Below are 65,637 nucleotides of genomic sequence, written 5' to 3'. Positions count from 1 at the left end.
AATCCGGTTTCAGATAAGCATCCGTATGGGTAGCTTTCCTGTAGACAGAGTGGCTCATTGAACCATCAGGTCTCTTTTTAATTAGGACATCCAAAAAGGTAATTGTGTCTGTGTTTGTAGATCTGAATTGCCTCGTGAACAAATCTCTGATAAAAACCCGTGGGTTTGCAAAGAACCTTGGTATCGGAGAAAATTATATCGTGATCACCCATAGCGTTGTAACAGTGATCAGCCACGGCAGAAGAATTTGTTTTGCCGTGTTTCAAATCTGATTTGTGCTCGCGAATTCGGTCAGAGACATGTCGCTTTGTCTCCCTGATATAGCAATCACCGCAGGTACAACTCAATTTGTAAACCCCGGGGCACTGTAAGTCAGGAATCACATCCTTCACAGATGGGATCAGATCACGAATTTTGGTGTACTGTATTGAACCGGACCTGGATCTTGTGTTTGTTTAGAATTTTGGAAATCTTTTTAGTAACGCCTTCTATATATGGTAGTGTGATGGTTTTGACCGGAGTATCAAGTGGTTGTTTCTGTATGGAGGGAGAGACAGCTTGGCGGATGGTACGGTCAGAGTAACCATTCCTTTTGAGGGCCAGGTGTACATGTTTTAATTCACTGGTCAGGTGGTGTTGGTCCGAAATGCAATGAGCCCTATGGTATAAAGTTTGATGAGAGAATTATTTTGGGCTGGGTGGTGGTGGGAATCAGGTTTCAAGTAGGAATCTGTGTGGGTGGGTTTCCTGTAGACAGAATGCCCCAATGAGCCATCAGGTCTCCTCTCAAACAGAACATCTAAGAATGGTAGCTTGTCATCTTTCTCCACTTCCATGGTGAATTTGATGGCGGGATGTTTGGAATTGATGTGGTGTAGGAAAAGGTTCAGAGCTGGGAGGCCATCTGGCCAAATGACGAAAGTGTCATCCACATATCTCTTCCACAGGGAAGGTCTGAGGGTGGAAGTCTGGATGGCATCTGATTCAAATTTCTCCATTAAAATATTGACTATCACTGGTGATAAGGGGGATCCCATGGGGGTACCCTCATTTTGTTTGTAGAAGGAGCCATTCCAAGTAAAGTAGGTATTGTTGAGGCAGTGCCTAACCAGTGCAGATGTGTCGGGGTCTAGTCCATGTTGGACCATATTTTCAATTATTTCAATGGTATCAGGTACTGGGACCTTGGTGAACAAAGAGACCACATCGAAGCTGACAAGGATATTGTCAGGGGACAGTACAACGTCTTTGACCATGGAGACCAATTAGGCTGAGTCAAGTACTGCTGAGGTGGTCTTGCCAGTGAAAGGCAGCAAGGTATCTGACAGAAAACGGGCTAGTCTATAGGTAGGGGAGTTGGTCGTGGATGCGATGGGTCGTAATGGGGTGCCTTCTTTATGAATCTTGGGAAGAACATAGAATCTAGGGGGTCTTGCAGCAGAACGTTTTAGGGAGGGACGTTTTGTTGGGTCGATTAGGGAGGTCGAACTTGCGATGATCTTGTTAGTTTTTATCGCTAGGCTATTAGTAGGGTCATTTTTTTTATTTTTGAGTAACTTCCATCGTTGAGCAGATTCTGGATTTTGTTGTTGTATGAATCTTTATCCATAATAACAGTAGCGTTGCCTTTATCGGCTGAGAGGATGACTATATCACTTCTGTTTTTTTAAATTCGCGAGTTCAGAGCGTTCATTTTTGCTGATGTTACTAATGGGTTTCTTAGCATTCTTAAGAATAGTGGCTATTTCAGCTCTCGCAACGTCTGCTTGGATGTGTCCTACGCCTTTGAGGGCTACATCGACCTGAGAGATGATATCATCTACTGGTATGTGTTTTGGGGTGACAGCAAAATTTAGTCCCCTAGCCAGTACTGTTTTCAGAATGTCCGAAATCGGGGTGCTACTCTGATTAATGACGATTTTGTTAACATCTAGTTTTGTTATATGTGGAACTGGGTTCTTCTTTGATAGGTGGTTGAATTTAGAAATCAGGTTAGCTTTACATTTGACTAACAGTGACTCAGCAGAAGAAGCAGTCATGTTGTCTACGTGATTCCAATCAGAAGGTGACATTTTTTGTGTTAACATTAAATGAGCTTGTAGGAGAGGCCTGTCTAAAGTATCGAGTTCAAATCGGAGTAGCCTTATCCTCTCTGAGATTAAAGATAGGCTGGCCTTAAGCAGAATCTGTTTAGAATTCGGAGAAGATACAGCAGCAGAAGTGAGTGTGAAAGCAATGGGTATTACCTTGTGATCGCGGCATCTTTTGAGGAAGGTCAGCGTCTCGATGAGTTGCGACTTCTTGTCCCGTTGTCTGTTAAAAGCTCTAACAGATAGGTGAAAACTCTCCCCATAGAGGTTATCAATTCTAGATTTAAAGCTTTCGTGACTGCTAGGATCCATACTCTTTGGTTCTATTGGGTAAAGTCACGTAGGTGAAAATAAAATAACAAAAAAATTAACAAAAAATCACGACGTTTCGGCCACAACACAAGTGGCCTTCATCAAGTGAAGGGACGAGACTGTCAGGAGGACAACGCTGGAGTGGAAGAAGCCACGCTCAGATCACGACCTTTAAGCTGTGTGAGAAGAAAAACACCAAGCGCCTTGACAAAGGAATTAGCATATAATTTAGCATTGAAATGGCTCATTGAAATAGCTAAGTTAAAGTATACACATCCGCAGAGTTACCCCTTGACAAAGGAATTAGCATAGAATTTAGCATTGAAATAGCTGGGTGATTAGCTAGTAACTGGTCACAGAAATAGCTATGTTAAAGTTAGAGCATATACATTCACCGAGGCACCTAGTACTCATCAAACAGGAGAATTTAGCGAAACACAACCACGCTCAGACAGCGGACCTTTAAACTGTGTGCGAGCAAACAAGGTGTTCTTCAGAATGCTAAGAAACCCATTAGTAACATCAGCAAAAATGAACGCTCTGAACTCGCGAATTTAAAAAAACAGAAGTGATATAGTCATCCTCTCAGCCGATAAAGGCAACGCTACTGTTATTATGGATAAAGATTCATACAACAACAAAATCCAGAATCTGCTCAATGATGGAAGTTACTCAAAAATAAAAAAATGACCCTACTAATAGCCTAGCGATAAAAACCAACAAGATCATCACAAGTTCGACCTCCCTAATCGACCCAACTAAACGTCCCTCCCTAAAACCTTCTGCTGCAAGACCCCCTAGATTCTGTGGTCTTCCCATGATTCATAAAGAAGGCACCCCACTTCGACCCATCGTATCCACGATCAACTCCCCTACCTATAGACTAGCCCGTTTTCTGTCAGATACCTTGCTGCCTTTCACTGGCAAGACCACCTCAGCAGTACTTAACTCAGCCCAATTGGTCTCTATGGTCAAAGACGTTGTACTGTCCCCTGACGATATCCTTGTCAGCTTCGATGTGGTCTCTTTGTTCACCAAGGTCCCAGTACCTGACACCATTGAAATAATTGAAAATTTTGTCCAACATGGACTAGACCCGACACACCTGCACTGGTTAGGCACTGCCTCAACAATACCTACTTTACTTGGAATGGCTCCTTCTACAAACAAAATGAGGGTACCCCCATGGGATCCCCCTTATCACCAGTGATAGTCAATATTTTCATGGAGAAATTTGAATCAGACGCCATCCAGACTTCCACCCTCAGACCTTCTCTGTGGAAGAGATATGTGGATGACACTTTGGAGAAAGATGGCAAGCTACCATTCTTAGATGTTCTGTTTGTGAGGAGACCTGATGGCTCATTGGGGCATTCTGTCTACAGGAAACCCACCCACACAGATTCCTACTTGAAACCTGATTCCCACCACCACCCAGCCCAAAAGAATTCTCTCATCAAAACTTTATACCATAGGGCTCATTGCATTTCGGACCAACACCACCTGACCAGTGAATTAAAACACGTACACCTGGCCCTCAAAAGGAATGGTTAGTCTGACCGTACCATCCGCCAAGCTGTCTCTCCCTCCATACAGAAACAACCACTTGATACTCCGGTCAAAACCATCACACTTCCATATATAGAAGGCGTTACTAAAAAGATTTCCAAAATTCTAAACAAACACAAGATCCAGGTCTGGTTCAATACAGTACACAAAATTCGTGATCTGATCCCATCCGTGAAGGATGTCATTCCTGATTTACAGTACCCCGGGGTTTACAAATTGAGTTGTACCTGCGGTGATTGCTATATCGGTGAGACAAAGCGACATGCCTCTGACCGAATTCGCGAGCACAAATCAGATTTGAAACACGGTAAAACGAATTCTTCTGCCGTGGCTGATCACTGTTACAACGCTGTGGGGGATCACAATATAATTTTCTCCGATACCAAGGTTCTTTGCAAACCCACGGGCTTTTATCAGAGATTTGTTCATGAAGCAATTCAGATCTACAAACACAGACACAATTTCAACCGAGAGGATGGTTTCAAATTAAGCAACCATTGGAAAGATTTTCTAAATCGAACTAAACATTAAACTAATTTCAATGGTACAGTATACTTTTTCAAATAGTGGTACACCAAACTTTCGCAGCTCTTATAAATTCCCTTCTCACACCATCAATAGGTAAACTCCCCCCCCCCCCCCGCGCCAAACGGCAAGTCCACCGGCACGTACACCACCTCTTTCCGAAAATCCGCCACTCAAATGCTAATTTTTATGCTAATTTCTTTGTCAGAACACCTTGTTTGCTCGCACACAGTTTAAAGGTCCGCTGTCTGAGCGTGGTTGTGTTTCGCTAAATTCTCCTGTTTGATGAGTACTAGGTGCCTCGGTGAATGTATATGCTCTAACTTTAACATAGCTATTTCTGTGACCAGTTACAAGCTAATCACTCAGCTATTTCCATGCTAAATTCCATGCAAATTCCTTTGTCAAGGGGTACCTCTGCGGATGTGTATACTTTAACTTAGCTATTTCAATGAGCCATTTCAATGCTAAATTATATGCTAATTCCTTTGTCAAGGCGCTTGGTGTTTTTCTTCTCACACAGCTTAAAGGTCGTGATCTAAGCGTGGCTTCTTCCACTCCAGCGCTGTCCTCCAGACAGTCTCGTCCCTTCACCTGATGAAGGCCGCTTGTGTTGTGGCCGAAACGTCGTGATTTTTTGTTATTTTATTTTCAACTACGTGACTTTACCCAATAGAACCAAGAGTATGGATCCTAGCAGTCATGAAAGCTTTAAATCTAGAATGCATTTAATAACCCAACTTGTTTCTGTGATACTGTGCAAGCCCAGAGTTAATAAATACTCGTCAGGGCGCTTTGTCCGAGCTGTGTGTGTGTGGCGCTGACCCCTGGTGACCAGCACAGAGGGCACGGCACGGAGCCACAGCAATTCCACCACAGCTGTTGACGACCACGCCTTGTTCAACACCACACACACGTGACTTCCTCCTCATGCACCTAGCCTGGCACAGCAGTACAACACACACACGTCACCTGCTGGGTCTGTCACGTGACTTCATGCAACTAGCCTGGCACAGCAGTACAACACACGGCACCTGCTGGGTCTGTCTCTGTCACCTCCTGGTGCACCTAGCCTGGCACAGCAGTACAACACACACGCCACCTGCTGGGTCTGTCACGTGACTTCCTCGTGCACCTAGCCTGGCACAGCAGTACAACCCACGTCACCTGCTGGGTCTGTCTCTGTGACCTCATGCACCTAGCCTGGCACAGCAGTACAACACATGGCACCTGCTGGGTCTGTCTCTGTGACCTCATGCACCTAGCCTGGCACAGCAGTACAACCCATGGCACCTGCTGGGTCTGTCTCTGTGACCTCATGCACCTCGCCTGGCACAGCAGTACAACCCATGACACCTGCTGGGTCTGTCTCTGTGACCTCCTCATGCACCTAGCCTGGCACAGCAGTCAACACACGTCACCTGCTGGGTCTGTCTCTGTGACCTCGTGCACCTAGCCTGGCACAGCACTACAACCCACGGCACCTGCTGGGTCTGTCTCAGTGACCTCATACACCTAGCCTGGCACAGCAGTACAACCCATGGCACCTGCTGGGTCTGTATCTGTGACCTCATGCACCTAGCCTGGCACAGCAGTACAACCCCGGCACCTGCTGGGTCTGTCTCAGTGACCTCATGCATCTAGGCTGGCTGATTTTAACGACACAACATTTATATATTTACGCCATCTAAACCAACAAAACCTCTATTACGGACTCAGTCACTCACTCGGCACTCACTCACTCAGCCAGTCACTCACTCAGCCAGTCACTCACTCAGCCAGTCACCCACTCAGCCAGTGACTCACTCAGCCAGTCATTCACTCAGCCAGTCACTCACTCAGCCAGTCACTCAGCCAGTGACTCACTCACTCAGCCAGTCACTCACTCACTCAGCCAGTGACTCACTCAGCCAGTCACTCACTCACTCAGCCAGTCACTCAGCCAGTCACTCTGCCAGTCACTCACTCAGCCACTCACTCACTCAGCAAATCACTCACTCACTCAACCACTCACTCACTCACTCAGCCAGTCACTCACTCAGCCAGTCACTCACTCACTCAGCCAGTGACTCACTCACTCAGCCAGTGACTCACTCAGGAGCTCAGCTGCTCACTCAGTCGCTTGCTCACGAAATTACTCAATCACTGAGCCAGTTTGACAGTAAACTTTATGTTTATATATCCAACAACACAGCACGAAATAACATCATCGTCTGGCTAATCAGGACCTCCGTCAGCCTACCCCACACCACACAATGGTACCCACATGCTTACCCCTCCACCGTGGTGGTGGTGGTGCTGGAATTGGTGGTGGTGGTGCTAGCATTGGTGGTGTTGGATCGTGGTGGTGTTGGTGGTGTCGTTCAGTGGGTGTTAGCGGTGGTGGTGTTGGTGGTGGTGTCGTTCAGTGGGTGTTAGCGGTGGTGGTGTTGGTGGTGGTGTCGTTCAGTGGGTGTTAGCGGTGGTGGTGTTGGTGGTGGTGTCGTTCAGTGGGTGTTAGCGGTAGTGGTGGTGGTGTCGTTCAGTGGGTGTTAGCGGTGGTGGTGTTGGTGGTGGTGTCGTTCAGTGGGTGTTAGCGGTGTTGGTGGTGGTGTCGTTCAGTGGGTGTTAGCGGTGGTGGTGGTGGTGTCGTTCAGTGGGTGTTAGCGGTGGTGGTGGTGTTTATGGTGGTGTTGGTGGTGGTGTCGTTCAGTGGGTGTTAGCGGTGGTGGTGGTGTTGGTGGTGTCGTTCAGTGGGTGTTAGCGGTGGTGGTGTCGTTCAGTGGGTGTTAGCGGTGGTGGTGGTGTTGGTGGTGGTGTTGGTGGTGGTGTCGTTCAATGGGTGTTAGCGGTGGTGGTGGTGTTGGTGGTGTCGTTCAGTGGGTGTTAGCGGTGGTGGTGGTGGTGTCGTTCAGTGGGTGTTAGCAGTGGTGGTGGTGTTGGTGGTGGTGTCGTTCAGTGGGTGTTAGCGGTGGTGGTGTTGGTGGTGGTGTCGTTCAGTGGGGGTTAGCGGTGGTGGTGGTGTTGGTGGTGGTGTCGTTCAGTGTGTGTTAGCGGTGGTGGTGGTGTTGGTGGTGGTGTCGTTCAGTGGGTGTTAGCGGTGGTGGTGGTGTTGGTGGTCGTGTCCTTCAGTGGGTGTTAGCGGTGGTGGTGGTGTCGTTCAGTGGGTGTTAGCGGTGGTGGTGTCGTTCAGTGGGTGTTAGCGGTGGTGGTGGTGGTGTTGGTGGTCGTGTCCTTCAGTGGGTGTTAGCGGTGGTGGTGGTGGTGGTGTCGTTCAGTGGGTGTTAGCGGTGGTGGTGGTGTTGGTGGTGGTGTCGTTCAGTGGGTGTTAGCGGTGGTGGTGGTGGTGTCGTTCAGTGGGTGTTAGCGGTGTTAGCGGTGGTGGTGTTGGTGGTGGTGTCGTTCAGTGTGTGTTAGCGGTGGTAGTGGTGGTGGTGGTGTCGTTCAGTGGGTGTTAGCGGTGGTGTTGGTGGTGGTGTCGTTCAGTGGGTGTTAGCGGTGGTGGTGTTGGTGGCGGTGTCGCTCAGTGGGTGTTAGCGGTGGTGGTGTTGGTGTCGTTCAGTGGATGTTAGCGGTGGTAGTGGTGGTGGCGGCGTCGTTCAGTGGGTGTTAGTGGTGTTGGTGGTGGTGTCGTTCAGTGGGTGTTAGCGGTGGTGGTGTTGGTGGTGGTGTTGTTCAGTGGGTGTTAGCGGTGGCGTCAGCGATGTGCTCCAGCTCGTCGAGGTACCGCTGTCTCAGCGACCCCAGGTACGAGGCCAGGCTGGCTCCGTCCAGCCGCGAGTGTCGCGCCGCCTGGCCCAGCCGCGTCGCGAGGCGGTGGACGGCCGCTCGGCGCAGCACGGGCGCGGAGTCGGCCTGACGCTCCATCTGGGGGGGGTCGTGGAGGGGTCACGGGGGGGGGGGTCACGGGCGGGTCGCGGGGGGGTCGCGGCGGGGGTGTCGGCGGGGGTCAGCGTTGTTACCCAGCTCTTGCCGCCGATCCGAGCCAGCAGCCCCGTGGCGTCGCGCAGCAGGGAGGGCGGCAGCGATGACAGCGTGGCCATCTCCAGACCTGGACGCGGGGCACGCGGAGGGGGAGGGGGAGGGGGGGTGGGAGGGGGAGGGTGGTGGCCGTGAGACGCCGACCGCGTCGCGGAAGGCGACGGCTTCTTCTTCACGATGTTTGAGGCGCCGGCGGCCTCGGCAGGGCCGTCCCCACTTTGTGCCGCGATGAGTTTTTCCGGGCCGAGGGGTTTCCCCCCTCCCACTACCGGGACCTCGCGGAAATGCTCGGCAAATCTGAAAACCTGTTCCCTGGGGGTCGGAGATCGGGTCACCGTTCTTTCCCCCAATGATGGTAATTGGTTGTGGCGCCGCAGGTTACTTTCTTGATGGGAGTTAAAGAGCGATTTGTGATCGCGGGCCACTGATGCAGACTCCATCTCCTCGGCAACCCGCGACCGCCACCCATCCTTGCGGCGCCTCGCGGCTCTCCGAACCTCCGAGCGAGGGCTGCGGTAAGCCTCCTCATTCTCCGCCGTGGGATTCTGTAGCCGATGATAGTGGGCCTGTCGCCATCCTGAACACCTCCTCTGTCAGCCAGGGTCTCTGGGGAGGTCTGGACCGCGTACCCAAAGCAGCCATTTCAGCTGCATGAGTCACAGTCCTAAACCTCGCCCATTTACCCTCGACATCAGGAGGAGTGGGGGACGATGCCAATCCCAGCCAGCAGAGCATGCCACTAAGGGTTTGAATGGGGTCCTGGATGTACACCCACCACCGGAGTGGAAGAATTGCAGGTGCATCTTACAGATTACAAGTCGATGGTCAGAGGGCAGATCAGCTCCACGGTAGGTCCTGGTGTCAGGGACATGGGCTCGCATCCGCTGGTCCGTCACTATGTAGTCCAGCAGATGTTCTTGCTTGGACCCGGCATGCATCCATGATGTTGTGTGGATGCACCGATGCCAGAACAACGTGTTGGTATTTACAAGCCCATGGGCTGCACAAAAATGTAGCAGCCTCCTGCCGTTGTTATTGAGCTGGTCTGGCCCATTCCTTCCAATCACTCCAGACTAGGTGCATCATGACCAACTCGGGCATTCACCCAACAAGATGACTATCCCGAGGGGCCACTTTAGCTCGCACCTGTGACAGGAGGTCATAGAAGGCATCCGACTCATCGGCCTTGCCTGGATCCCTCCACGGATGTTCGTCTTCGGTGGGGGCATAAGTAACCACGACCACCACTCCTCACATCCGGTTGTTGGGAAGGCGAGCCCAAAGTAGCCTGGGGCTTACAGCTTCCCACACCTCACCACCACGCTCCCACGCCCCCTTCATTCTTTTGTTTAGAAGAAGAGCCACTCCCTGTTGTTTGGCAGTCTCCTGCCGTGAGAAGAGGACTGTCCACCCCTCATGGTGGTAGGAGCCAGAGCCGGTCCACCGGACCTCCTGAATACCACAGAGATCCAGGCGGTACCGGTCCAGCTCCCGACAGCGGAGTGGCAGCCTCTCCTCCGCAGTGAGCGTTCGAACATTCCACGTGGCCACCCGTAGTGGTTTTTCGTTGTTTCTGGAGGAGCCCCGAGGGTAGATATTCAGTCTCCTGGCTCTGCCAAATGGGGTTTGGTCAGGAGACGTCATAGACGCCTGTCCCCCCGGGGCCTCCGGCACAAGCTTATTAGTTACATATTTCGGTTTAACTCGTGGTTTCGTGGTAATTAATTGAAGGTGGAAGGGTTACCAGCCCCTCGCACCTGTCCAGAGCCCCCGTTTAGCCCCTGTGGTAGACACATTTGCCATGAGGGGAGGAGCCAATCAAAATTGGATCTCCCCCCAAAGCACTGTCCACGACAGAGTTGCCTGTCCGGCACCGCGAGGAGGTAAGGGGTTGTTTTGCCGGACCACACACACACACATGTACACACACACACACACGTACACACACACACACGTACACAACAACAACAACAACCGCCATTCGCCACTAAGTGGCGGTGACGTCACCACGACGCTTGTGCCAGGCTATGTGCACCGTGAGGCCACGTGAAGTGTCGAACGCCCGCTGGCAGGAGGTCACTGGGTAGACCCAGGTGCCACGGGTCAACTGACTGAGATGACTGGCTGATGCACCACCTGTGCCCCCTACTGTGCCAACCTGCTGTGCTTTAGCCACCCGGCGCTCCGCTCGTTGTTCTGAGCATCGCTCCTCCGCCCTCCGTTGTTGTTGGAGGGCGACTGCCTCCAACTGCCCAGTAGCATCCTTCACGAGCCTCCTCCACAGAGGCCGATCTTGACACCGCTGGTACCAGTCATCGGCAAGTCCACTCAGCTCCACGTCCTCCTGTACCACATCACTCCATCTCTTCTCTAGCCCGTGCCGCGCCTGCTTAGCCCCCTCAATCCGGCCAAACAAAAGCTGTTTCGGCATGCGGGCTACATGACCCAGCCATCGCAGCCTTGCCTGCCGGAGGAGCTCACCGATGGGACCCTGCCCAGATCTTTCAAGGATTTGTGAGCTCCTCACACAATCCAGTCTGGTTAAACCCAGGATGGATCGTAGGCAGGCCAGCCTAAATGTTTCTAACCGGCGAAGATGTTCCACTAGGGGGGTCCACGTTTCGCAAGCGTAGAGAAGGGAGGGAATGACCGTGGCCGAGAAGACCTGAAGCTTAGTGCGGAGCGACAGACCAGGTAGCTTCCACACAGCGTTACGCAACCGATGAAAAGATATTGCCGCTCGACTGATTCGGAGTGAGACCTCTGCTGTTAAACTGGAGCCAGTCATAAGCACACTGCCCAGGTATGGGAAACTCTCCACTCTCTCCACAACTGCCCCATCACCGATTGGGAGTTGTGGGGGTGTAGTGTCCGATGGTACAAAATACCCAGGCAGGTGCTTAGTTTTGGTGGGGCTGATGGTAAGGCCCCACCTCTTAGTGGCACGCTCCAGTCTCAGCAGCAGCGTCTCCAACTCCTCCTCTGACTGAGCAGCTATTACCAAATCATCAGCATACATAACGTGGTTGAGCAATAGGGAGCCATCCCTTGACCGCACACGGGCATCGATTAGCCTCCCATTATATCTGTACCATATGGAGATTCCCCCGGTACAGCTATTGAAGGCTTCACGAACTACGTGGTCAAAATAGATGTTAAATAATGTGGGAGCCAGAGGACATCCCTGTCGCACCCCAAGGTGTACAGGGAATGGCTCTGACTCCCGGCCACGTAGTTTTACCCGGGCCCGCTCACCATCATGAAGGTCCTTAATGATCGTGAGCAGAGGGTCAGGTACTCCAAAAGCACGAAGAACACACACACGTACACATACACACACGTACACACACACACGCGTAGTACCGTAGTGCGTGTCCGGCGTGTGCCCCTGCACCAGCTTGTACGTGCACGTCACACGTGGCACCGTCCGCGAGTCATCGGCACCAGCGGCTTTACCGTCACAACGGCCGGCCCAGGGCAGCTGCTGCTGCTGCTGCTGATTGCGCGACTCCACCAGGAAGTGGCTGTTGGAGACGTTGGGGTAGAGGGTAGAGAGGTGGCTCAGCTCCAGGTGGTGGGTGGCGAAGATGGTGAACGTCTGGGGGGGGGGGGAGACACACAGGGGTGGTGAGGGTGGTGAGGGTGGTGAGTGTGAGTGGTGAGTGTGAGTGGTGAGTGTGAGTGGTAACCACCTTGCGCTGCAGGAGACACTCACAGACCGAGTGACAGATCCCCAGGGCCTCGTGGACCCCGGTGCCCCTCCCGAGCTCGTCGATGATCACCAGAGAGCGGTCGGTGGCTGTGCGAACTATGTAGTTCACCTGGGGTCATGGGGGTCACCGGGGGTCACCCACCCACTCACCCACACACACACCCACCCACTCACCAACTCACTCACTCACCAACTCACTCACTCACCAACCCACTCACTCACCCACCCACTCACCCACCCACTCACACACCCACACACCCACCCACTCACCAACTCACTCACTCACCCACCCACTCACACACCCACTCACCAACCCACTCACCCACCTACCCAACTACTCACCCACCCACTCACCCACCCAACCACTCACCCACCCACTCACTCACCCACCCACTCACCCACCCATTCACCCACCCAACCACTCACCCACCCACTCACTCACCCACCCACCCACTCACCCACCCACTCACCCACCCAAACCACTCACCCACTCACTCACTCACCCACCCACTCACCCACCCACTCACCCACCCAACCACTCACCCACCCACTCACTCACCCACCCACCCACTCACCCACCCTCTCACTCAACCACCCACTCACCCACTCACTCACCCACCCAACCACTCACCCACCCACCCACTCACCCACCCACTCACACACCCACTCACCAACACACTCACCCACCTACCCAACCACTCACCCACCCACTCACCCACCCAACCACTCACCCACCCACTCACCCACCCACTCACTCACACACCCACTCACCCACTCAATCACACACCCACCCACCCACTCACCCACCCACTCACACACCAGCCCACCCACCCACTCACCCACCCTCTCACTCACCCACCCACTCACCCACCCACTCACACACCCACTAACCCACCCACTCACCCACCCACTCACCAACCCACTCACCCACCTACCCAACCACTCACCCACCCACTCACCCACCCAACCACTCACCCACCCACTCACTCACCCACCCACTCACACACCCACCCACCCACTCACCCACCCTCTCACTCAACCACCCACTCACTCTCTCACACACCCAACCAACCACTCACCCACCCACTCACACACCCACCCACTCACCCACCCAACCACTCACCCACCCACTCACTCACCCACCCACTCACACACCCACCCACCCACTCACCCACCCTCTCACTCAACCACCCACTCACTCTCTCACACACCCAACCAACCACTCACCCACCCACTCACACACCCACCCACTCACACACCCAACCAACCACTCACCCACCCACTCACCCACCCACCCACCCACTCACCCACCCACCCTCTCACTCCCCACCCACCTCTCTCATCTCGATGGTGAAGGTGGAGGAGAGTGGCTGTATGTCGTCGTCCACACCGATGCGAGTGAAGATCTGATCAGCGATCCTCACGCAGGCAAAGTCGGCTGGCACGAAGCAACCTGAAGCAGTGGTAGCACCCAAACACTCACTCACTTACTTACTCACCTACTCACTCACTCAAACACTCACTCACTCACTTACTCACCTACTCACTCACTCAAACACTCACTCACTTACTTACTCACCTACTCACTCACTCACTCAAACACTCACTCACATACTTACTCACCTACTCACTCAATCACTCAAACACTCACTCACTCACTTACTCACCTACTCACTCACTCAAACACTCACTCACTTACTTACTCACCTACTCACTCACCAACTCACTCACTCACTCACCCACCCACTCACTCACCAACTCACCCACTCACTCACCAACCAACTCACTCACCAACTCACCCACCCACTCACCAACTCACTCACTCACTCACCCACTCACTCACTCACCAACTCACCCCCCCACCCACTCACCGATCTGTGCCATCACCTGGCAGAGTGCCACCTGTCTCAGCAGCGTGGACTTGCCGCTGTTGTTGGGCCCCGTGACAATGAGGAAGTTGGAGGCGTCCGACAGGAAGACGTCGTTAGGCACCAGCGGCCAGCCCAGCACCCGCTCCAGGATGGGGTGGCGAGCCCCTTTGAGGGCCAGCGTGTCAGAGAATTCCGGACGGACTGCAGCTCACCACAGACAGTGGGGGGGAGGTCACGGGAGGTCACGGGGGTGAAGGTCATGGGGGTGGAGGTCAAGGGGGGGAGGTCACGGGGGGGAGGTCATGGGGGGGAGGAGTCAAGGGGGGGAGGTCTCGGGGTAGAGGTCACAGGGCGGAGGTCACGGGGGCGGAGGTCATGGTGGCGGAGGTCACATGGGGAGGTCACAGGGGTGAAGGTCACGGGGGCGGAGGTCACGGGGGCGGAGGTCACGGGGGGAGGTCACGGGGGGTGAAGGCCACTCACTCACTCATCCACTCACCCACTCACTCACTCCCTCACTCACTCACCCACCCACTCACTCACCCACCCACTCACTCACTCCCTCACTCACCCACTCACCCACTCACTCACTCACCCACCCACCCACTCACTCACTCCCTCACTCACCCACTTACCCACTCACTCACCCACCCACCCACCCACTCACTCACTCACCCACCCACCCACTCACTCACTCACCCACCCACTCACTCACTCACTCACCCACCCACCTACTCACCCACTCACCCACTCACTCACCCACCGACTCACTCACCCACCCATCCACTCACCCACTCACTCACCCACTCACTCACCCACCCACCCACCGCGTACCGGACTTGGTGAGCGTGGTGCGGTGAGCAAATGCCAGCAGCATGTCCACCATGGACACTGCGTCAGCAAGCTTGTAGAGACACACAATGTCCTCCCGGATCTCCGCAAACAGCTTAGACAACACCCTGGGCACGGAGACAGAGCGGGGGTCACCCTCCCCCCCCCCAAAGGGTGTTGTGTAAAGAGTAGTGTACAGTAGTGTATAGTGTACATAGTGTAGTGTACAGTAGAGTATAGTGTAGTGTATAGTGTAGTGCATAGTGTAGTGTAGTAGTGTACAGTAGTGTATAGTGTAGTGTATAGTGTAATGTATAGTGTAGTGTAGTAGTGTACAGTACTGTATAGTGTAGTGTATAGTAGTATAGTGTAGTGTATAGTGTAGTGTATACTGTAGTGTATAGTGTATAGTGTAGTGCATAGTGTAGTGTATAGTGTAGTGTACAGTAGTGTATAGTGTAGTGTATAGTGTAGTGCATAGTGTAGTGTACAGTAGAGTATAATGTAGGGTATAGTGTAGTGTAGAGTGTAGTGTATAGTGTAGTGTATAGTGTAGTGCATAGTAGTGTATAGTGTAGTGTATAGTGTAGTGTATAGTGTAGTGTAGTAGTGTACAGTAGTGTATAGTAGTGTATAGTGTAGTGCATAGTGTAATGTATAGTGTAGTGTATAGTAGTGTATAGTGTAGTGTATAGTGTAGTGCATAGTGTAATGTATAGTGTAGTGTATAGTGTAGTGTAGTAGTGTACAGTAGTGTATAGTGTAGTGTATAGTGTAGTGTATAGTAGTGTATAATGTAGTGTATAGTGTAGTGTATAGTGTAGTGCATAGTGTAGTGTATAGTAGTGTATAGTGTAGTGTATAGTGTAGTGTATAGTGTAGTGTATATTGTAGTGTATAGTGTAGTGTATAGTGTAGTGTATAGTAGTGTAGTGTATAGTGTAGTGTATGGTGTAGTGTATAGTGTAGTGTATAGAAGTGTAGTGTATAGTGTAGTGTATAGTAGTGTAGTGTATATTGCAGTGTATATTGTAGTGTGTAGTAGTGTAGAGTATAGTGTAGTGTATAGTAGTGTAGTGTATAGTGTAGTGCTGTAGTGTAGTGTATAGTGTAGTGTATAGTGTAGTGTATAGTAGTGTATAGTGTAGTGTATAGTGTAGTGTATAGTAATGTATAGTGTAGTGTATAGTGTAGTGTATAGTAGTGTATAATGTAGTGTATAGTGTAGTGTATAGTAGTATAGTGTAGTGTATAGTGTAGTGTATAGTAGTGTATAGTGTAGTGTATAGTGTAGTGTGTAGTGTAGTGTATAGTGTAGTGTATAGTGTAGTGTATAGTAGTGCAGGGCATAGCCAGGGGGTTCCTCTGCAACCCCCACAGGTAGAAGCGGCAGTGAGTCAAGGAACAGATGGAGATTAGTCCACCACACTCTGCCTGGGGCAGGGGTGTTCCCTCACACGTTGGACATGAGGTAGATCTCCTCCACGGCCTCTTGGCTGCGGCAGTTCAGCCTCATGAGGTCCATGGTGGTGTAGCTGAGAAGGTTCCCACGTTTGCTCACCTGGTGAGTGAGGGGTGTTGAGTGGTGAGTGAGGGGTGGTGAGTGGTGAGTGAGGGGTGTGGTGAGTGGTGAGTGAGGGGTGGTGAGGGGTGGTGAGTGGTGAGTGAGGGGTGGTGAGTGGTGAGTGAGGGGTGGTGAGTGGTGAGTGAGGGGTGGTGAGTGGTGAGTGAGGGGTGGTGAGTGGTGAGTGAGGGGTGGTGAGTGGTGAGTGGTGAGTGAGGGTGGTGAGTGGTGAGTGAGGGGTGGTGAGTGGTGAGTGAGGGGTGGTGAGTGGTGAGTGAGGGGTGGTGAGTGGTGAGTGGTGAGTGAGGGTGGTGAGTGGTGAGTGAGGGTGGTGAGTGGTGAGTGGTGGGGTGAGTGGTGGTGATTGGTGAGTGGGGGGTGGTGAGTGATGAGTGAGTGGTGGTGAGTGGTGAGCGAGGGGTGGTGAGTGGTGAGTGATGAGTGAGTGGTGAGTGAGGGGTGGTGAGTGGTGAGTGAGGGGTGGTGAGTGGTGAGTGAGGGGTGTGGTGAGTGGTGAGTGAGGGTGGTGAGTGGTGAGTGAGGGGTGGTGAGTGGTGAGTGAGGGGTGGTGAGGGGTGAGTGAGGGGTGTGGTGAGTGGTGGGGTGAGGGGTGAGACTCACACGTAGACACATAGACTCACACATAGACTCATAGACTCACACATAGACACATAGACTCACACATAGACTCACACGTAGACACACACATAGACTCACACATAGACACATAGACTCACACATAGACTCATAGACTCACACATAGACACATAGACTCACACATAGACTTATAGACTCACACATAGACACATAGACTCACACATAGACTCACACATAGACACATAGACTCACACATAGACTCACACACAGATACACATAGACTCACACATAAACACATAGACTCTCACATAGACACATAGACTCACACATAGACACATAGACTCACACATAGACACATAGACTCACACATAGACACAGACCCACACGTAGACACATAGACTCACACATAGACTCACACATAGACACATAGACTCACACAAAGACACATAGACTTACACATAGACGCAGACTCACACATAGCCTCACACCTAGACACATAGACTCACACGTAGACACAGACTCACACATAGTCTCACACCTAGACACATAGACTCACACATAGACTCACACATAGACACAGACTCACACATAGACACAGACTCACACTTAGACACATAGACTCACACATAGACACAGACTCACACCTATACACATAGACTCACACCTAGACACAGACTCACACCTATACACATAGACTCACACATAGACTCTGGGTCTATGAGTGGTGAGTCTGTGAGTGGTGAGTCTATGAGTGGTGAGTCTGAGTCTCTGTGTGATGAGTCTATGGGTCTCTGCGTGGTGAGTCTGTGGGTCTCTATGTGATGAGTTTATGGGTCTCTGCGTGGTGAGTCTATGGGTCTCTGTGTGATGAGTCTCTGGGTCTCTGTGTGATGAGTCTATGGGTCTCTGTGTGATGAGTCTATGGGTCTCTGTGTGAGTCTATGAGTCTCTGTGTGGTGAGTCTGTGGGTCTCTGTGCGATGAGTCTATGGGTCTCTGTGCAATGAGTCTATGGGTCTCTGTGTGATGAGTCTATGGGTCTTTGTGTGATGAGTCTATGGGTCTCTATGTGATGAGTCTATGAGTCTCTGTGTGGTGAGTCTGTGGGTCTCTGTGCGATGAGTCTATGGGTTTCTGTGCGATGAGTCTATGGGTCTCTGTGCGATGAGTCTATGAGTCTGTGTGGTGAGTCTGTGAGTCTCTGTGTGGTGAATCTGTGAGTCTCTGTGCGTTGACCTTGATGAAGACCTCTGGCAGACGCTGTTCGGGCTGCAGGGAGTGAGCGGACGTCTGGATGTAAAAGCCACGCACGGCGCTGTAGCTCATGGACATGGGCAGGTTGTGAATCTCGGAGAGCTGTTTGATGATCTCTGGGAGAGAGAGAATGGGCAGGTTGTGAATCTCGGAGAGCTGTTTAATGATCTCTGGGAGAGAGAGAATGGGCAGGTTGTGAATCACGGAGAGCTGTTTGATGATCTCTGGGAGAGAGAGAATGGGCAGGTTGTGAATCACGGAGAGCTGTTTGATGATCTCTGAGAGAGAGAATGGGCAGGATGTGAATCACGGAGAGCTGTTTGATGATCTCTGGGAGAGAGAATGGGCAGGTTGTGAATCACGGAGAGCTGTTTGATGATCTCTGAGAGACAGAATGGGCAGGTTGTGAATCACGGAGAGCTGTTTGATGATCTCTGGGAGAGAGAGAATGGGCAGGTTGTGAATCTCGGAGAGCTGTTTGATGATATCTGGGAGAGAGAGAATGGGCAGGTTGTGAATCTCGGAGAGCTGTTTGATGATCTCTGAGAGAGAGAATGGGCAGGTTGTGAATCTCGGAGAGCTGTTTGATGATCTCTGAGAGAGAGAATGGGCAGGTTGTGAATCTCGGAGAGCTGTTTGATTATCTCTGGGAGAGAGAGAATGGGCAGGTTGTGAATCACGGAGAGCTGTTTGTTGATCTCTGGGAGAGAGAGAATGGGCAGGTTGTGAATCACGGAGAGCTGTTTGTTGATCTCTGGGAGAGAGAGAATGGGCAGGTTGTGAATCACAGAGAGCTGTTTGATGATCTCTGGGAGAGAGAGAGTGGGCAGGTTGTGAATCACGGAGAGCTGTTTGTTGGTCTCTGAGAGAGAGAGATTGGGCAGGGGAGAGAGGGGGAAGAGTGGGGGAGAAAGGAGGAGAGGGGGGGGAGATGATGGTGGAACCCACGACCTCCTGCGTACCAGGCGAGGTAGTTGACATCTCGCAGCCACCGTGATGATGACGATGATGAGAGAGACACGCAAACTCCAAACGTACAGCAGCAGGCGGTAGAGAGAGAGGAAGAGAGAGATACAAAGACGGCCGGGGAGGGCTACGGGTGGGTCAGCCGTGCCGTGCCTTCGATGTCTCCGACGGCCTCGGAGAGGATGCGCCGAGCGAGGTCCAGGAAGCCGTTGAGGCCGGGGCGCACGACGTGGCAGCGCCGTGTCCTGGCCGAGAGGAGGTTGCCCTTGCGGAAGGGCAAATCGTCGGTCAGCACCGTGCGCAGCTTGCCCAGGATCGCAGGGAACCTGGCACGGGGACAGCGGGGGAGGAGACGCGGGGGGGGTTGTGGTGTCGCCGCCGCCATCGACGCCGCCACCGTCGCCGACAACAACAACGACGACGGCAACCGCCGTTCACCACTAAGTGGCGGTGACGTCACCACGACGCTTGTGCCAGGCCATGTGCACTTCGAGGCCACGTGAAGTGTTGAACGCACGCTGGCACGAAGGTCACGGGGCAGACCCAGGTGCCAGGGGGGGACTGAGTGAGATGAGTGGCTGATGCACCACCTGTGCCTCCTACTGTGCCAACCCGCTGTGCTTTAGCCACCCGGCGCTCCGCTCGTTGTTGTGAGCATCGCTCCTCCGCCCTCCGTTGTTGTTGGAGGGCGACTGCCTCCAACTGCCCAGTAGCGTCCTTCACGAGCCTCCTCCACAGAGGCCGATCCTGACACCGCTGGTACCAGTCATCGGCAAGTCCACTCAGCTCTACGTCCTCCTGTACCACGTCACTCCATCTCTTCTCTAGCCCGTGCCTCCTGTACCACACCACTCCATCTCTTCTCTAGCCCCCTTGATCCGGCTGAACAAAAGCTGTTTCGGCATGTGATCGCTGGGCATGCGGGCTGCATGACCCAGCCAACGCAGTGTTGCCTGCCGGAGGAGCTCACTGATGGGACTTTGTCCAGATCTTTCAAGGATTTGTGAGCTCCTCACACAATCCAGCCTGGTTAAACCCAGGATGGATCGTAGACAGGCCAGCCTAAATGTTTCTAACCAGCAAAGATGCTCCATTAGGGGGGTCCACGTTTCACAAGCATAGAGAAGGGAGGGAATGACTGTGGCCGAGAAGACCTGAAGCTTAGTGCGGAGCGACAGACCAGGTAGCTTCCACACAGCGTTACGCAACCGATGAAAATATAATGCCGCTTGACCGATTCCGAGTGCTGTTAAACCGGAGCCGGTCATGAGCACACTGCCCAGGTATGGGTAACTCTCCACTCTCCCCACAACTATCCCATCACCAATTGGAAGTTGTGGGGGTGGAGTGTCCGATGGCAGAAAATACCCAGGCAAGTGCTTAGTTTCAGTGGGTAAGGCTCCACTTCTTAGTGGCAAGCTCCAGGTTCAGCAGCAGCGCCTCCAACTCCTCCTCTGAGTGAGCAGCAATTCCCAGATCATCGGCATACATTACATGGTTGAACAATCGGGAGCCATCCCTTGACCGCACCCGGGCATCGATCAGCCTCCCATTCTATCTGTACCAGATGGGAATTCCTCCGGTACAGCTACTGAAGGCTTCACGAACTACGTGGTCAAAATAGGTGTTTAATAATGTGGGAGCCAGAGGACATCCCTGTCGCACCCCAAGGTGTACAGGGAATGGCTCCGACTCCCGGCCACGTAGTTTTGCCTGGGCCCGCTCACTATCATGAAGGTCCTTAATGATCATGAGCAGAGGGTCAGGGACTTCGAAAGCACGAAGAACAACCCAGAGCCCAGGCCTACTGATGGTGTCATAGGCCTTGACCAGGTCAATAAAGCGGAGATGTAGGTCTTGTTGGAATTCCCTACACCTATACTATACTGTAGACAGAAAATATGACATGTTGCAGGAACGCCTTTTCCTGAAACCGCATTGGGGTTCCGCATGCCTCTCCTAAGCGTGCCTTGAAAGGCGATGTTGAATAATCCTTGCCAGGACCTTTCCCGGCACACTGAGGAGTGAGATACCCCTGTAGTTGTTACAGTCTGTGCGGTCCCCTTACTACAAAGAGGGGGACCACCAGGGCATTCTTCCAATCCTGCGGAACCCATCCAGTGGTCCAGACTGTTGTTATGATGTCATGTAGGGCAGTTTGTGAACAAACGCCACCCTCCCTCAGCATTTTGCTTGGGAGATCGTCTCTGCCCGGTGCCTTTCCTGGTCTCAGACTCTGGATCGCCTTCAGTACTTCCTCAACAGATGGCACCTCAGCCAGCTACTCACAGGGGGTGACTTCTTCCAATATTTGAGGCACCGCAGCCTCAGTAGTGTCATCCCCACTTTGGCCCACGATGTTTTCCAGGTTGAGGGATTTTCCCTCCCCCAGGACCTCACAGAAATGCTCAGCAGATATGAAAACCTGTTCCTCGGGGTCGGAGATTGGATCACTGTTCTTTCCCCTAATGATGGTAATAGGTGTGGCGCTGCTGGTTATATTTTTTATGGAGTTAAAGAGCGATTTGTGATCGCAGGCCATTGAGGCAGACTCCATCTCCTCAGCAACCCGCGACCACCACCCATCCTTGCAGCGCCTCACGGCTCTCCAAACCTCCGAGCGAAGGTTGCGGTAAGCCTCCTCATTCTCCGACGTGGGATGCTGTAGGCTATGAGAGTGGGCCTGTCGCTTTTTCTCAGCCAGCCTGAACACCTCCTCTGTCAGCCAAGGTCTCTGGGGAGGTCTGGACCGTGTACCCAAAGCAGCCATTGCAGCTGCATGAGCCACAGTCCTAAATCTCGCCCATTGTCCCTCGACATCAGGAGGAGTGGGGGACGATGCCAACCCCAGCCGCACTGAGACCAGGCCACTATGAGTTTGAATGGGGTCCTGGGTGTACACCCACTACCGGAGTGGAAGAATGGCAGGCGCATCTTACAGATGACTAGTCAATGGTCAGTGGGCAGATCAGTACCACGGAAGGTCCTGGTGTCAAGGACATGGGCCCGCATCCGCTGTTCCGTCACTATAACATCCAGTAGTTGGCCTTGCTTAGACTTGGCATGCATCCATGATGTTGTGTGGATGCGCCGATGCCAGAACAGCGTGTTGGTAATTATAAGCCCATGGGCTGCACAAAAATCTAGCTGCCTCCTGCCGTTGTTATTGAGCTGATCTGGCTCATGCCTTCCAATCACTCCAGACCAGGTGCCAGCATCATGACCAACTCGGGCATTGAAGTCACCCAACAAGATGACTCTATCCCGAGGGTCCACTTTAGCTAGCACCTGTGACAGGAGGTTATAGGAGGCATCTGACTCATCGGCCTTGCCTACATCCCTCCACGGATGTTCATCTTCGGTGGGGGCATAAGTAACCACGACCACTACTCCTCACCTCCGGTTGATGGGAAGGCGAGCCCAAAGTAGCCTGGGGACTACAGCTTCCCACACCTTACCGCCACGCTCCCACGCCCCCTTCATTCTTTTGTTTAGAAGAAGAGCCACTCCCTGTTGTTTGGCAGTCTCCTCCCCTGAGTAGAAGACTGTCCACCCCTCACGGTGGCAGGAGCCAGAGCCGGTCCACCGGACCTCCTGATTACAACAGAGATCCAGGCGGTACCGGTCCAGCTCCCAACAGAGAAGTGGCAACCTCTCCTCCGCAGTGAGCATTCGAACATTCTACGAGGCCATCCGTAGTGGCTTTTCGTTGTTAAAGGAGGAGCCCCGAGGGGAAGGATTCAGTCTCCTGACTCCGCCAAATAGTGTTTGGCCAGGAGACGTCATAGATGCCTATCCCCCCGGGGCCTCCGGCACAAGCTTATTAATTACATTTTTCATTCATGGTTTGGTGATAATTAATTGAACGTGGATGGGTTACCAGCCCCTCGCACCCATCCAGAGCCCCCAATTGGCCGCTGTGGTGGCTACAAACGTCATGAAGGGAAAAGCCAAAAATCTAAATAGGCACCTCCCCCCATGGCACTGCCCACCACAGCGTTGCCATCCGGCACCAAAGAGGAGGTAGGGGGTTGTTTTTGCCACCGTCACAACCCCCACCATCACCACCATCACCCTCACTACCGTCACCACCACCACCATCACCACCACCCCCACCACCACCCCCACTACCACCACCGTCACCACCGTCACCACCGTCACCACCACCCCCACCACCACCCCCACCACCAGCACCACCACTACTACCATCACCACCATCACCCCCACCACCACCACCACCCCCACCACCACCCACACCACCACCCCCACCTCCACCCCCACCACCACCACCACTGTCACCACCCCCACCATCACCACCACCTCCTCCACCACCCCCACCCACACCACCACCACCACCTCTTCCTCCACCACCATCACAAACCACCACCACCCCCACCACCACCCACACCCCCACCACCGTCACCACAGTCACCACCATCACCACCACCACCACCCCCACCACCACCACCAGCCTGGTCTCCTCGTCACCTGCAGTCCAACAGGGAGCTCTGGTAGGCTGTCAGCAGTGGAGTCTTGCAGGGGCTAAGCGCTCGCTGGGAACACAGCAGGGGAGAGATAGGTGAGGGTGACACCTGCACCTGTCACTCACCACTCACCACCTCACCACTCAACTCACCTCACCCTTCACTCAACACTCACCCACCCCTCACCAACCCCTCACCTCACCACTCACCACCTCACCACTCACCACCTCACCACTCACCATCTCACCACTCACCCCACCACCCACCTCACCACGCACCACCTCACCACTCTCCTCACCACTCAACTCACCTCACCCTTCACTCAACACTCACCCACCCCTCACCAACCCCTCACCTCACCACTCACCACCTCACCACTCACCTCACCACCCACCTCACCACTCACCTCACCACGCACCTCACCACTCACCTCACCACTCACCTCACCACTCACCTCACCACCCACCTCACCACTCACCTCACTACTCACCTCACCACTCACCTCACCACCCAACTCACCACGCACCACCTCACCACTCACCTCACCACCCAACTCACCACGCACCACCTCACTACCCAACTCACCACGCACCACCTCACCACTCAACTCACCTCACCCTTCACTCAACACTCACCCACCCCTCACCAACCCCTCACCTCACCACTCACCTCACCTGCCACTCACCCTACCTGTGGGTGTTGTGGAGGCACCCCCAGTGGCAGCTGTCTCTGTGTGTGAGTCTGCTGTTGCCTAGGGGCACCCCCAGTGGCAGCTGTCTCTGTGTGTGAGTCTGCTGTGGCCTAGGGGCACCCCCAGTGGCAGCTGTCTCTGTGTGTGAGTCTGCTGCTGCCTAGGGGCACCCCCAGTGGCAGCTGTCTCTGTGTGTGAGTCTGCTGTGGCTTAGGGGCACCCCCAGTGGCAGCTGTCTCTGTGTGTGAGTCTGCTGTTGCCAGGGGCACCCCCAGTGGCAGCTTAATGATAATGATAGTGATCATAGTGATGATAGTGATTAACGATAATTAGTGATGACAGTGATTAATAATAATTAGTGATGATAGTGATTAACAATAATTAGTGATGATAGTGATTAACAATAATTAGTGATGATAGTGATTAACAATAATTAGTGATGATAGTGATTAACAATAATTAGTGATGATAGTGATTAACAATAATTTGTGATGACAGTGATTAATAATAATAATAATTATTGATGATAGTGATCAACAATAATTAGTGATGATAGTGATCAACAATAATTAGTGATGACAGTGATCAATAATAATTCGTGATGATAGTGATTAACAATAATTAGTGATGATAGTGATTAACAATAATTAGTGATGATAGTGATTAACAATAATTAGTGATGATAGTGATTAATAATAATTAGTGATGATAGTGATTAACAATAATTAGTGATGATAGTGATTAATAATAATTAGTGATGATAGTGATTAACAATAATTAGTGATGATAGTGATTAATGATAATTAGTGATGATAGTGATCAACAATAATTAGTGGTGATAGTGATCAATAATAATTAGTGATGATAGTGATTAACAATAATTAGTGATGATAGTGATTAATGATAATTAGTGATGATAGTGATTAACGATAATTAGTGATGACAGTGATTAACAATAATTAGTGATGATAGTGATTAACAATAATTAGTGATGACAGTGATTAATAACAATTAGTGATGATAGTGATTAATAATAATTTGTGATGACAGTGATTAACGATTAGTGATGATAGTGATTAATAATAATTAGTGATGATAGTCATTAACAATAATTAGTGATGACAGTGATCAATAATAATTAGGGATGATAGTGATTAATAATAATTAGTGATGATAGTGATTAATAATAATTGGTGATGACAGTGATTAATAATAATTAGTGATGATAGTGATTAACAATAATTAGTGATGATAGTGATTAACAATAATTAGTGATGATAGTGATTAACAATAATTAGTGATGATAGTGATTAACAATAATTAGTGATGATAGTGATTAACAATAATTTGTGATGACAGTGATTAATAATAATAATAATTATTGATGATAGTGATCAACAATAATTAGTGATGATAGTGATCAACAATAATTAGTGATGACAGTGATCAATAATAATTCGTGATGATAGTGATTAACAATAATTAGTGATGATAGTGATTAACAATAATTAGTGATGATAGTGATTAACAATAATTAGTGATGATAGTGATTAATAATAATTAGTGATGATAGTGATTAACAATAATTAGTGATGATAGTGATTAATAATAATTAGTGATGATAGTGATTAACAATAATTAGTGATGATAGTGATTAATGATAATTAGTGATGATAGTGATCAACAATAATTAGTGGTGATAGTGATCAATAATAATTAGTGATGATAGTGATTAACAATAATTAGTGATGATAGTGATTAATGATAATTAGTGATGATAGTGATTAACGATAATTAGTGATGACAGTGATTAACAATAATTAGTGATGATAGTGATTAACAATAATTAGTGATGACAGTGATTAATAACAATTAGTGATGATAGTGATTAATAATAATTTGTGATGACAGTGATTAACGATTAGTGATGATAGTGATTAATAATAATTAGTGATGATAGTCATTAACAATAATTAGTGATGACAGTGATCAATAATAATTAGGGATGATAGTGATTAATAATAATTAGTGATGATAGTGATTAATAATAATTGGTGATGATAGTGATTAACAATAATTAGTGATGATAGTGATTAATAATAATTGGTGATGATAGTGATTAACAATAATTAGTGATGATAGTGATTAACAATAATTTGTGATGACAGTGATTAATAATAATAATTAGTGATGATAGTGATCAACAATAATTAGTGATGATAGTGATCAACAATAATTAGTGATGATAGTGATTAACAATAATTCGTGATGATAGTGATTAACAATAATTAGTGATGACAGTGATCAATAATAATTAGTGATGATAGTGATCAACAATAATTAGTGATGATAGTGATTAACAATAATTAGTGATGATAGTGATTAACAATAATTAGTGATGATAGTGATTAATAATAATTAGTGATGATAGTGATTAACAATAATTAGTGATGATAGTGATTAACAATAATTAGTGATGACAGTGATCAATAATAATTAGTGATGATAGTGATCAACAATAATTAGTGATGATAGTGATTAACAATAATTAGTGATGATAGTGATTAACAATAATTAGTGATGATAGTGATTAATAATAATTAGTGATGATAGTGATTAACAATAATTAGTGATGATAGTGATTAATAATAATTAGTGATGATAGTGATTAACAATAATTAGTGACGATAGTGATTAATGATAATTAGTGATGATAGTGATCAACAATAATTAGTGGTGATAGTGATCAATAATAATTAGTGATGATAGTGATTAACAATAATTAGTGATGATAGTGATTAATGATAATTAGTGATGATAGTGATTAACGATAATTAGTGATGACAGTGATTAACAATAATTAGTGATGATAGTGATTAACAATAATTAGTGATGACAGTGATTAATAATAATTAGTGATGATAGTGATTAATAATAATTTGTGATGACAGTGATTAACGATTAGTGATGATAGTGATTAATAATAATTAGTGATGATAGTGATTAACAATAATTAGTGATGACAGTGATCAATAATAATTAGGGATGATAGTGATTAATAATAATTAGTGATGATAGTGATCAACAATAATTAGTAATGATAGTGATTAACAATAATTAGTGATGATAGTGATTAACAATAATTAGTGATGATAGTGATTAACAATAATTAGTGATGATAGTGATTAATAATAATTGGTGATGATAGTGATTAACAATAATTAGTGATGACAGTGATCAATAATAATTTGTGATGATAGTGATTAACAATAATTAGTGATGATAGTGATTAATAATAATTAGTGATGATAGTGATTAACAATAATTAGTGATGATAGTGATTAACAATAATTAGTGATGATAGTGATTAGCGATAATTAGTGATGATGGGTGATCAACAATAATTAGTGATGACAGTGATCAATAATAATTAGTGATGACAGTGATCAACAATAATTAGCGATGATAGTGATTAACAATAATTAGTGATGATAGTGATTAACAATAATTAGTGATGATAGTGATTAACAATAATTACTGATGACAGTGATTAATGATAACTAGTGATCATAGCGATGAACAATAATTAGTGATGACAGTGATCTTGGGCAGGCGATGTAACCTGCAGTGGAGACACCAACTCCAGGACATGCTTGAGGTGGATGGCGTAGTTGATCTTAGACTCAGCAGTTCTCAACTGGAACAGGGTAGATGGATAGACAGATACATAGATAGATACATTTTGATTTAAAGCTTTCGTGACTGCAGGGATTAATATTCTTGGTTCTTTCGGTAAAGTCACCACGTAGAAAGGGAAACTATAAAATAATAAAAATATAAAACAATAAAATTATCACGAAGTTTCGACTGCAACACGAGCAATCATCATCAAGGTGTGAAAACCACAGCAAGAAAATGTTATTCTTTTATATTTATATTATTTCCCTTCTACGTGACTTTACCGAATATAGATAGATACATGTAGAGATAAATATAGACAAATAAATAGATCACTAAATAGCCTCTCTCTCTACATCACGGGTGGGGAACCTTTTTTCTACCAAGGGCCATTTGGATATTTACAACATCATTCGCGGGCCATACAAAATTGATCAACTTAAAAATTAGCCCGTTATATCTGGTCAAACGTTTAATTAACTCGCCCCTAATGTGATGGCCTGGAACTGCTTCTTTTTGGCGAGGCGTTTGGTGATGTTAGCCGGTATTGACGATGTTGTTGCTACTCACAACTGCTCTTCCAGGATTGCTCTACCTAGATTTATTGAATTTCGAGTCCCGCCTGCGGTTGCCTTGGCAGGGCCAGAGGCTGGACGTTCCCCACCCCTGTTTAACGTGATGAAGGGGTACTGTGTGGTGCTGAGCGAGGTGATGCTGATGATGATTAAAGTGATCATCTCACCGTCTCTGTCTTAGGGATTTGAATCAGCATTGAGAGCAGGTGGTCTACATCCAGAAACTGACTGATAGCTGCACACACATACACACAGACATCACACATATACACACAGACACACACACACAGACATACACAACAACAACAACCGCCATTCGCCACTAAGTGGCGGTGACGTCACCACGACGCTTGTGCCAGGCCATGTGCACCTTGAGGCCACGTGAAGTGTCGAACGCCCACCGGCAGGAGGTCACGGGGCAGACCCAGGTGCCACGGGTCGACTGACTGAGATGACTGGCTGATGCACCACCTGTGCCCCCTACTGTGCCAACCTGCTGTGCTTTAGCCACCCGGCGCTCCGCTCATTGTTGTGAGCGTCGCTCCTCCGCCCTCCGTTGTTGTTGGAGGGCGACTGCCTCCAACTGCCCAGTAGCGTCCTTCACGAGCCTCCTCCACAGAGGCCGATCTTGACACCGCTGGTACCAGTCATCGGCAAGTCCACTCAGCTCCACGTCCTCCTGTACCACATCACTCCATCTCTTATCTAGCACAAGCAGCATCCGTTTAGCCCCCTCGATCCGGCCGAACAAAATCTGTTTGGGCATGTGGTGATTGGGCATGCGGGCTACATGGCCCAGCCAACGCAGTCTTGCCTGCCGGAGGAGCTCACCGATGGGACTTTGTCCAGATTTTTCGAGGATTTGTGAGCTCCTTACACAATCCAGCCTGGTTAAACCCAGGATTGATCGTAGGCAGGCCAGCCTAAATATTTCTAACCGGCGAAGATGTTCCATTTGGGGGGTCCACGTTTCACAAGCGTAGAGAAGGGAGGGAAGACCCGAAGCTTCGTGCGGAGCGACAGACCAGGTAACTTCCACACAGCGTTACGCAACCGATGAAAAGACATTGCCGCTCGACTGATTCGGAGTGCGATCTTTGCTGTTAAACCGGAGCCGGTCATGAGCGCACTGCCCAGGTATGGGAAACTCTCCACTCGCTCCACAACTGCCCCATCACCCACCCACCCACTCACCCACCCACATACCCACTCACCCACCCACGCAACCACTCACTCACCCACTCACCCACCCACCCACTCACTCACCCACTCACGCACTCACTCACCCACTCACGCACCCACTCACCCGCCCACCCACATACCCACCCACCCACTCAGCCACCCACCCACCAACCCACCCACCCACCGGCCTGCACTCTATAGAAGTTGTCTTCCTGCATCAGCTCATCCACACAGTCGAGACGGCCTCTGAGCGTCTCTTCATCCACCAGCGGCTCGTGGATGTTGGCTCTGAGCCGGCGCGCTCCTCCACGCGTCCTCGTGTAGTTGAGCACCCCGAATAGCGAGTGGGAGCTCCTGGGTGCACGCTCGCACGCACACACACACACACGCACACACACGGGTGGAGGAGGGTCACACACACACACACCAACACACACCCACACACACTCATACCACACTCGCACCCACACATACACGCACACACACCAACACACACACACACTACCACACTCGCACCCACACACACCCCCACACACACCAACACACACCAACACACACACTAACACACACACACCAACACAAACCACAAAACAACAACAACAACAACCGCCATTCGCCACTAAGTGGCGGTGTCATCACCACGACGCTTGTGCCAGGCTATGTGCACCCTGAGGCCACGTGAAGTGTCGAACACCCGCTGGCAGGAGGTCACGGGGCAGACCCAGGTGCCACAGGTCGACTGACTGAGATGACTGGCTGATGCACCACCTGTGCCCCCTACTGTGGCAACCTGCTGTGCTTTAGCCACCCGGCGCTCCGCTCGTTGTTGTGAGCGTCGCTCCTCCGCCCTCCGTTGTTGTTGGAGGCCGACTGCCTCCAACTGCCCAGTAGCGTCCTTCACGAGCCTCCTACACAGAGGCCGATCTTGACACCGCTGGTACCAGTCATCGGCAAGTCCACTCAGCTCCACGTCCTCCTGTACCACATCACTCCATCTCTTCTCTAGCCCGTGCCGCACCCGTTTAGCCCCCTAAATCCGGCCGAACAAAAGCTGTTTCGGCATGCGGTGGCTGGGCATGCGGGTTGCATGACCTATCCGAGGGGCCACTCTATCCCGAGGGGCCACTTTAGCCAGCACCTGTGACAGGAGGTCATAGAAGGCATCTGACTCATCGGCTTTGCCTGCATCCCTCCACGGATGTTCATCTTCGGTGGGGGCATAAGTAACCACGACCACCATTCCTCGCCTCGGGTTGATGGGAAGGCGAGCCCAAAGTAGCCTGGGGCTTACAGCTTCCCACACCTCACCGCCATGCTCCCACGCCCCCTTCATTCTTTTGTTCAAAAGAAGAACCACTCCCTGTTGTTTGGCAGTTTGCTGCCCCGAGTAGAGGACTGTCCACCCCTCATGGTGGCAGGAGCCAGAGCCGGTCCACCGGACCTCCTGAATGCCACATAGATCCAGGCGGTACCGGTCCAGCTCCCGACAGAGGAGTGGCAGCCTCTCCTCCGCAGTGAGCGTTCGAACATTCCACGTGGCCACCCGTAGTGGTTTTTCGTTGTTTCTGGAGGAGCCCCGAGGGTAGATATTCAATCTCCTGGCTCCACACACAACCACACACACCACACACACCCACACACCCACACCACACCAACACCCACACACACACACCACACACACCAACACACACACCAACACACACACACCAACACACAGAAGGGGGAGTGGCTATCCCCGCTAGCGAGGGAGGAGGAGGAGGAGGCATCGTCTACCGAGGGTCGTGGGAGTTGCGCAGCAGCTCCAGGTTGGCGGCCGTGGTGCCGTCGATCATGGCGGTGCGCTCACTGCCGCAGAAGGAGACGCGCACGGAGGCCGGGGCGAGCACCACGCCCTGGATGAACTCCACATACTGCAGCAGCGCCGCCAGCGAAGCCAGGCAGTAGTATCTGGGGGTGGTGGGCAGGGGCGAGGGTGAGTGGGAGGGTGAGAGGGGGGTGGGTGAGTGGATGGGTGAGTGGGTGGATGAGTGGATGGGTGAGTGGATCGGTGGGTGGGTGAGTGAGTGGGTAACCCTAACCCTAACCACTCCATCTCTTCTCTAGCCCGTACCGTGCCCGTTTAGCCCCCTCGATGCGGCCGAACAAAAGCTGTTTGGGCATGCGGTGGCTGGGCATGCGGGCTACATGGCCCAGCCAACGCAGCCTTACCTGCCGGAGGAGCTCACCGGTGAGCTCCTCACCCACTCACCCACACACTCACCCATAGACCCACACACTCACCCACACACTCACCCACACACTCACCCACACAATCACCCACAAACTCACCCACTCACCCACATACCCACACACTCACCCACACACTCACTCACCCACTCACCCACCCACTCACCCACCCACACACACACCCATAGACCCACACACTCACTCACCCACCCACTCACCCACACACACCCACACACTCACCCACACACACCCACTCACTTCCCCTGCACATCCATGAGCACGGTGGCCATGTGGGGCACGCAAAGCCTTCGCACGGCGTCCATGCCCCGCTCCTCGTTGAAGTATTTCCTCAGCACCGTGGTCACGTGGGCCTCCTGCACACGCACTCACCACGAGGTGGCAGCACCCACTGTGGTGCGTCTGTGGGTCTCTGTGTGATGAGTCTATGAGTCTCTGTGTGGTGAGTCTATGGGTCTCTGTGTGGTGAGTCTGTGGGTCTCTGTGTGATGAGTCTATGGGTCTCTATGTGATGAGTCTATGGGTCTCTGTGTGATGAGTCTGTGGGTCTCTGTGTGATGAGTCTATGGGTCTCTGTGTGATGAGTCTATGGGTCTCTGCGTGATGAGTCTATGGGTCTCTGCGTGATGAGTCTATAGGTCTCTGTGTGGTCTGTGGGTCTCTGTGTGGTGAGTCTATAGGTCTGTATGTGATGAGTCTATGGGTCTCTGCGTGGTGAGTCTATGGGTCTCTGTGTGATGCGTCTGTGGGTCTCTGTGTGGTGAGTCTATGGGTCTGTATGTGATGAGTCTATGGGTCTCTGCGTGGTGAGTCTATGGGACTCTATGTGGTGAGTCTATGGGTCTCTGTGTGGTGAGTCTATGGGTCTCTGTGTGGTGAGTCTAGGAGTCTCTGTGTGATGAGTCTATGGCTCTCTGTGTGATGAGTCTATGGGTCTCTGTGTGATAAGTCTATAGGTCTCTGTGTGATGAGTCTATGGGTCTCTGCGTGATGAGTCTATGGGTCTCTGTGTGGTGAGTCTATGGGTCTCTGTGTGGTGAGTCTATGGCTCTCTGTGTGATGAGTCTATGGGTCTCTGCGTGATGAGTCTATGGGTCTCTGTGTGGTGAGTCTATGGGTCTCTGTGTGGTGAGTCTATGGCTCTCTGTGTGATGAGTCTATGGGTCTCTGTGTGATGAGTCTATGGGTCTGTATGTGATGAGTCTATGGGTCTCTGCGTGATGAGTCTATGGGTCTCTGTGTGGTGAGTCTATGGGTCTCTGTGTGGTGAGTCTATGGCTCTCTGTGTGATGAGTCTATGGGTCTCTGTGTGATGAGTCTATGGGTCTGTATGTGATGAGTCTATGGGTCTCTGCGTGATGAGTCTAGGAGTCTCCGTGTGCTGAGTCTATAGGTCTCTGTGTGATGAGTCTATGGGTCTCTGTGTGATGAGTCTATGGGTCTCTGTGTGATGAGTCTATGGCTCTCTGTGTGATGAGTCTATGGCTCTCTGTGTGATGAGTCTATGGGTCTCTGTGTGATGAGTCTATGGCTCTCTGTGTGATGAGTCTAGGAGTCTCCGCGTGGTGAGTAGTGGCGATGCCGTCCGTGCGTGCTCACAGGGAAGTAGTCCCTCAGCAGGGTGAACATTTTGCTGGCGTTTGGGTTGCAGGCCGTGTGGGGCATCACCACCTCCAGTGGGCGTAGCACCTGCAGCTTGGTGATCGCCTGAACAAGCAGCAGCAGCAGCAGCAGCGCCAGCAACGAGAACAACAGGCTGAGGTGCAGCAGGAGGAAGTCACGGGACAGACCCAGGTGCAGTGGGTTGACTGCTGTGCCAGGCTAGGTGCACCAGGAGGAGGTCACGGGACATACCCAGGTGCAGTGGGTTGACTGCTGTGCCAGGCTAGGTGCACCAGGAGGAGGTCACGGGACAGGCCCAGGTGCAGTGGGTTGACTGCTGTGCCAGGCTAGGTGCACCAGGAGGAGGTCACGGGACAGGCCCAGGTGCAGTGGGTTGACTGCTGTGCCAGGCTAGGTGCACCAGGAGGAGGTCACGGGACAGACCCAGGTGCAGTGGGTTGACTGCTGTGCCAGGCTAGGTGCACCAGGAGGAGCTCACGGGACAGACCCAGGTGCAGTGCGTTGACTCCTGTGCCAGGCTAGGTGCACCAGGAGGAGGTCACGGGACAGATCCAGGTGCAGTGCGTTGACTCCTGTGCCAGGCTAGGTGCACTAGCAGGAGGTCACGGGACAGACCCAGGTGCAGTGGATTGACTGCTGTGCCAGGCTAGGTGCACCAGGAGGAGGTCACGGGACAGACCCAGGTGCAGTGGGTTGACTGCTGTGCCAGGCTAGGTGCACCAGGAGGAGCTCACGGGACAGACCCAGGTGCAGTGCGTTGACTCCTGTGCCAGGCTAGGTGCACCAGGAGGAGGTCACGGGACAGACCCAGGTGCAGTGGGTTGACTGCTGTGCCAGGCTAGGTGCACCAGGAGGAGGTCACGGGACAGACCCAGGTGCAGTGCGTTGACTCCTGTGCCAGGCTAGGTGCACCAGGAGGAGGTCACGGGACAGACCCAGGTGCAGTGCGTTGACTCCTGTGCCAGGCTAGGTGCACCAGGAGGAGGTCACGGGACAGACCCAGGTGCAGTGCGTTGACTCCTGTGCCAGGCTAGGTGCACCAGGAGGAGGTCACGGGACAGACCCAGGTGCAGTGGGTTGACTGCTGTGCCAGGCTAGGTGCACCAGGAGGAGGTCACGGGACAGACCCAGGTGCAGTGGGTTGACTGCTGTGCCAGGCTAGGTGCACCAGGAGGAGGTCACGGGACAGACCCAGGTGCAGTGGGTTGACTGCTGTGCCAGGCTAGGTGCACCAGGAGGAGGTCACGGGACAGACACAGGTGCAGTGGGTTGACTGCTGTGCCAAGCTAGGTGCATGAGGTAAGGTAAAATAAAAAAAACTAGTGTTTAATAGTTTAAGACTAACCTAACCTGTCAATGTATATATACTGCATACCGTCAGAATAACGACACGCACACATTGGCACGTAGCTACTTACGTGGCTACGGGGCCCCGCACTTTCAAGGGCCCCGCGCTAAACGCTTTCAAGCAATCAATTCCGGTTCGGTGATTCCGCTCTCTTACCAGAGTTCGAAACCGCCCTTCAGCTTTTACGAACGGCCGAGTGTGTTGAAGGTTCAGTTTCAGTTTTCAGTTTATTTTGGGTATAGTCCTGTGAGCCATCCGGCTCTTGAATCGGAGTGCAACCGCAACAAACCAACAAAAACACGAGCAAGAAAAGCATCAAATTTTGACTTAAAGCTTCCGTGACTGCAGTGGTTCATATTCTTAGCTCTTTCGGTAAAGTCACGTTAAAGGGAAATAATAAAATAATAAGCACAGAGACAATTTAAACCGAGAAGATGGATTCTGGCTTAGCAATCATTGGAAGGATTTGATAAACCATTTCAGGTCTTAATTGATTGTTCACGCTTACGGTGGCATTTAGACAGCATACATTAATTTTTCGTCTCCCCCCTCCTCTTTTCAGAACATAGATGGACTCGTCCTTCTAAATAAACTGTCAAATCGCTGCCCGTGGTGCTAACGTTTTATAAATAAATAAATGCACCGTTTAAAAATAAATACATAAATGCAAACCGACACACCTGATGACGACTGTTTGTGTTATGGTCGAAACGTCGTGAGAATTTTTATTGTTTTATATATATTTTATTATTTTATTGTTTCCCTTCAACGCGACTTTACCGAAAGAGCTAGGAATATTAATTACTGCAGTCACGAAAGCTTTAAATCAAAACAACCACAGCCACAAGCAAACTTAGGTTAGAGATGCGTCGCATTATCCGGCCGTACGGCAAGTGACAAAAATGACAATCGCTATACCGCACAGGTGAAGAATGTGCGTGTTTTAGTTTTTAATTCAGGGCCCGCTTCATAACACGCACTGCACGGGGGGGGGGGGGGGGGCCCTTTATGTTCATGCACGGAGAGAGAAGGAGGCTGACCTTGACGTAGGGCTGGCTGTCGGGGAACTGACACAGGACCAGCTCGGGGCAGCGCAGGTCGATGCTGGCCAGGCCGACCTCGCCCCGAGCGATACCTCGGCCCTCTGCCAACGCCACCACCACCGACCTCGCCTCCACCTCCTCGTCGTCGTCGCCGGCGTCGGCGTCGTCAGTCGTGGAGAACGAGGTCGCTGCGGGGCCACAAGAGAGATGGGGTGCTGCCTCCTGTCGTGAGTCGATGAACGGTGGTGAGTCTACGGGTCTCTGTGTGAGTCTACGGGTCTCTGTGTGAGTCTACGGGGCTCTGTGTGTGAGTCTAAGGGTCTCTGTGTGAGTCTATGGGTCTCTGTGTGTGAGTCTACGGGTCTCTGTGTGAGTCTATGGGTCTCTGTGTGTGAGTCTACAGGTCTCTGTCTGAGTCTATGGGTTTTTGTGTCAGTCTATGGGTCTCTGTGTGAGCCTATGGGTCTCTGTGTGATTCTATGGGTCTCTGTGTGAGTCTATGGGTCTCTGTGTGAGTCTACGGGTCTCTGTGTGAGTCTATGGGTCTCTGTGTGAGTCTACGGGTCTCTGTGTGAGTCTACGGGTCTCTGTGTGAGTCTATGGGTCTCTATGTGAGTCTACGGGTCTCTGTGTGAGTCTACGGGTCTCTGTGCGAGTCTACGGGTCTCTGTGTGAGTCTATGAAGGGTGGTGAGTCTATGGGTCTCTGTGTGAGTCTATGGGTCTCTGTGATGAGTCTATGGGTCTCTGTGTGAGTCTATGGGTCTCTGTGTGTGAGTCTACGGGTCTCTGTCTGAGTCTATGGGTTTTTGTGTCAGTCTATGGGTCTCTGTGTGAGTCTATGGGCCTCTGTGTGAGTCTACGGGTCTCTGTGTGAGTCTATGGGTCTCTGTGTGAGTCTACGGGTCTCTGTGTGAGTCTATGGGTCTCTGTGTGAGTCTACGGGTCTCTGTGTGAGTCTATGGGTCTCTGTGTGAGTCTACGGGTCTCTGTGTGAGTCAATGGGTCTCTGTGTGAGTCTATGGGTCTCTGTGCGAGTCTACGGGTTCTCTGTGTGAGTCTATGGGTCTCTGTGTGAGTCTACGGGTCTCTGTGTGAGTCAATGGGTCTCTGTGTGAGTCTATGGGTCTCTGTGCGAGTCTACGGGTCTCTGTGTGAGTCTATGAAGGGTGGTGAGTCTATGGGTCTCTGTGTGAGTCTATGGGTCTCTGTGTGAGTTTACGGGTCTCTGTGTGAGTCTATGTGTCTCTGTGTGAGTCTATGGGTCTCTGTGCGAGTCTACGGGTCTCTGTGTGAGTCTATGAAGGGTGGTGAGTCTATGGGTTTCTGTGTGAGTCTGTGGGTCTCTGTGTGAGTCTATGGGTTTCTGTGTGAGTCTATGGGTCTCTGTGTGAGTCTACCGGTATCTGTGTGAGTCTATGGGTTTCTGTGTGAGTCTATGGGTCTCTGTGTGAGTCTATGGGTCTCTGTGCGAGTCTACGGGTCTCTGTGTGAGTCTATGAAGGGTGGTGAGTCTATGGGTCTCTGTGTGAGTCTATGGGTCTCTGTGTGAGTTTACGGGTCTCTGTGTGAGTCTATGTGTCTCTGTGTGAGTCTATGGGTCTCTGTGCGAGTCTACGGGTCTCTGTGTGAGTCTATGAAGGGTGGTGAGTCTATGGGTTTCTGTGTGAGTCTGTGGGTCTCTGTGTGAGTCTATGGGTTTCTGTGTGAGTCTATGGGTCTCTGTGTGAGTCTGCAGGTATCTGTGTGAGTCTATGGGTTTCTGTGTGAGTCTATGGGTCTCTGTGTGAGTCTATGGGTCTCTGTGTGAGTCTACGGGGCTCTGTGTGAGTCTATGGGTTTCTGTGTGAGTCTATGGGTTTCTGTATGAGTCTACGGGTCTCTGTGTGAGTCTATGGGTTTCTGTGTGAGTCTACGGGTCTCTGTGTGAGTCTACGGGACTCTGTGTGAGTCTACCGGTGGACGTGGTGGCCCTGCTGCTGCTGCCGGGCGCATGCCTCTGGCGTTGCCGCCGCGAGCTGCCCGGCGCTGCACGGAACCGGGAAGCGGGGAGGGGCACCCGCGGGGCCCAGGAGGAGAAGCCTGGCATCACCACGGTGGGAGCATCACCGCAGCCGCCACCGCCACCACCGCCGCCGCGGGCCCTGCCGCCGCCGCTGGTGGTTGTGGCGGTGTCGGCGTTGCCGCTCCGGTCGGCCCAACCCGACTCTGGGAACAAGAGAAACGGGGGGGCGGCGGACGGAGACTTAATTAAAGCGATCCGTTTTCTTTGAGGCTCCTCACGCTCTCGGCCCTGTTCTAACGTGGCACGTGGGGAGTGCGATGGCGTCCCCAGTGGACGCGGGCACCAGAAGACCGACATCGTTCAAGAGAGAGGCTTCACCAAAAACAGAAGCGAGAGAGCTTGCATACTTCGACAGCTGGCGAGGAACGACGCCTCCCTCTCGTCTCCCGCCCACCAACCCCAGCGAGGTCTTCTGCAAAAATCCTGTTCGGCAGGATTAACGGTGCTCCCCTTTGACAAGACCCTAGCGGAGGGTGCGAGCTGATTTTTGAAAGGGGGGGGGGGGGTGGAGAGGCTGCGTAGGGCCACACATTCGCTCGACGCAATATCACAGAACGGTGCCCGGAATGGAAAGCCGTGGGCTTGTTGGGGCCTTAACGCTCCGCAGGGAGCGGAGAGCAGTGAGATGCAATCTGTTCCTTAAAACTGCCGTGACCGCAGGAATTCGTGTTGTTGAGTTATTTCGGCAAAAACTCACGTAGGTACGAAAACATTTTAATGGATCACGACGTTTGGATCGCGACACAAGCAACCGTCACCAGGTGTGAAACGAACACAGAAGGTGGACCGCCGACGTAGGAGCTGACGTAGGAGCAGTCCACGTGACCTCACCGAAAGAACCAAAGGATAAGGAGCAAGAGGATCCAAAGTACGGTAATCCGTCAACATCAAAATAATCCGCGGAGAGGCGTCATCCCCCTCAGGGGCGGAGCCAGGATTTTCAGCCCGGGGTGACATTCAACAAATGTTAACTTCAAAAATGATTAGAGATTTCGATTTAAAGCTTTCGTGACTGCAAGGATTCATCTTCTTTGGTTCTTGCGGTAAAGTCACCACGTAGAATGAGAATAAAATAATAAAACAATAAAATTCTCACGACGTTTCGGCCACAACACAAGTGGCTTTCTTCAGGTTTAAAGGGACAGACCTGTTTGGACGACAGGTGGCCTGAAGAAGGCCACCTGCGTTGCGGCCGAAACGTCGTGAGAATTTTATTGTTTTATTTTATTCTCATTCTACGTGGTGGTGACTTTACCGAAAGAACCAAAGAAGATGATTAGAGAGTCAGGCTTGTTGAACCAGACGCCATCGGTTTGGCGACACGCTCTGACGGTGCAGTTGCACGAAGTCCGCCAGACCGAGTGTCGTGCACTTACACGCACAATGTTTCAGATTTTTCGATTTTTTATTTTTTTTCAGGGGTGACAATTGTCTAACCCTGTCACCCCCCCCCGCCCCCTGGCTCCGCCGCTGATTGCCCTCCTGCACTCTCTCCGACCTTGCATCCTGGAGTGGCGTGCCGCGGGCGTGGAGCTGAGCAAAGACGAGGAGGCGGAGGAGGTGGTGGTGCTGTGTAGCTTGGCTCTGGTCTTTGTGCGCCGGGGAGGAGAATCCAGCAGTAGGCCAAACGAGTACTTGGGACCCTTCGTGGACATCCTGCAACCAAGCCTGGGGGTGAGCGAGATGTTGACTACCTCACCTGGTATACAGCAAGACGTCGTGTGTTCCACCACCATCATCATCATCACGGTGGCTAGGAGATGTTGACTACCTCGCCTGGTATACAGCAGGAGGTTGTGGGTTCCACCATCATCATCATCACGGTGGCTAGGAGATGTTGACTACCTCACCTGGTATACAGCAGGAGGTCGTGGGTTCCACCACCAACATCATCATCACGGTGGCTAGGAGATGTTGACTACCTCACCTGGTATACAGCAGGTCGTGGGTTCCACCACCACCATCATCATCATCACGGTGGCTAGGTGATGTTAACTACCTCGCCTGGTATACAGCAGGAGGTCGTGGGTTCCACCATCATCATCATCACGGTGGCTAGGAGATGTTAACGTCTGAGCCTGGCAGTGATTAGGAAGCTTGGGGAATATTCAAATCTGTGCGAGGGGCTTAACGCTGCTCAAACGATGAGGATCTGCGAGATTACCTCATCCGATTTCAAAAGAGCGGATCACCTGTCAGACACACACACAGACATCACACACACACACAAGACACACACAGACATCACACACACACACAAGACACACACAGACATCACACACACAAGACACACACACAGACATCACACACACACACATCACACAAGGCACACACAGACATCACACACACACAGACACACACAGACATCACACACACAGCCATCACACACACACAATACACACACAGACATCACACACACACACAAAAGACTCACACAGACATCACACACACAAGACACACACACAGACATCACACACACACACAAGACACACACAGACATCACACACACACACACAGACATCACACACACATCATACACACAGACATCACCCACACACAGACACACACAAGACACACACAGACATCACATACACACAGCCATCACACACACACACACAAGACACACACAGACATCACACACACATCACACACACACAAGACACACACAGACATCACACACACACAGCCATCACACAAACACACACAAGACACACACAGACATCACACACACACATCACACACACACAGACACACATAAGACACACACAGACATCACACACACACAGCCATCACACACACACACAAGACACACACAGACATCACACACACAACACACACACAAGACACACACAGACATCACACACACAAAGACATCACACACACACGACACACACGGACATCACACACAGACATCACACACACACAGACATCACACACACACGACACACACACAGACATCACACACACACAGACATCACACACACACATCACACAAGACACACACAGACATCACACACACAGACACACACAAGACACACACAGACATCACACACACAGCCATCACACACACACACAATACACACACAGACATCACACACACACACAAAAGACTCACACAGACATCACACACACATCACACACACAAGACACACACAGACATCACACGCACACAGCCATCACACACACACAGACATCACAAACACACAAGACACACACACACAAGACACACACACAGACATCACACACACAGATATCACACACACAAGACACACAGACACACACACACAGACATCACACAAGACACACACAGACATCACACACACATCATACACACAGACATCACACACACACAGACACACACAAGACACACACAGACATCACATACACACAGCCATCACACACACACAAGACACACACAGACATCACACACACACAGCCATCACACACACACAAGACACACACAGACATCACACACACATCACACACACACAGACACACATAAGACACACACAGACATCACACACACACACAGCCATCACACACACACACAAGACACACACAGACATCACACACACAACACACACACAAGACACACACAGACATCACACATACAAAGACATCACACACACACGACACACACACAGACATCACACACAGACATCACACACACACACAGACATCACACACACAGACATCACACACACAAGACACACACAGACATCACACACACATCACACACACACAGACATCACACACACACAGACATCACACACACACAAGACACACACAGACATCACACACAAAGATCCCCCGTACAGCCTTAACAATCTGTAGGGGCAAGTGCTGTAAGAGAGTAGCAGCACCTATAAGGGCCGGCACTGTGGCACACAAGGGGGTGGGTGGCCAGCACCACGCCCGACCGCCTTTGTCTCCCCCAGTGGTGATGTTTACTACACACCACCACACCAGGTACTCATTTGAGGCTGAGTCGACCTAGGGGAGGCCCAGGACCGGTTCAGAGAATCGTAGCGCGGCGTAGCGCTAATCACTACACTACCGCTCCCCACATACACACACACAGACACACACACAGAGACACACACATCACACACAGAGACACACACACATCACACACAGAGACACACCCAGAGACACACACACAGAGACACACACATTACACACGGAGACACACACATCACACACAGAGACACACACAGAGACACACACACAGAGACACACACCACACACAGAGACACACACACAGAGACACACAGAGACACACACGGAGACACACACACATCACACACAGAGACACACACCACACACAGAGACACACACACAGAGACACACACGTACACACACAGAGACACACACCACACACAGAGACACACACACGTACACACACGGACACACACGGAGACACACAGAGACATACACAGATACATACTCACATACACACAGATACACACACATACACACAGATACACATACACACACAGAGATAAATACACATACACACAGACACACAGATACACACACACTATTACACTATTCAACTACAGACGAGAGACCTTCTGCAGTGATCTATCAGTGCAGGAGCGGAGCTGCTGTGAGGCGAGGCGCTTGGAGCTCTCTGATTGGTCCAAGCGGCGACTTGGAGCCAATCAGATTTGGTTCCTCCCTAGCCACGTGACGCGGGATTTTTTTTCCCGCCAAATTTTTGAGACTCCTCCTCGGCCAGGCGCCATTTTGAGAGCCGTGAGGTGCGGATTTGAATTTTTTTTATTTCGGAGCAGAAATTAACGACGATGACGACCCCCCAGGGGTGCGAGGTCGCCTCTCGTGAGGGAAAACGTGAGGTAAAAAGTGGCCTCAAATGTCCAGCCCGTGATTCGCAGATAGTTTAAATATGCACTGTTGAATTTATGGGCAGTGTTGGGTCTATGGGCGCGGTACTGAGTCTATGGCCATTGACAAAATACAAACGATTTAATTTGTCAATAATAATGTAGCCTGGTTATTAAGTATGGTGAGTGTACTGACAGTCTATAATGTAGACTGTAGCCTGGTTATTAAGTATGGTGAGTGTACTGACAGTCTATAATGTAGACTGTAGCCTGGTTATTAAGTATGGTGAGTGTACTGACAGTCTATAATGTTGACTGTAGTAATGGTTATTAAGTATGGTGAGTTTACTGACAGTCTATAATGTTGACTGTAGTAATGGTTATTAAGTATGGTGAGTGTACTGACAGTCTATAATGTAGACTGTAGCCTGGTTCTTAACCTTGGTGAGTGTACTGACAGTCTATAATGTAGACTGTAGTAATGGTTATTAAGTATGGTGAGTGTACTGACAGTCTATAATGTAGACTGTAGCCTGGTTCTTAAACTTGGTGAGTGTACTGACAGTCTATAATGTAGACTGTAGTAATGGTTATTAAGCTGAGTGAGTGTACTGACAGTCTATAATGTAGACTGTAGCCTGGTTATTAAGTATGGTGAGTCTACTGACAGTCTATAATGTAGACTGTAGTAATGGTTATTAAGTATGGTGAGTCTACTGACAGTCTATAATGTAGACTGTAGTAATGGTTATTAAGTATGGTGAGTGTAATGACAGTCTATAATGTAGACTGTAGCCTGGTTATTAAGTATGGTGAGTCTACTGACAGTCTATAATGTAGACTGTAGTAATGGTTATTAAGTATGGTGAGTCTACTGACAGTCTATAATGTAGACTGTAGTAATGGTTATTAAGTATGGTGAGTGTAATGACAGTCTATAATGTAGACTGTAGCCTGGTTATTAAGTATGGTGAGTCTACTGACAGTCTATAATGTAGACTGTAGTAATGGTTATTAAGTATGGTGAGTGTAATGACAGTCTATAATGTAGACTGTAGTAATGGTTATTAAGTATGGTGAGTGTACTGACAGTCTATAATGTAGACTGTAGCCTGGTTGTTAAGTATGGTGAGTTTACTGACAGTCTATAATGTAGACTGTAGTAATGGTTATTAAGTATGGTGAGTGTACTACAGTCTATAATGTAGACTGTAGTAATGGTTATTAAGCATGGTGAGTGTACTGACAGTCTATAATGTTGACTGTAGTAATGGTTATTAAGTATGGTGAGTGTACTGACAGTCTATAATGTTGACTGTAGTAATGGTTATTAACCAGAGTGTACTGACACTCTATAATGTAGACTGTAGTAATGGTTATTAAGTATGGTGAGTGTACTGACAGTCTATAATGTAGTCTGTAGCCTGGTTATTAAGTATGGTGAGTGTACTGATAGTCTATAAGGTAGACTGTAGTAATGGTTATTAAGTATGGTGAGTGTACTGACAGTCTATAATGTAGACTGTAGCCTGGTTATTAAGCATGGTGAGTGTACTGACAGTCTATAATGTTGACTGTAGTAATGGTTATTAAGTATGGTGAGTGTACTGACAGTCTATAATGTTGACTGTAGTAATGGTTATTAACCAGAGTGTACTGACAGTCTATAATGTAGACTGTAGTAATGGTTATTAAGTATGGTGAGTGTACTGACAGTCTATAATGTAGTCTGTAGCCTGGTTATTAAGTATGGTGAGTGTACTGATAGTCTATAAGGTAGACTGTAGTAATGGTTATTAAGTATGGTGAGTGTACTGACAGTCTATAATGTAGACTGTAGCCTGGTTATTAAGTATGGTGAGTGTACTGACAGTCTATAATGTAGACTGTAGTAATGGTTATTAAGCTGAGTGAGTGTACTGACAGTCTATAATGTAGACTGTAGTAATGGTTATTAAGTATGGTGAGTGTACTGAGAGTCTATAATGTAGACTGTAGCCTGGTTATTAAGTATGGTGAGTGTACTGACAGTCTATAATGTAAACTGTAGCCTGGTTATTAAGTATGGTGAGTGTACTGAGAGTCTATAATGTAGACTGTAGTAATGGTTATTAATTCTGGGTGAGTGTACTGACAGTCTATAATGTAGACTGTAGTAATGGTTATTAAGCTGAGTGAGTTTACTGACAGTCTTTAATGTAGACTGTAGAAATGGTTATTAAGTATGGTGAGTGTACTGGCAGTCTATAATGTAGACTGTAGTAATGGTTATTAAGCTGAGTGAGTGTACTAGCAGTCTATAATGTAGACTGTAGCCTGGTTATTAAGCTGGGTGATTGTACTGACAGTCTATAATGTAGACTGTAGTAATGGTTATTAAGTATGGTGAGTCTACTGACAGTCTATAATGTAGACTGTAGTAATGGTTATTAAGTATGGTGAGTGTAATGACAGTCTATAATGTAGACTGTAGCCTGGTTATTAAGTATGGTGAGTCTACTGACAGTCTATAATGTAGACTGTAGTAATGGTTATTAAGTATGGTGAGTGTAATGACAGTCTATAATGTAGACTGTAGTAATGGTTATTAAGTATGGTGAGTGTACTGACAGTCTATAATGTAGACTGTAGCCTGGTTGTTAAGTATGGTGAGTTTACTGACAGTCTATAATGTAGACTGTAGTAATGGTTATTAAGTATGGTGAGTGTACTACAGTCTATAATGTAGACTGTAGTAATGGTTATTAAGCATGGTGAGTGTACTGACAGTCTATAATGTTGACTGTAGTAATGGTTATTAAGTATGGTGAGTGTACTGACAGTCTATAATGTTGACTGTAGTAATGGTTATTAACCAGAGTGTACTGACACTCTATAATGTAGACTGTAGTAATGGTTATTAAGTATGGTGAGTGTACTGACAGTCTATAATGTAGTCTGTAGCCTGGTTATTAAGTATGGTGAGTGTACTGATAGTCTATAAGGTAGACTGTAGTAATGGTTATTAAGTATGGTGAGTGTACTGACAGTCTATAATGTAGACTGTAGCCTGGTTATTAAGCATGGTGAGTGTACTGACAGTCTATAATGTTGACTGTAGTAATGGTTATTAAGTATGGTGAGTGTACTGACAGTCTATAATGTTGACTGTAGTAATGGTTATTAACCAGAGTGTACTGACAGTCTATAATGTAGACTGTAGTAATGGTTATTAAGTATGGTGAGTGTACTGACAGTCTATAATGTAGTCTGTAGCCTGGTTATTAAGTATGGTGAGTGTACTGATAGTCTATAAGGTAGACTGTAGTAATGGTTATTAAGTATGGTGAGTGTACTGACAGTCTATAATGTAGACTGTAGCCTGGTTATTAAGTATGGTGAGTGTACTGACAGTCTATAATGTAGACTGTAGTAATGGTTATTAAGCTGAGTGAGTGTACTGACAGTCTATAATGTAGACTGTAGTAATGGTTATTAAGTATGGTGAGTGTACTGAGAGTCTATAATGTAGACTGTAGCCTGGTTATTAAGTATGGTGAGTGTACTGACAGTCTATAATGTAAACTGTAGCCTGGTTATTAAGTATGGTGAGTGTACTGAGAGTCTATAATGTAGACTGTAGTAATGGTTATTAATTCTGGGTGAGTGTACTGACAGTCTATAATGTAGACTGTAGTAATGGTTATTAAGCTGAGTGAGTTTACTGACAGTCTTTAATGTAGACTGTAGAAATGGTTATTAAGTATGGTGAGTGTACTGGCAGTCTATAATGTAGACTGTAGTAATGGTTATTAAGCTGAGTGAGTGTACTAGCAGTCTATAATGTAGACTGTAGCCTGGTTATTAAGCTGGGTGATTGTACTGACAGTCTATAATGTAGACTGTAGTAATGGTTATTAAGTATGGTGAGTGTACTGACAGTCTATAATGTAGACTGTAGTAATGGTTATTAAGTATGGTGAGTGTACTGACAGTCTATAATGTAGACTGTAGTAATGGTTATTATGCTGAGTGAGTGTACTGACAGTCTATAATGTAGAATGTAGCCTGGTTATTAAGCTGAGTGAGTGTACTGAGAGTCTATAATGTAGACTGTAGCGGTACGTAGCTAACCGTGCTAATTGTGTTCTGGTTGCATTTTGCACAATTATAATCGTACAATATGGCACCAATCTTTAGCACGAATGTTCAGTTTTATCCTGAAAATTCATCTCTGACACTTTCAGTGAATACCTGAAATGATTTCCATTGAGAATGTCAATCTCTTGACGCGTAAGGGAAAAATATCCCGGTGGGTTATGACCACGCGATGCCATGCATTCACCAAGACAATGCAGTGAATGTGCTGGGGGAAAGTAAGCACATTAAGAGCAAATATCTTAAATAAATTTAAAATAAAACTTGACCATAACTTACTTTTTGGCTTTTTCGGTGAAGTCACATAACGGCCAGCATGTTTTTTTTTCCCTCCAAATGTTATTGTAATCTGTGCACATGACCTGATGAAACGAATAACCTTTTTTATTTAAATAACCCACGTGACAGATCCAACTCATCTCTCTTCTTCAACTATAAACTAGTTTTTCTATTTTATTGTACAAGGTAAGGCCCACTGAGCTATGTGGCGTTTTTTCACAAGCGACCTGGCCATCACGAATGAAAGCTCAACACAACGTGACTTCATCGTGTGGAAATGTATCGCAGTGAAATATTTTAAATGCGTGATGTTAATTCTAAATCTGGAGGGGGGGAAACCGGAGGAACCAGAAACAAATCCACGTGACCACGAGGCGAGAGACACACACACTCCAAATATACTACCAGCAGCTCCACTATCAACAACAACAAGCGCCATTCGCCACTCAGTGGTGGTGACGTCACCACGACGCTTGTGCCAGGCCATGTGCACCTTGAGGCCACGTGAAGTGTCGAACGCCCGCTGGCAGGAGGTCACGGGGCAGACCCAGATGCGACGGGTCGACTGACTGAGACGACTGGCTGATGCACCACCTGTGCCCCCTACTGGGCCAACTTGCTGTCCTCAACGGATGGCACCTCAGCCAGCCACTCACAGGGGGTGACTTCCTCCAATATTTGAGGCACCGCAGCCTCAGTAGGGTCATCCCCACTTTGTCCCACGTTGTTTTCCTGGCTGAGGGATTTCCACTTCCCCAGGACATCAGGAATGCTCAGAAAATCTGCAAACCTGTTCCTGGGGGTCGGATATTGGATCACCGTTCTTTCCCCTAATGACGGTAATAGGTGTGGCGCTGCAGGTTACTTTTTTGATGGAGTTAAATAGAGATTTGTGATCGCGGGCCACTGAGGCAGACTCCATCTCCTCAGCAACCCGTGACCACCACCCATCCTTGCAGCGCCTCACGGCTCCCCGAACCTCCGAGCGAAGGCTGCGGTAAGCCTCCTCATTCTCCGACGTGGGACGCTGTAGCCGATGAGAGTGGGCCTGTCGATTTTTCTCAGCCAGCTTGAACACCTCTTGTCAGCCAGGGTCTCTGGGGAGGTCTAGACCGTGTACCCAAAGCAGCCATTGCAACTACATGAGCTACAGTCCCAAACCTCGCCCATTTCCCCTCGACATCAAGAGGAGTGGGAGACAATGCCAATCCCAGCCGCAAGCGATGATGAAATTCTCGTTTGTAACTTTCATCAGCTAGCTGAGACCATGCCACTAAGGGTTTGAATGGGGTCCTGGGTGTACACCCACCACCGGAGTAGAAGAATTGCAGGTGCATCTTACAGATGACAAGTCGATGGTCAGTGGGCAGATCAGCTCCACGGTCGGTCCTGGTGTCAAGGACATGGGCTCGCATTCGCTGTTCCGTCACTATGTAGTCCAGCAGATGTTCTTGCTTGGACCCGGCATGCATCCATGATGTGGTGTGGATGCGCCAATGCCGGAACAGTGTGTTGGTAATTACAAGCCCATGGGCTGCACAAAAATTTAGCAGCCTCCTGCCGTTGTTATTGAGCTGATCTGCCCGATGCCTTCCAATTACTCCAGACCAGGTGCCAGCATCATGACCAACTCGGGCATTGAAGTCACCCAACAAGATGACTCTATCCCCAGGGACCACTTTAGCCAGCACCTGTGACAGGAGGTCATAGAAGGCATTTGACTCATTGGCCTTGCTTGCATCCCTCCACGGATGTTCGTCTTTGGTGGGGGCATAAGTTACCATGACCACCACTCCTCGCCTGTGGTTGATGGGAAGGCGAGCCCAAAGTAGCCTGGAGCTTACAGCTTCCCACACCTCATCACCACGCTCCCACAGCCCTTCATTCTTTTATTCAGAAAAAGAGCCACACCCTGTTGTTTGGCAGTCTCCTGCCCCGAGTAGAGGACTGTCCACCCCTCATGGTGGCAGGAGCCAGAGCCAGTCCACAGGACCTCCTTATTACCACAGAGATCCAGGCAGTACTGGTCCAGCTCTTGACAGAGGAGTGGCAGCCTCTCCTCCGCAGTGAGCATTCGAACATTCCACGTGGCCACACGTAGTGGCTTTTTGTTGTTTTTGGAGGAGCCCCGAGGGGAAGGATTCAGTCTCCTGGCTCCGCCAAATTGGGTTTGGTCAGGAGACGTCATAGACGCCTGTCCCCCCGGGGCCTCCGGCACAAGCTTATTTATAAAATATTGTGGTCGTGGTTTAGTGGTAATTAATCGGAGGTGGAGGGGTTACCAGCCCCTCACACCTGTCCAGAGCCCCCACTTAGCCACTGTGGTGGTTACAAACGCCATGAGGGGAAAGGCCAATCCAAATTGACCCTCCCCCCCGGCACTGCCCACGGCAGCGTTGCCCGTCCGGCACCACAAGGAGGTAGGGGGTTGTTTTGCCGGACACCACCACCATTACCACCACTACTACCACCAACACTACCACCACCATTACACCACCACTACTACCACCACCACTAGCACCATCACCACCACCACTTCCACCACTTCCACCATTACCACCACTACTACCATACACTACCATCACTACCACCACCACCATTACCACCACTACTACCAGCAACGCTACCACTACCATTACACCACCACTACTACCACCACCACTAGCACCATCACCACCACCACTTCTACCGCCACTTCCACCATTACCACCACCACCACCACCACTACTACCATACACTACCATCACTACCACCACCAATACCACCACCACCACTACTACCGTACACTACCATCACTACCACCACCATTACCAACATCACTACAATCACTGACCACCACCGCTACCACCAATACCACCACCACTACCAGGACGTTTGCGTGCTGAATGCTGGAATCTGATCCCGCGTCTCCTCCCTCTCCTCCGGCCCTCCCCCTTCACCAGCAGCCTCCCAGACGGCCTCCCCCGGCCCGGGCCCCGGCCCCGGCCACGGCCACGGCCGCCCCCTCCGCGAGGGCTCGCTCCTCCTGGCCCATCCGGGTGCCCAAGCGCTCCGCGGATGACGCCGGAGGAGGAGCCGAGTCCCACGCGGCGCCCTTCAAGGTCGCTCGCCCGCTCCACGACGACGATGCCGGGGGGCCGGGGCCTGCGCCGGGGCCTCCCCGCCGCGACCGTCATCTTCGTCGCCCCGTGACATTCCGGGCTCTCGAGGGGGGGCGCCGCTGCCGGGAGACTCCGGCGGCGGCGGCGCCCCCCCAGGAGAGCTTCCGTGGTGGCGGCGGCGGCAGTGGCGGCGCCCGGACGACGCCGACGCCGGGAATCGGCCCGAGGGTCGCCCCGGAGCACGGAGACGGCGGCGGAGAGTCGGGGCCGGCGCTTGGCGCTGACGAGGCAGCGGGCGAGGAGGAGGCGGAGGAGGAGGAGGCGGAGAGACGCAGGGAGGCCGCGTTTGGACCGCGTGCGGCGTGGAAGAGACACTTCGACTTTTGGTGGCAGGGCGTGGGCAGGAGGGCGAGCAGCAGGAGGGGCGGAGGAGGAGGAGGAGGCGGAGCGAGAGGAGAAGGAGGGGAAGAGGAGGCCGAGGCGGCGATGAAGGCGGAGGAGGAAGAGGAGGAGGAGGTTTTGACCGGGCAGTCGCCGCTAAGCAAGCGGCGGGAGGCGGCGGCGGCGGATTGCCCGGCGGGACCGAATCCCGATTCCTGCCCGGGCTCCTCTACCTGCCGCGCTCCTCCGCCTCCTAAGCCTCCTCCGCCTCCTTCTCCTCCGCCGCCGCTGGCGGCGGCGGAGGTCGCGGGCAAGCGGCGCTCGGCCCCGCGTGGGGCGACGTTCCACTTCTTGTCGCTGATGCCGCAGCCGCTGGCTGAGCCGCCGCCACCGCCCACCGGGAGGCGCCGGGGTCGCGCGTTGGAGAAGCAGCGGCAGCGACGGAAACAAATTCAGCAACAATACCGGCAGCAGAGAGCGTCGTCATCGTCGTCCAGCTGTTGGTCGTTCTCGGACGCATCGTCGTCGTCGTCGTCTTCATCGCCGGAGGAGATGGTGGAGGGTGACGAGGTGAAGGAGCGGAGGGACGAGGAGGAGGAGGAGGTGGTGGAGGGTAACGAGGTGAAGGAGCGGAGGGACGAGGAGGAGGAGGTGGTGGAGTCTACGGGGGGCGTCCGCAGGCTGTTGCTGAAGTTTTGCGTCAGTCGCCTGCAGCCGAGCATTGACAGAGCACAAGACGATGGGGAGGTGGCGGACAACGAGGAGGAGAACGAGGAGGAGGAGAGGAAGACGAGGAGGAGGAAGAAGAAGAGGACGAGGAGGAGGAGGAGGAGGGGACTACGGAGATCACGCAGTGCAGCCGATGATGGCGACTGCAAGTCGGGCGACGAGATGGAGGAGGAGGAGGAGGAGGAGAGGGTGGCGAGTCTCAAGAGGATGGAGGAGTGCCGGATTCTCAAGCAGATAGACGACATCATGGCTGAGATACCCCAGCTGGAGGGGAGATGCAGGGTGAGGAGGAGATGAGGTGTAGGGTGGTGAGGAGGGGCTGGGTGGTGAGGTGTAGGGTGGTGAGGAGGGGCTGGGTGGTGAGGTGTAGGGTGGTGAGGAGGGGCTGGGTGGTGAGGTGTAGGGTGGTGAGGAGGGGCTGGGTGGTGAGGTGTAGGGTGGTGAGGAGGAGGGTGAGGAGACTCCAGGGCAGCGGGTGAGGGCGTTGGGAGTGGTTCACTCGCTCGCTCGGACACAGTCAGTCAGTTACTCACTCAGACACTCACTCAGTCACTCAGTTACTCACTCAGACACTCATTCAGTCACTCGCTCAGTCACTCACTCAGACACTCAGTCACTCATTCAGACACTCACTCAGACACTCAGACACTCAGTCACTCAGACACGTACTCAGACACTCAGTCACTCACTCAGACAGTCACTCAGTCACTCACTCATACACTCAGTCACTCAGACACACACTGACACACACACACTGACACACACACTGACAACAACAACAACCGCCATTCGCCACTAAGTGGCGGTGACGTCACCACGACGCTTGTGCCAGGCTATGTGCACCCTGAGGCCACGTGAAGTGTCGAATGCCCGCTGGCAGGAGGTCATGGGGCAGACCCAGGTGCCACGGGTCGACTGACTGAGATGACTGGCTGATGCACCACCTGTGCCCCCTACTGTGCCAACCTGCTGTGCTTTAGCCACCCGGTGCTCCGCTCGTTTTTCTGAGCGTCGCTCCTCCGCCCTCCGTTGTTGTTGGAGGGCGACTGCCTCCAACTGCCCAGTAGCATCCTTCACGAGCCTCCTCCACAGAGGCCGATCTTGACACCGCTGGTACCAGTCATCGGCAAGTCCACTCAGCTCCACGTCCTCCTGTACCACATCACTCCATCTCTTCTCTAGCCCGTGCCGCGCCCGCCTAGCCCCCTCAATCCGGCCGAACAAAAGCTGTTTCGGCATGCGGTGGCTGGGCATGCGCGCTACATGACCCAGCCATCGCAGCCTTGCCCGCCGGAGGAGCTCACTGATGGGACCTTGCCCAGATCTTTCACACAATCCAGTCTGCTTAAACCCAGGATGGATCGTAGGCAGGCCAGACTAAATGTTTCTAACCGGCGAAGATGTTCCATTAGGGGGGCCCACGTTTCGCAAGCGTAGAGAAGGGAGGGAATGACCGTGGCCAAGAAGACCTGAACCTTAGTGCGGAGCGACAGACCAGGTAGCTTCCACACAGCGTTACGCAACCGATGAAAAGATATTGCCGCTCGACTGATTCGGAGTGAGACCTCTGCAGTTAAACTGGAGCCAGTCATAAGCACACTGCCCAGGTATGGGAAACTCTCCACTCTCTCCACAACTGCCCCATCAACGATTGGGAGTTGTGGGGGTGGAGTGTCCGATGGTACAAAATACCCAGGCAGGTGCTTAGTTTTGGTGGGGCTGATGGTAAGGCCCCACTTCTTAGTGGCACGCTCCAGTCTCAGCAGCAGCGTCTCCAACTCCTCCTCTGACTGAGCAGCTATTACCAAATCATCAGCATACATAACGTGGTTGAGCAATAGGGAGCCATCCCTTGACCGCACCCAGGCATTGATCAGCCTCCCATTATATCTGTACCATATGGAGATTCCCCCGGTACAGCTATTGAAGGCTTCACGAACTACGTGGTCAAAATAGATGTTAAATAATATGGGAGCCAGAGGACATCTCTGTCGCACCCCAAGGTGTACAGGGAATGGCTCTGACTCCCGGCCACGTAGTTTTACCCGGGCCCGCTCACCATCATGAAGGTCCTTAATGATCGTGAGCAGAGGGTCAGGTACTCCAAAAGCACGAAGAACAACCCAGAGCCCAGGCCTACTGATGGTATCATAGGCCTTGACCAGGTCAATAAAGCAGAGAGTTAATCACACACTGACACACACACTGACACACACACACTCAGACAACAACAACAACCGCCATTCGCCACTAAGTGGCGGTGACGTCACCACGACGCTTGTGCCAGGCTATGTGCACCCTGAGGCCACGTGAAGTGTCGAACGCCCGCTGGCAGGAGGTCACGGGGCAGACCCAGGTGCCACGGGTCGACTGACTGAGATGACTGAGATGACTGGCTGATGCACCACCTGTGCCCCCTACTGTGCCAACCTGCTGTGCTTTAGCCACCCGGCGCTCCGCTCGCTGTTGTGAGCGTCGCTCCTCCACCCTCCGTTGTTGTTGGAGGGCGACTGCCTCCAACTGCCCAGTAGCATCCTTCACGAGCCTCCTCCACAGAGGCCGATCTTGACACCGCTGGTACCAGTCATCGGCAAGTCCACTCAGCTCCACGTCCTCCTGTACCACATCACTCCATCTCTTCTCTAGCCCGTGCCGCGCCCGCTTAGCCCCCTCAATCCGGCCAAACAAAAGCTGTTTCGGCATGCGGTGGCTGGGCATGCGGGCTACATGACCCAGCCACTCAGACACACACACACACTGACACACACACTGACACACACACCATGATACACACACTGACTGGAGGAGGTGGAGCGTGGTCAACACATCTACGCCTGAAACATTTTTGAAAGAAGCGGAGAATACGGAACAACCCACCTGTTGTCCATTTCGATTTCCGCGTTGCCTCTAATCTTCAGTCTTGCTGTGTATCCACCGTCTGCTGGAGCTCACCTTCTATAGCGAGGATATCCATCATCTCCAGTTTGTGTGTCTTTAATAAATTGTCTCGGATATTTCTTGCTGCTCTCTATATCCTTCATACATGCTGCTACATTGACATTAAGGTTTCCGCATGGCCCATGAATCATATTTGCGGTCACTACTGCAAACAGATTTTGGGTCTTCCTCTGGATTTGGAAACTCGGCAGATATAACATCGATTTGGATTGGATGATTTTTTTCTTTCAGCCGGATTAAAATATGAGCGTGGGGAAGTCATCTACATCATTAGACCTCCTTTGCCAGTACCAAAATATAATAATAGGGGTTTTTCCCCTTTTTTCTGGCAACAAAACTGAAACCTTTTTACAAGGATTCATGTCTACTGCATTAACCACAATACCTGCAGTCAAAATGCAAACAAAACACACGCACTATGATAATATATGTGGCATTGTCCTTGAAACCGATTGGTCCACACCAAGGGACGGCTTTCTTTAGAGCCTCGACCCAATTGGTGCTCGACCAGAGGACGCCAAAAGGTTTCAGTTTTGTTGCCAGAAAAAAAGGGGAAACCCCTATGATGTGGAAGTCCTCGTTTCTGCCACTCAGTTGAGTACATCCAGCATCTTGTTTCTCCAAAAAACACGACTCTCAGTGAATGCTCTCGATGAATTTGACTTGCTTTTGTCTGAACACCCTGGCTGTGAAGTCGTATCGACGGCTGGGTGTCTGGCCGAATGAAAGTTATTACTTTTTTTGTTTTATCTGAGGCCAAGTTGGATTACATGTAAAGGTAATAAATAAGTCGGGGACATCCATACGCTCGAACGTATGACATGGCACCTTGAGCATATTCGTGCATGCGTCTAGGGCTTCCTGTGAACGTAGCAGACGCCTGGATGCTACGGGGGGGGGGGGGGGGATGATGTAGCGCCATGTTGGGCTGTATGCGTATTACCACGGGAGCTGACCTGTAATAGCGGACATGCGTCAACAGGGGGTGGTGTACAGACCAGGTGGGACGAACAGGGCCCCCAGACCCCAAGAGGGGAGGGGGGGGGGCTGAGGGATGTTCCAGGGCCCCCTAGAGAGTTCCAGAAGGCTTGGCCAGGGGCAGAGAGACCCTGGAACGGGGATAAAAGCCGGACCCCTGAACGGGTTTGGCGGTCCTTGTCCACCTGAAGCTCTGAAGAAGACTCTGAGCACTACCCTGAAGACTCTGAAGACCCTGAAGCGAAGAGCCCAGTGACCCTGGCTAGGGTCGGGTTCAGACATAACCAGTGTAGGGTTAGCGCTAGAACCAGAGTAAGGGCACCGTAGTGTGGAGGGACTGCCTCCTGAGGTTATCGGCTGTGAGGGGTCGTCACCCCTCTGTGCTGTGGTTCCCTTGTTGAATAAACGTGTTGCCTCTAGCGAACCGTCTCGCCTCGTCTTGGGCCCACTGCACGTGTAACCTGTGGTAATGAAACCTCTTGTCGCAAAAAATTAGCGGCGTGTGAAAGTGAAAGGTGTTAGCGGAGTAATAATAAATGTTGATTTAAAGCTTTCGTGACTGCAGGGATTCATATTTGCAGCCAGCTATGGCTCTAGGGTTTGGTGTTACATGTTATTTATGTAGTTTATTGTTAAAAGTTCGGTCACAGTCCCTATGATCACGGTTACATTGCATTTATGGCTCTATTTTGGTGATTTCGAAAACGTTTTTTTGGTTTGGCCATGTTTTTGTTTATTGTAGCACGGAGTTAGACTGATGGCCTTAATCTTAGTTGTCTTGTGGTTGTTGTTGTTGTTGTTTGACTTGCATCCCACTGGGATTTTTGCACACAGCGTTGGTGTACGGTGCTATTTCAGGAATATTTTGATGTTTTTTTCCTGGATTTTCTGTTTGCACAGTCACATAATCACTTTAAGATGTTTTCTTGTTCATGTTTTTTTGTATGTTGCGGTTGCACCCGATTCAAGAGCCGAATGGCTCACAGGGCTATACCAAATAAATGGAACTATGAACTATTCTTGGTTCTTTTGGTAAAATCACCACGTAGAAGGGAAACAATCAAATAATAAAAATATAAAACAATAAAATTCTCACGACGTTTCGACTGCAACACAAGCAATCATCATCAGGTGTGAAAACCACAGCAAGAAAATTAAAAAAAAGTGGCGTTTTTTTAACGTTAGCACCACGGAGAGCGATTTGACAGTCATTCAGATGGACGAGTCCATATATGTTGGGGATAGAGGAGGGGGGAGACGAAAATAATGGATGCAGTCTGGAAGCCACCATAAGTGTGAACAATCATTTAAGACCCGAAATGGTTTATCAAATCCTTCCAATGATTCCTAAGCCAGAATTCCTTCCTCTCGGTTGAAATTGTCTCTGTATATGTGGATAGCCTCATGAACGAATCTCTCATGGTAGCCAGATGGATTGCAAATAACCTCCGTCTTGGAGAAGTCAATGTCATGTGAGCCTACTGAATTATAAGTCATCTGCCACGGCCGAGGTGTTGGTCCTACCGTGTTTTAGGTCTGCATTCTGTTCACGAATGAGGTCCGAGACATGTCGTATGGTTTCTCCAATGTAACTACTACCACAGAGGCAACTTAGTTTATAGACACCAGGATACTGTATGTCCGGAATCACATCTTTTACAGACGGAACCAGATCACGGATTTTATGTTATGTGTTGAAACGGACCTGGATCTTGTGTTCATTCAAGATTTTGGAGATCTTTTTTGTGATCCCCGCAATGTAGGGCAAAGTGATGGTTTTGAAAGGCTCCTCAAAAGGGTCCTTCTTCATGGTTGCAGTGATAGCTTTGCGGATTGTGTAGTCAGAGTAACCATTAGCCTTAAGAGCTTGGTGTACGTGCTTTAGTTCACTGGCTATGTGTTCCTGGTCGGATATGCATTGGGCTCTATGGTGCAGAGTCTTGATGAGGGAATTCTTCTGGGATGGATGGTGGTGGGAATCCTGTTTCAGGTAAGCATCCATATGGGTAGCTTTCCCCTAGACAGAGTGGCTCATTGAACCATCTATTTTTTTTTACCAATTCCACTTTACAGTAAAATTGTAGACACGGCACAATATATATTTCTGAATCTTTATTTTTACCAACATTTAAAAAAATATTCTCCCTTAAGTCAAAATTCTGAAATATTGGATTTTTTACAAAGCCTTGTGAATTCACCTTGTATCTGAACAAGTTCAATTTGTGCAAATATATTTTTTCAAACGTATAAATAAAAAAAACTGCTTAAAACTATCAGCTCTATGTTTTCAAGTCAATACAGTTTGGGTAGTGAATAAATTATAGTCTAAATAAGCTACACATGACGAATTGTAGGCAATTATAGTTATAATCAAAGACATTTTTAAACAATCACGTGGTCCCTGTAGTCGCCGTTAGAGACACAAAATATGCTTGAAAACAGTTTATCAACATATATGAATACATTTATTCTAATAAGCAGAGTTAATTTCCTATTTATGGCATGCCAGTTACGTGTCAGTTTTCGATATCAACATCACCTGACACGTGGAGCGATTTAATTGTTTCATCTCCCCACTGGGCATCCTCTCGGATGACCACCTCGCCGCCCATCGGCATCACTCGCCCCCGTCGCGCCCTCCACCGTCACCCTCAACTCCACCCGCGGTGTTTTCAACACTGCCTGGTTGGGCACTGGAACGGTATCCCAGACAGTGCCGGATTAAGCTCGTGCGGGTCCTGTGGCATGTATTATAAAGGTGCCCAAAATAAAATAAACACAATTATTAAAACGTAAAGTTTACACATCTACCGGGTCTCCACTTGACTTTGTATTGTCTCGGAAGTCCACCCACACCTCCACTTCCACAAACTGCTGGGAGTTGCCTCGCTCTGCCTCACAGTCAGAATTCTCCTCCTGCTTCACGTTGCCTCCATCGATGTGAAGGTCCCATTTTGGAGTTGAATCTTCATCTTCACATTTCACCTTCACTTCTTCGCTCTTCACTTCTTCACATTTCACCATCACTTCTTCCCTCTTCACCATCACTTCTTCCCTCTTCACCATCACCTCTACATATTTCACCTCGATACCTTTAAAAGTGTCCAAGCTGGGATTTTCTTCCGGTTCTTGTTTAATGAGGGATGGGCTCATTGCGGCACTTTGACTTTCACAAGCTGATTTCAGACTCCACTCCTTGTGGATCTTCTGATGCTTCTGTGTTCTCTGGTGTACTTGAAGATGTTGTTGCTGTGAAAACGTTATCCCGCACAGAGTGCACCTGAAGGGTTTCTCTCCTGTGTGTGTTCTCTGGTGTGTTACAAGAGTAGATGACTGTGCAAACGCCTTCCCACACACACTGCACTTGAAGGGGTTCTCTCCCGTGTGTGTTCTCTGGTGTGTTACAAGAGTAGATGACTGTGCAAACGCCTTCCCACACACACTGCACTTGAAGGGTTTATCTCCTGTGTGTGTTCTCTGGTGTATTACAAGAGCAGATGAACGTGGAAACGCCTTCCCACACACACTGCACTTGAAGGGTTTCTCTCCCGTGTGTGTTCTCTGGTGGTCTACAAGAGTAGATGAATGTGCAAACGTCTTCCCACACACACTGCACCTGAAGGGTTTCTCTCCTGTGTGTGTTCTTTGGTGTGTTACAAGATTATATGAATGTGCAAACGCCTTCCCACACACACTGCACTTGAAGGGTTTCTCTCCTGTGTGAGTTCTCTCGTGCCGTGTGAAATCTCCAGTACGATCCGTGCTGTATGCACACCGGTCGCATTGTTGACTTGTCCTACCGAGCTGCGCTGAGCGCATTTGCTCCATCAGACCAATTCTGTGGAGGAAGCGTCAGAGGAAGCGTCAGCTGCAGACAGAAAAAAATAATATCCACACCATCTACACGTCAGTATCGAGGCACAGAGGAATGCATATATAGTCACATGTGACTTACACGTCTATACTTCAAAATGAATACTCACCAAAAACTCCGAGCACAAAAGGAATATTTATGAGCGCTAAATTCAGCTGACATAGCAAAGGGTGTTGAAAACAATACTATTTGTGTTAGGCAGAAATGCATAAATTAATGTTCAATCGCAACTTAGAGGTGTGAATCCAGGCTCAGATGTCCTTAAATGCTGGGATGAACAGTTCCGACTTCAGCTGCACGTGCGTGCTGTGTTAACTTCCTGTTCCATTCTTATAAAGAGTTCCAGAGGAAAACAAAAAATAACTATTATGATATAACCTCCGTGTTCAACAGAGTTAATAGACGTTACTGCAAACACAAACTGTACACTGTCACTGGGTAAACAGGCAGTGGCGTGTCTAGAATCATGCCTGGCCACCTTCATCTGCTTGGCATGAATGCTTCCTCACTCCACCAAATAATTGAGGATCAACGAACATAGCCGAGGCTAACTGGAGTTTGCGTGTCTCTCTCCGTGGTGAGATGTTAACTACCTCACCTGGTATACAGGAAGTATACCAGGCCGATAGACATTGACACACGTATTCTTGTTTCTTTCAGTAAAGTTACGTAGATAGAAAATAACAATAATTGATAATACAATTACATTAAATAAAGACCACTTGTGTTGCGATCAAAACGACATGAGTTTTTTTGCTTTATTTACATTTATTTTTCTTGTTATTTTCATTTAATTTTCTATCTACGTGACTTTACCGAAAGAACCAAGAATATTCATTCCTGCAGTCACCAAAGTTTTGAGTCAAAACATTCACACACGTTGACAAAGCCTCACCTTGTGTTGTTGTGGGCAGGTCGCTTCTGATAACAAGAGCGGTATAGCAGCTCAAGCGGGCTTGGCCTGCTAACAAAAGAACGAAAGTAAAAACTGCGTGAATATTTACTATAAAACAAAGTTACAAAGTGGCGAGCCGAGTGAAGACGAGTTAAACTTAAGAGAGATAATTAAAGTGAATGCAAATCAGGCGAGGGCAGGAGGCAAGGCCCCGGGTGGCTAGGCCCCGCGTTGTAAAGTTCCAACCTGGACATCGATTCCCATGCTCGCTGCTACTCAACTGACATCCCTACGAGAGAGAGGCTCTACCTTGGTAAACAACAACAACAACCACCACCACAACCACCACCACCACCACAACGATGAGAATTTCTCACCTCGGATTTCAGTGCAAGCGCGCACACGGCAGCTTCCTGTTACCTCGCGACAGCAGGAAGTAGTATGACGTCACTTCCCTCCCACAAGCGGCTCTCCAACTGAATAAATTATGTTAATGATGTCGGTCCATATGTCGAGGGATGGGGGCGTGGGCACTGAACCCGTCGCAATAAACTCGCGACGGCTTTAACGGACACATTATGTTAATGAGCCACCAGTCACTGGGCGTAGCTTTGCCCAAATAAGGATTGCCACTGGAACGATACAGGCAGTGACCCAAGCGGAGGTGACGTCACGCTCAAGAGCGCGGTGGACGGGGGAGGGATGAATACCGTGGTGATATGACGTCACTAGCGAGGTACACGTCAAGCTGGCGTTTCACGCCGATGAGGTATTGCAGAGTGGTGACATCACAGAGTTGGAGTTTAAGTTGATTTAGATTCATTTTCATTCCTCCCTCCCTTGGGTGTGTGAGCTCAGCAACAACAACGTGGACATTATTGTGTATACACTGTGTGTGTGTACACTGTGTGTGTGTAGACTGTGTGTGTGTACACTGTGTGTATGTACACTATGTGTATACACTGTGTGTACGTATATACACTGTGTGTGTGTACACTACCTTGGTATACACTGTCACTGTGTCGCTGTGTGTGTCACTGTGTGTGTGTCACTGTGCCTGGCACAAGCGTCGTGGTGACGTCCCCCCCACTTAGTGGCGAATGGGGGTTGTTGTTGTGTCACTGTGTCACTGTGTGTGTCTGTGTGTCAGTGTGTGTGTCACTGTGTGTGTGTACACTGTGTGTGTACACTGTGTGTACACTGTTTGTGTACAGTGTGTGTGTACACTGTGTGTGTGTACACTGTGTGTGTGTACACTGTTTGTGTCCGCATTGAACCGAACCCCCGGCAAGGCCATCTACTTAATGACGAGAGAAAATTCACACGAAATGTCCCTTTCAATGAAGTCTTCCAGATGTAAATTGATACAAGTTTTTAATGAAGAAATAAAATCATCTAATTCAAAACACAACACAATTCAAAGATGTTTCATTTTAAAACTTCAAAACGGAGCATGGGGTACTTTCGTGAATGTGTCCTTCATGTGCAAATGTTGTGACTTTCCTGGCCTGAAGGCCATCAATGTGTTGGACCATTATTGGTGCACAGCGTCTCAACAACAGCAGTGGGGTTTGCTTCAACCGATAGGTAACGAACATCCAGACGTCAATCAGCAAGGTGCATTTCTAGTCCTAGTTAGACAAAATCTACGTCAACACGTAAGACAAAACTACAATTCGTGTTGTAGAGAATGTACCTCCTCCTATTCGTGTAACTTTTAAGTGGTATGCCTTGTAACTGATCAATGATCCGAGCGTGCTCCCTATTTCAAAGACGATGAGTTGCTCCAGAGGCAGACGCTCCGTGAAACACAAAAGTACCCTTTGACCTGTATCACAAGAACAACGGGTCTCACCCGAGTTCTCTGTACAGGTTACTTTCAAACACACACACACACTTTGTCCTAACATCACTTATTCAACGTTTGTTCCTCAGACAAAATGTTACATGTAAGCGCACAATCAGACAAGTATTAATTCTAAATTATTGACGGGCATATTGACGGGCATATTAACATTGAATTACTGCAGCGAAATTGACTGCATCACGTTACATCGTATTAACAAGAAGTTATTTTACAAATACGCACCGTCTGCTTAACAGTGTATGTACAACGTACTATTGTTGCGTCATTCAAAACGAGTAGGCCGTTGCATGCTGGCGTCTGGGTCAAAATGTAGCAAATTCTAAACATTACACTACAAATAATAGATGAGGGCGCTTCGATGGCAACACAAGCAATCGGCATCAGGTGGGACAAGCACAGCAGCAATAAGAACAAACTGCTGGAGTAGGCGCCTACTACTTCAGCAGTTTCTCTTGCTGTGGTTCTCCCACCTGATGACGATTGTGCGTGTTGTGATCTAAACACCGTGATCTGTTATGTTTCTACCCACGTGGTGACTTTACCGAAATAACTCAAGAGTGTGGATTCCTGCAGTCACGAAAGCTTCGAATCAAGATTACCTACAAACTACACAACTGAGATAACGCATCAATCATCGCCCCATACTGACAGGCTCTTGTCCACATGCAGGCTCGTGCAGGGCCACCACCTTGTGCCACACAGGGGCAGCTGCTACTTGGGGATGCTCTTCGAGTGTTCAGACGAGGTACGACACAAATCTTCGTGTTGCTGAGGCGGTTAAGCAAGCACCGTGTAAATGCAAATATTATAACATAGTGAATGCTTGGGAGCTTATTGTCTCTCACTCCTGGTTAAAGATCTACCCAACCCACAGGTCCACAAAGATTGGCCGCCCTTACTCTGCAGGTTGCACCTAGGAACTGAGTGTTCAACTTCACATTCCTGTCATTAAAGGCCTGTGACAAAGGTGCATCCATTGGAGCGACATCGTCTCTGGCTTACACATCTACCGGGTCTCCACTTGACTTTGGATTGTCTAGGAGGAAGTCCACCCACACCTCCACTTCCACAAACTGCTGGGAGTTGCCTCACTCTGCCTCAGTCAGAATTCTCCTCCTGTTTCACCTTGTGAAGGTCCCATTTTGGAGTTGAATCTTCACCTTCACATTTTACCTTCACTTCTTCGCTCATCACTTTTTCCCTCTTCACCATCACCTCTTCATATTTCACCTCGATAACTTTAAAAGTGTCCAAGCTGGGATTTTCTTCCGGTTCTTGTTTCATGAGGGATGGGCTCATTGCGGCACTTTGACTTTCACAAGCTGAATTCAGACTCCACTCCTTGTGGATCTTCTGATGCTTCTGTGTTCTCTGGTGTACTTGAAGATTTGATGATTGTGCAAATGCCTTCCCGCACACACTGCACTTGAAGGGTTTCTCTCCTGTGTGTGTTCTCTGGTGTGTTTTAAGAGCAGATGACCGTGAAAATGCCTTCCCACAAACGCTGCACTTGAAGGGTTTCTCTCCCGTGTGTGTTCTCTGGTGTTTTTTAAGAGTAGATAAATCTGAAAATGTCTTCCCACACACACTGCACCTGAAGGGTTTCTCTCCTCTGTGTGTTCTCTGGTGTGTTTTAAGAGCAGATGACCATGAAAATGTCTTCCCACACACACTGCACTTGAAGGGTTTCTCTCCCGTGTGTGTTCTCTGGTGTTTTTTAAGAGTAGATAATTCTGAAAATGTCTTCCCACACACACTGCACCTGAAGGGTTTCTCTCCCGTGTGTGTTCTCTGGTGTGTTTTAAGAGCAGATGACCATGAAAATGTCTTCCCACACACACTGCACTTGAAGGGTTTCTCTCCTGTGTGTGTTCTCTGGTGTGTTACAAGATTACATGATTGTGTAAACGCCATTCCGCACATCGTGCACCTGAAGGGTTTCTCTCCCGTGTGTGTTCTCTGGTGTTTTACAAGATCAGATGACTGTGCAAATGCCTTCACGCACACACTGCACCTGAAGGGTTTCTCTCCTGTGTGTGTTCTCTGGTGTTTTACAAGATCAGATGACTGTGCAAATGCTTTCATGCACACACTGCACTTGAAGGGTTTCTCTCCTGTGTGTGTTCTCTGGTGTTTTTTAAGAGTAGATAAATCTGAAAATGCCTTCCCACACACACTGCACTTGAAGGGTTTCTCTCCCGTGTGTGTTCTCTGGTGTGTTACAAGATTACATGACTGTGTAAACGCCATTCCGCACATCGTGCACCTGAAGGGTTTCTCTCCCGTGTGTGTTCTCTGGTGTTTTACAAGATCAGATGACTGTGCAAATGCCTTCACGCACACACTGCACCTGAAGGGTTTCTCTCCTGTGTGTGTTCTCTGGTGTTTTACAAGATCAGATGACTGTGCAAATGCTTTCATGCACACACTGCACTTGAAGGGTTTCTCTCCTGTGTGTGTTCTCTGGTGTTTTTTAAGAGTAGATAAATCTGAAAATGCCTTCCCACACACACTGCACTTGAAGGGTTTCTCTCCCGTGTGTGTTCTCTGGTGTATTACAAGATGATATGACTGTGTAAACGCCATCCCGCACATCGTGCACCTGAAGGGTTTCTCTCATGTGTGTGTTCTCTGGTGTTTTACAAGAGCAGATGAACGTGCAAACGCCTTCTCACACACACTGCACTTGAAGGGTTTCTCTCCTGTGTGAGTTCTCTCGTGCCGTCTGAAATCTCCAGTCCGATCCGTGCTGTATGCACGCTGGTCGCATTGTTTACTTGTCGTACCGAGCTGCGCTGAGTGCCTTTGCTCCATCAGACCAATTCTGCAGAGGAAGCGTCAGCTGCAGACAGAAAAAAAGAATATCCACACCATCTACACGTCAGGTACAGAGGAATGCACACGTAACTTACACGTCTATACTTATTAATATATTCATGATGTAATGAAAAGTTTCTCAAATTCATCAGATTTTATGAACGTGCAAACGCCTTCACGCACAGAGTGCACCTGAAGGGTTTCTCTCCACGGGCTGTTATGGCACACAATGAGAGGGAAAATGTCATAAATATGCCTGAGAGCCTTCATATCTTCAAGATGAATGTTAACTCAAAACTCTAAGCACACAATTTCGGCTGTCTGACTACAAAAGGAATATTTATGAAAGCTCAATTCGGCTGACATAGCAAAGGGTGTTGAAAACAATACTATTTGTGTTATGCAGAAATTAAGGTGTGAATCCAGGCTCAGATGTCCTTGAATGCTGGGATGAACAGATCCGACTTCAGATGAATGTGTGTGCTGTGTTCACCTCCAGTTTCCATTCTTATAAAGAGTTCCAGAGGAAAACAAAAATAAACTATTGCTTTGATATAACCTTCGTGTTCAACAAGAGTTAATAGACGTTACT

The 65,637-nt window shown here is 49.7% G+C and overlaps 1 protein-coding gene across 1 annotated transcript; it reads right to left on the bottom strand.

The window, feature by feature from the left end:
* Positions 1–6,646: 6,646 nt before the first annotated feature.
* Positions 6,647–41,355, bottom strand: LOC142918239 (mutS protein homolog 4-like). The gene is made up of 21 exons (XM_076062372.1): positions 40,347–41,355; positions 39,681–39,838; positions 38,074–38,325; positions 36,116–36,306; positions 33,704–33,811; positions 32,345–32,460; positions 31,634–31,807; positions 30,045–30,214; positions 28,846–28,913; positions 28,048–28,122; positions 23,739–23,803; positions 19,387–19,576; positions 18,267–18,395; positions 16,328–16,431; positions 14,874–14,998; positions 14,040–14,240; positions 13,503–13,621; positions 12,149–12,277; positions 11,820–12,054; positions 8,438–8,526; positions 6,647–8,342 (listed from the first exon to the last, which is right to left on the bottom strand). Exons 1-21 carry the CDS (start codon positions 40,349–40,351, stop codon positions 8,151–8,153), a joined length of 2,895 nt encoding a protein of 964 aa, XP_075918487.1. The 5' UTR covers positions 40,352–41,355; the 3' UTR covers positions 6,647–8,150.
* Between the last annotated feature and the right edge of the window lie 24,282 nt (positions 41,356–65,637).

Source organism: Petromyzon marinus, unplaced genomic scaffold (genome assembly GCF_048934315.1).
Source record: "Petromyzon marinus isolate PM22_M1 ecotype Great Lakes invasive population unplaced genomic scaffold, UKy_Petmar_22M1.pri1.0 PM_G_Scaffold_58, whole genome shotgun sequence".
NCBI classification, from domain to species: Eukaryota; Metazoa; Chordata; class Hyperoartia; order Petromyzontiformes; family Petromyzontidae; genus Petromyzon; species Petromyzon marinus.
This window is presented reverse-complemented; position numbering and strand designations above follow the sequence as displayed.

What these genes read in the sequence shown, in the direction of transcription:
- LOC142918239 (XM_076062372.1), bottom strand. An exon ending in TGCTGAGGGACTACTTCCCT is followed by an intron (nt 32,461 to 33,703) that starts GTGAGCACGCAC and finishes GTGCGTGTGCAG; the next exon opens with GAGGCCCACGTGACCACGGT. An exon ending in CCAGGTGATGGCACAGATCG is followed by an intron (nt 13,622 to 14,039) that starts GTGAGTGGGTGG and finishes CCACTGCTTCAG; the next exon opens with GTTGCTTCGTGCCAGCCGAC.